Source organism: Malus domestica, chromosome 06 (genome assembly GCF_042453785.1).
Source record: "Malus domestica chromosome 06, GDT2T_hap1".
NCBI classification, from domain to species: Eukaryota; Viridiplantae; Streptophyta; class Magnoliopsida; order Rosales; family Rosaceae; genus Malus; species Malus domestica.
In genome coordinates, this window is record NC_091666.1 from 30,644,740 (window position 1) to 30,701,237 (window position 56,498).

General features: G+C 37.6%; 6 protein-coding genes across 7 annotated transcripts; 3 read left to right on the forward strand and 3 right to left on the reverse strand.

The window, feature by feature from the left end:
- Window positions 1-4,719: 4,719 nt before the first annotated feature.
- Window positions 4,720-7,963, forward strand: LOC103420321 (WAT1-related protein At3g28050-like). Its single transcript, XM_029103965.2, has 7 exons — window positions 4,720-5,083; window positions 5,157-5,219; window positions 5,319-5,435; window positions 5,892-6,141; window positions 6,230-6,388; window positions 6,513-6,664; window positions 7,692-7,963. The coding sequence occupies exons 1-7, from the start codon at window positions 4,893-4,895 to the stop codon at window positions 7,858-7,860; spliced, it is 1,101 nt and encodes a 366-aa protein (XP_028959798.2). The 5' UTR covers window positions 4,720-4,892; the 3' UTR covers window positions 7,861-7,963.
- A 658-nt stretch (window positions 7,964-8,621) lies between these two features.
- Window positions 8,622-13,322, reverse strand: LOC114825396 (protease Do-like 9). Its single transcript, XM_029103964.2, has 8 exons — window positions 12,541-13,322; window positions 11,084-11,283; window positions 10,804-10,984; window positions 10,452-10,643; window positions 9,924-10,156; window positions 9,415-9,567; window positions 9,205-9,309; window positions 8,622-9,108 (listed from the first exon to the last, which is right to left on the reverse strand). Exons 1-8 carry the CDS (start codon window positions 13,136-13,138, stop codon window positions 9,010-9,012), a joined length of 1,761 nt encoding a protein of 586 aa, XP_028959797.2. The 5' UTR covers window positions 13,139-13,322; the 3' UTR covers window positions 8,622-9,009.
- Window positions 13,323-18,189: 4,867 nt separating this feature from the next.
- LOC114825398 (rac-like GTP-binding protein 3) lies at window positions 18,190-21,336 on the forward strand. The gene is made up of 8 exons (XM_029103968.2): window positions 18,190-18,737; window positions 19,025-19,112; window positions 19,312-19,421; window positions 19,526-19,589; window positions 20,040-20,104; window positions 20,183-20,248; window positions 20,726-20,823; window positions 20,993-21,336. Exons 1-8 carry the CDS (start codon window positions 18,633-18,635, stop codon window positions 21,030-21,032), a joined length of 636 nt encoding a protein of 211 aa, XP_028959801.2. The 5' UTR covers window positions 18,190-18,632; the 3' UTR covers window positions 21,033-21,336.
- Window positions 21,337-21,485: 149 nt separating this feature from the next.
- Window positions 21,486-29,155, reverse strand: LOC114825397 (uncharacterized). Its single transcript, XM_029103966.2, has 4 exons — window positions 28,561-29,155; window positions 27,003-27,374; window positions 22,398-26,918; window positions 21,486-21,908 (listed from the first exon to the last, which is right to left on the reverse strand). Exons 1-3 carry the CDS (start codon window positions 28,681-28,683, stop codon window positions 22,437-22,439), a joined length of 4,977 nt encoding a protein of 1,658 aa, XP_028959799.2. The 5' UTR covers window positions 28,684-29,155; the 3' UTR covers window positions 21,486-21,908; window positions 22,398-22,436.
- A 2,485-nt stretch (window positions 29,156-31,640) lies between these two features.
- Window positions 31,641-33,945, reverse strand: LOC103428294 (uncharacterized). Its single transcript, XM_008366391.4, has 4 exons — window positions 33,820-33,945; window positions 33,375-33,547; window positions 32,565-32,722; window positions 31,641-32,006 (listed from the first exon to the last, which is right to left on the reverse strand). Exons 2-4 carry the CDS (start codon window positions 33,532-33,534, stop codon window positions 31,899-31,901), a joined length of 426 nt encoding a protein of 141 aa, XP_008364613.1. The 5' UTR covers window positions 33,535-33,547; window positions 33,820-33,945; the 3' UTR covers window positions 31,641-31,898.
- A 10,162-nt stretch (window positions 33,946-44,107) lies between these two features.
- On the forward strand, window positions 44,108-49,352 carry LOC103437749 (nucleobase-ascorbate transporter 6-like). 2 transcript variants are annotated; one of them, XM_070823038.1, is made up of 15 exons: window positions 44,108-44,508; window positions 44,823-44,963; window positions 45,814-45,911; window positions 46,029-46,205; window positions 46,515-46,615; window positions 46,759-46,834; window positions 46,925-46,984; window positions 47,109-47,293; window positions 47,471-47,567; window positions 47,663-47,749; window positions 48,006-48,064; window positions 48,172-48,263; window positions 48,379-48,456; window positions 48,563-48,723; window positions 48,822-49,352. In XM_070823038.1, the coding sequence occupies exons 2-15, from the start codon at window positions 44,852-44,854 to the stop codon at window positions 49,038-49,040; spliced, it is 1,602 nt and encodes a 533-aa protein (XP_070679139.1). In that variant the 5' UTR covers window positions 44,108-44,508; window positions 44,823-44,851; the 3' UTR covers window positions 49,041-49,352.
- The last annotated feature ends 7,146 nt before the right edge of the window (window positions 49,353-56,498 follow it).

A 56,498-nucleotide genomic window follows, 5' to 3' on the forward strand; every position in this document is an offset into this window, starting at 1 on the left:
TCCAATGTCTTCCTAAGAGCAAACCGTAGGAAGTTCTTGCATCAATCACGTGGAATATTGTGCTTGACTTGAGTTCACCAATGGTCATCTCCACTCGGATCATGCCCATCGCTCTTTGTCCTCCTTGGTTAAAACCTTGGATTAGTAGACGGCTTAGGGATAGTTCATCCACCTTGATGCCGATTGCGATCATTGTTGACTTTGGCATGATATTTATCGCTGATCCGCCATCCACAAGCATGCGGCTGACTTTGTGCTCCCTTACGTACCCAGAGACGAAGAGAGGTCGGTTGTGAGGCTTGGATCCTAGCAGCAAGTCTTCATCGGTGAAGTGGATTGCGTCCTCGGCGGCACAGCATGTGACACATTCATATGGTCGAAGTTTTAAGCCTTCGTTCTTGCTTTCTTGCCCTTCATGGTCGTCAGGACTCGCCAAGATTGCTGCCAGTGCTCTTCGCATCTTCTTTGGCAACCGGAGCGCTTCCTCGATGCTAAGGTGTGTTGGCAGACCTTCTTTAGTTGTAAGAGTCTTTTCCCCCTCAGTGGTGACAGCTTTGCCTTCTGCGGGTTCTTCTATTTCTACTTCGACCATGTAACATGCAGTGATAGTGCACTGTTGGAAGAAGTCATCTGGGAAGTATTCATGCAAGGAGACGGGAATACGTGGCTCTTGCTTCATAGGTTCCCCAGCATATGTTGGCTTAGCAGCTCTTATGCTTTTTTTAGGCTTTCTAATTTTACGGCGGCGGTGCTTTCTCGCTTGCTCCCCCTTTGGCCTTATAGCTTGTGGTCTTGGCTTTCTCGTTTTCTTATAGGTCACCAATGTCCACCCTTCTTCATCATCGATAGGTGCATCGCCGTTGTTTGCCCCCAATGATGGTTGTGCAGAAGGTGCCGTGTAGCTTGTGCATTGATAGGAATGGTCGGGCATTTCTTGAAGAGGCACGGGATTAAAGGATCCGAACATGATCGTAGTGGTGTGCGTTGCGGCTTTGTCTTCTAGGTCGAGCTCAATATGCCCTTGCTGTGCCAACTTCATGATGAGTTCTTTTAGGATAAAACACTTGCCCACATGATGACCCACGATACGATGATACTTGCAGTACTTAGGATCATTGGTGCGATTCATCTCTTCAGGGCGTTTGCATTCAGGTAATTCAATTACTTTCTTCTCCAGCAGGTCGTCCAGCATTGCGTCCATGTCGGAGTCTGGAAAAGGGTATACCTTCTGCTCCAATTCCCTCAAGGTGTTTTTGTACCTATCTTGGGTGCGGGAAGGCTCGCTTCTTTTTATCTCCTTTGCTTTGTTATTGAAGGAAATTTTGACGGGTGTGGACGAGGTCTTGATAGGGGTGGTATTGGTGGTAAAAGCTTCCTTGGCGGGCTTTTTCCCATGATTGTCTGCTCTTGAAGTAAACACCTTATCCCTTTTGAAATCGTTGATTGGCTCCTTCTTTCCATGGTGGGCGATGCTCAGTTCCATATCGTGGGCACGGGTGGCTAATTCTTCAAAAGTCCGTGGTTTGATACCTTAAAGGATGTATTGTAAACCCCATTGCATGCCTTGGATGCACATCTCAATTGAAGAAATCTCGGAGAGCCTGTCTTTACAATCGAGGCTTAGATTACGCCATCGGTTGATGTAGTCCATGACTGGTTCCTCCCTCCATTGCTTCGTGCTCGTCAGCTCTAGCATGCTCACAGTACGGCGGGTGCTATAGAAGCGGTTGAGGAATTCCCGCTCTAATTGCTCCCAGCTTTTGATGGACTCAGGCTCTAGGTCCGTGTACCACTCAAAGGCGTTTCCTTTCAGCGAGCGCACAAACTGCTTGGCAAGGTAGTCCCCTTCGGTCCCTGCGTTGTTGCAAGTTTCAACAAAGTGGGCAACGTGCTGCTTCGGGTTTCCTTTTCCATCAAACTGCATGAACTTTGGTGGTTGATAACCCCTTGGCATCTTCAGGGCATCAATCTTCTTAGAGTAGGGCTTCGAGTAGAACAAGGAGGTATGTGAGCTCCCTTCGTACTGTGCCTTGATGGTGTTGGTGATCATCTCCTGCAGCTGCTAGATAGAAAGAGATCCCATGAGTGCCGCTGCTTGGTCTGGCTCCGGCTTCACGTCGTTTTTCTCCACCTGAGGCTCTTCTTCTTCGTCGTCTTCTTTCTTTAGAGGATCAATCTTCGGGTTGGGTTTCTCGCCGTCCTGCACCTCTAGTCGGTTGACGAGTGCTGCAATTTGCAAGTCTTTTTCTTCCACAGTTCGGGTTAGCCTTGCGATTGCTTCATTCATCTGAGCCAGCTGCTCATCGATTGAAGTTGCTCCAGTGGTCATAACTTGCATGGTTGAACTGCCGCTTGAGTCGGCATCAGAGAGCATGGATTCAGAGTACTTCATTGGACTCTCCTCCCCTGGTGCCCTTAGTGAGGCTAAGGTGATTACAGGCTCGTACCTTGGGTGCTCTTGTTCCCTTGGTAGAGTGGATGCAGAGGTGAAAGAGGCGGCAGAAATAGCTTTTGTCTTGCTTCGAGTCGTGATGCCCAAAGTGACACCACTTGTGACGAGGACGCTCTTGTTCTTTGCGCCAGTTGCGGGAACAGTTTGAGCCTTCCTTGATGCCATTACTTTTGGAAGTGTGCTTAAAATTTTTTTGAACGGGGAAAGAGATGAGAGGCAGAGATGGTCCCACTGGGCGTGCCAATTTGTGAACACGGAAAATTCCTGAAACGAAAGAGACAAGAACAAACGTGCACAAACAAATATTTGTATTTTTGATGGTTTTGGGTTACAATCTCTCTCTATTTTGATCCTCTGATTCGATCTCTGTAAGGTGTGTATTTGTGGATGTGTGATTGATCCAAAGGACCGTTGGGCTTGATCTAAGGATGACCGTTCTTCAAGGGCCGTGGACTTGATCTTGAAGGTGGATTTGAGTGGATCTTCAAAGGGGCTTTTGGGCTTGATCTTTGAAGAACAGTGATGAACGGATCTCCAAGGGCTTTTGGGCTTGATCTTGCAGAACGGTTGGATGTGTGGATTTGTCGACGTTGTTGATCCAAGGGCCGTTGGGGCTTGATCTTGGATGAACGGATGATGAACGATGGTGCTTTCTTCAAGGCTCGTCGGGGCTTGATCTTGGAAGAACGATGAACGAAGAACACTTTCTTCAAGGGCCGTCGGGGCTTGATCTTGAATTGGTGGATGATTGTTGATCCAAGGGCCGCCGGGGCTTGATCTTGGAAGAACGATGAACGAAGAACGAAGAAGGCTTTCTTGATTCTTCGGGAACTTGGATGCTTGAGAGCTTCGGAGTTTCAGAGCTTCAGAGCTTCAAGGTGTAATATGATTTGGTTTTCCAAAATGAATGAAATGGGCTTGTATTTATAGAATTTTCCAAGGCCTAATTTTGAATATAATATCCCAGATGAAATAAGTCGTTTCTGCCAGGTGTTGACACGTGTCCTATTTGATGACTTTTCCAACTCATTTCAATTTTCGTTGAGTCACACGCTACGTGTAAAATTTATGTAATACATGAGCGTTGACACTTTGATTTATCGGTCAACATTTATTTACCGAAATTTCGATGTCTACAATAAAATCTCGTCAATTCAATTTTCGTCATTTTAAAATTCATTGATAATCTTAAATTTCTTCATCCAAACATAATATTACTGGTGTACATATTTACCACTTGAACTTTTATTTTTTATTTTTTATTACCACCTAAACTTTGTATTATGTTGCGCACACCTATAAATAAATATTAAAATTTGTAGGTGATAAATGTGCACACCTACAAAACTCCAAATAGTGTTTATGCAAATTCTCCCACATCTATATATAAAGTCAATGCAAAAGGTCAATAGTATTTTTTGTGTCACCAAACTGTAACAAAAATATTTGGACAAAAATACCCCCAAGACCAAAAACTTCAAAGGCATCTCAAAATAATGCATCAAATATTGCAGGGGTATTTTCATCATTTTAATAATATTTTTTTAATAATTAAATTTTTTGTGTTTTTTTTATTAGTACCTCATAATAGGATAGTAATAATGTGATTCAATTAGTTATTCATTAAATATTATTTTCTATATTTTTAAACACGTTCAAATCATCTTAAGAGGCGTGTAATGTTGGTTATAAAAAATGTCTTTCGCACGCGGATAATAATATGATTAAATTAGTTGTCAAATGATTTTTTTTAACAAACGATATTATCTACACTAAGAGGGAGGGGATGAACTTAGCCTCATAATGGATTAGTAATAATGTGATTCAATCAGTCATTTATTAAATATTATTTTCTCTATTATATTCATTAAATATTATTTTCTCTATTTTTAAACACGTTCAAATCATCTTAAGACGCGTGTAATGTTGGTTATAAAAAATGTCTTTCACACGCGGATAATAATATGATTAAATTAGTTGTCAAATGATTTTTTTTTAACAAACGATATTATCTACACTAAGAGGGAGGGGATGGACCTAGCCTAATAATGGATTAGTAATAATGTGATTCAATCAGTCGTTTATTAAATATTATTTTCTCTATTATTAATGTAAATTCTATAGAAACTGATTTTATTATGTGGATTCAGCTGCTTTAATTGGTTTACGAGAAATTTCTTCTAGCATGTTATTCATTTACTTCAAATATTTAACTTCCTTCTTATCAATTTATACATATAAATACATTTAATATGGGTAAGTCTCGTGTGGCAGGCTGCGCATACATGAAGGCTAGTTTAATTTATGTGCAATTGTTCTGCTTTGACCAGAGGGTTGCACTTTTCAGCTACTCTCTCGCACATTTCAGCTACTCTCTCTAAAGACTGCCATTTATGTGGAGAGCGAGAGAGAGAGAGAGTTCAGTGGAAAGAGAGAATCCATGGGGATGAAGTCAAGAATATGGGAGTTGCTGCCGTTCGCGGCGATGGTGGTGGTGGAGATTCTGGATGTGGGATTAACCACATTGAGCAAAGCAGCCATGTCCGGAGGAATGAGCCACTTTGTCTTTGTTGTCTACTCCAATGCTCTTGCAACTTTCATCCTCCTCCCTTCTTCTTTCATCATCCACAGGTCCCTCTCTCTCTCTCTCTACTCTCTCTCTAAATTGACCAAATTGTTCTGATTAATTTCTTGTTATTTGCAGAAACAACAGGCCACCACTTACTTTCACTGTCCTCTGTAAATTCTTCCTCCTCAGCCTTGCTGGGTATGTGATTTGATCTAAAAATCCCCACTTGGGCAGGACTATTAAACATGTGGGTTTGCTGGGCTTGCTGGGTTTCATCTAATCTTGTTTCTTTGGCAGGATAACTGTGATGCAGAATTGTATATTTACTGGGGTAAGCTACAGCTCCCCCACTCTTGCATCTGCCTTGAGCAACTTGATCCCGGCTTTCACTTTCCTTCTTGCTGTTGTCTTCAGGTTGCTCTCTTTTCCTTACACCAGATTAATGAACTACTTTGGTGGCCTCGTTTAGTGTCGATCGGAATGGATTGGATAAATCACTAGATTCAATGTATTGTTGAAGGAAGACACAGAGTCCCAATATTTGTCGAAGTTTAAAGTAGTAGAAGAATAATATTTCGTGAAGGAAACTAGACGAATTAGTCACGAAGGAAACTTATCCCATCCAGTCTTGCCATTTTTCGTGAAGATTGGAAGGGATAAGTTTCCATTTATCGAAATAATGTCCTTCTTCTACCTTCAACCTGGGGCAAGGTTTGGCAGTTGTCGTCCATTTCTTCCTTCAAGATACGTTGACTCTAGTGAGTTATCCAATAATCAAATCCCAGACACCAAACGAGGCCTTAAGGGAATTTCAGGGATTAATGGAAGGATTTTGGTATTGAGAACTTAAGATTTTGTGTCTGCTTATAGAATGGAGAAGTTAAATTTGAGAAGCTTAAGAAGCCAGATCAAAATTCTGGGCACTCTGGTATCCATCTCAGGAGCATTGATAGTCACTTTCGTTAAAGGTCCTCCAATTGTGTTGTTTCCAATCAAACCTGTTGACTCTTCTCCATTAGGCCCATCTGTCTCTGATGTGTTTCCACTGAATAATTGGGTCACTGGAGCCCTTTTTATCACAACAGCTTGCTTATCTCTTTCCATATGGAACACCGCTCAGGTTAACATTTGATGTGCAACTCTTCTTTTCGATTATGAACTTTGTATGGAAATGGCACTGATGTTAGTAATTCATGTTGTGTCTGAAGGCAGCAGTTCTTAAGGGGTACCCATCAGAGATGACCATAGTCTCCTTCTATTGCTTCTTTGGGACCATTCAATGTGCAATACTTTCTTTCTTTGTAGAAAGGAATGCAAGTGCCTGGGCACTTAAACTTGATTTGGAGCTCGCCGCAATAGCCTATTCGGTAAGCGCATAATTAGGATGGGAGGCCTCCTGGGAAGTTCTCGTGTTGCATCCTTTTTTTTTTTTTTTTAACCGAACAACAATAGAGCGAATTATGATGTGCAACTTTTTAACCATGTGTGCAGGCTGTTTTTGGAAGTGTAGTAACATTCTCTACTCAAACATGGTGCATAAGAAAGAAAGGACCTGTGTTTGTGGCCATGTTCAAGCCTTTAGGGATTGCCATTGCTGCCTTGATGGGTGCCATCTTCCTCGGTGACACACTCTATACTGGAAGGTAACAAAACCCCTCTCCTTACTGGCATTATCTTATTATTCCGTTTTTGCTTTTTACAAGACGATATATATTCTAAACAACTCTAATTTAGGGAGAAGGGAATTCAAATTTAAATGATAGGATAGGCACTTTTGTCTAGTCAATTGGTTTAGTTCACATCTGCAATTATGTTTCTGCTTAGTAAGATTTTGGTATGGCACAACCCCTTGATCTTGGGGATGTTTATTAGATTTGGCACCTTCATGGAGAGCAAGTGTTTCCTTAATTAGTGGGATTTTCCGCGTGGACTAGTGAGGCCAAATCTTTGTCATTAAAAATACAAACAATTTTCTAATTGATCTTGCAAATATTTTAGATCTCATGTAAAGCATTGCACTAAATGTAGAAAATTGGAGCATTAGTTCTTAATTTAATCCAATTGAAACGTTAGTTTTTGAATTTTAAATTCGTTAAAGATTTTTTTTTTGGGTCAAAAATTCGTAAGAATTGGTCAAGGATATAGTAGAACGGTCATGTTTGTCTTGTTTGTGTCATACTCATTATCTTAACGCATTGTTTGTGTCAAACTCGTGGGTCTTAACAGATGACCCGATAATGACCTGACTTGTTAAGAGGTTGACCCGAAATCTGTTATTTTTGTGTCGTTTCGTGTTGGGTTAACCGGTCATGCAAGAACTTGTCATGCAAGAACTTGTCATGCCTAGACCAAAAAAAAGGTCGTTTTCGTGTCATAACTATAATTTTCATGAGTTTTTAACAGGTGACCCGATAACGACCAAACTTGTTAATGTATTTTTAAAGGATAACTCGAAAACGACCCAACTTGTTAATGGTTGATTCCAAATCTGTTATTTTCGTGTCGGGTCAACGGTCGTATAAGAAATTTTCAGGCCATGAATGAATCAAACAGAAACAAGGAACGAATTAAGAATGAGAATGTAAAAGGAAATACATGTGGGTTATAATTATCCTTGCTAAAACATGGTAGTTGTATTCTTATCTTAATTTTTAAAATTTTTTATGGCAGTGTGATTGGGGCAGTGGTAATTGTGGTGGGTTTCTACGGGGTTGTATGGGCGCAATCAAAAGAGCAAACTGGTTCGGACCAAAAGAAAGAGGAAAAGTTTGAAGACTCGCATGAGGTTGATGATCGGCAACAGACGACTCCTCTCCTCAAGACCCACACACATGTATGATTTGCATTCCCTACCCCCATATACATCTGTACATTTATAAAAGTGATTAGACGGGTCCACTCAAACTCAAGTCTCAAATAAACGCTCTTACCTAATTGAACTATTTATAAGCTCCTTGCAAATACATTTCGCGTTTAACTTCGATTTTTTAAATTTGGGGGTCAATTTTGTGGTTTACCAGGCTATAGCTCTTATTAGGAAACCTTCTGCAGAAAAATAATAAGCAAAATATCCCCTTTCAAATCCAAGAAATAAGGAGTAAAGCACTACCAGTTAAACATGTGCCTCATGATTTATAGAGAACTTGTAGGACCGTCTCTGAGATTTTAGGGACCATGTGCGAATTTTATGAAAGCACCCCCTTCTTAAGATAAGTCTTAAAAAAAGTAGGACAATATATTGACACTAGAAAACAATCACTTAAATCAAAACAAAGTTTAACACTCACTGATTGCAAGTTTAAAAATGACATTAATAATATGTAAAAGCAACGCTACAAACATAACGTTCACTAAATAATCAAAAGCAGTTCAATCTTAAACAACCAAACAAGAAAACAAACATCTAAAACTCTAACTTTAAAGTTTCACTTGAATATGTAACATTATTATATAATAATATTGAAAAAATAACGTCTTTTATGATGTATCATTGGCACTCAAAATATCTTATTGTACTCTAAATTTTTGTATTTAGAAAGAAAAAAAAAATTACCCTTATAAGGAGTGCAAGATGAGATTTTAAAGTGCTAACAAAATCAATTTTTGAATATAGAACATTATTTCATAACAAAAGCAATTTTAAATATAGAATATTATTACATATAAACATTAGATGACAAAAATTTTGAGGGTCCTTTTAAATTTGAGGCCATGTGCGACTGCACTTTCGCACCCCCTCAACGCACCCTCTGGGAACTTGTAAAAAGAAACAAAATTTGAGGGCGATTCTTCCATTTTATGCCCTCATATGGTTACATCCTTCCCTTTGAAACAAGGGTACAATACAACGATCTCAATGAGGGACCTGCACCTACTCATCTGAGTTATCTATAGCCGGTATGCCTACCCTCCTCCAGAGTCTCACGGCTGCTATTTGGGACCTTGTAGAGGAGGGGCTACAAAAAATCCGCATGCGTTCGGTCCAACCTCAAGTCTTCAGATCATCGGACATTGCTGAGGGTATGCAATGTGTAGCAAGAATATCCAGAGTAGCTGCTTTAGCAGTTTTTGTTCGGAGGACAACCACCTGGATATATGACAGAAATTAGCCATGATACAGACAGAAAACCACATGCAAATTTGTACGAGGGGGAAGGGGGTGAGACGGAGAGAGGGAGAGAACCTGTTGGTATTCTAAATCAAATTTCAAAAATTCGTCCTCGCAGCTCTCTACCATGCTTGCCAAGTTCTTCAGGTTCTTCACAGGCTTACCGTTTAAAGTAAGAACCTACACAAACATACGCAGTAAGTCATCCAACAACAGGTTATTTGAAGTGATTCAGCTGCTAGTATAAAAAAATAAAGCAAAATTCAGCAGAGTGCAATTCCTGACCTGGGTGTTAACTATTTCTTCATAACCGATGTTGATGTCAGCCACAAGCACCTGCGAAACAACGACGAGCTGCTCATCCGGTGATTGTGGCAATGAATGCAGCATTTTGTCCAAAAGCTTGACAGGAGCTTCAAATTCATATTCCTTTCCATACTGTAAATACAAGCAGAAACAATTGGATTAAGATAGCACGCATAATTTGATCTTAATTTCAGATGCATTATCATAAACTTTTAAGATATTCATTACACACGCAGGCACGCACGCACATATAGCCATGTCTGGTCTAACGTCTAAAGATGGAAATCAAGTTATGTCATGTTAATGCATTGTGTCAGATCATTTTAGTATTACTTACACACACGAGCAGAGACATACATATATACACTATAGATGCACAATAGTTACAAGCACTACTAATTAATCAAAATCCCACTCCTTAACATCCATTAAGCAGATGTAAAAACGAGGTTTAAGCTCATAGAAGGGATTAAAGGTGAGCTACTAACCTCAGATCGAAGATAGGGAACAGACACAGCCGTAAAAACAAATCCTGCAATTATATAATATGAAGGAGGTCTGCCCTTGTTGTGTGCTGGGATTAGTCTTTTGTGGGATGCAAGTTTGATGTCAAAATTGAGAATCTCAGTATTGCGCAGAACTTTAACCGCTGAATTATCTCCAGTATATTTCTGAGAGACAAGGTAACTAAAACCTATGCGTTCTCCATGCCGGAAAGGAACTGAAAATCATAGTGGAAAACATCAAGTGCTAAGTCACATAGAGTACGATAATAATTTAACAAAGGGAAACGGAAAAGTAAAACATGCCACACGTTATCTTAGTGAAACTTCACTATTTATCAACAATGTTATAAGAACCAGCATAAGAGTCATGTAACAAACAAATAATAGCAAGAACAACAAAATCTTTTATGAATGCGAGTTTTTCGCTTGGTAAACAAATTATCAACGTATGCCATAAACATATACCCATAATACATATGTACATAGAAGGAATATAAGAAGTACACATGCCTGTTCCATCATTGGCAATCTTGACTCCATCAAAGCTGAGAATGATATCAGATGGCTTCAGAACCTGAGATTCCGGAGCAGTGGGATCAACTCTTCTTATACGAACACCCTTCTGATCAGGTTTCATGCCCATTGCAATACGCAAATCAGGATTTTCCATCTTCTGCCACTCAACTCCGAGAATTGGAAATCCTAGCACATTATAGACAATCATAAGATTCACAGTACGTGCAGAACTGGCAATACTAGGTACCGCTGGCTCAAAGATGTAACTACTTTACGTAGAAAGACAACCTATGCCAATGACGATTTATATAAATTTAAATACCACATCAAATTGTAACAAATTTACCTGTATATGCTCCATTCTTCTCATAATCTTGGATGAAGTGCATAATGACTGGTGTTGGTATGACATAACCAATATTCTCCGCATCTTCATGTTTAAGGGACTGAAATGCGATACCGACGCAATTTCCCTTGTCATTAAAAGCAGGCCCACCTGAGTTTCCAGAGTTTATGGCCGCATCTATCTGGAAAAAATCCAAAGAGAAAGAAACATGACATTAGGGAAAATGTTCTGCTGATAAGCTAGATGTCCAACAGAAATGCTAGAATTACATTCTCATTACCTGCAAACCCAGAAGTTCAGTAGACCCATGAACATAGGACAGAATCTCTATTCGTGACACAACACCACTCGTCACTGAAATTGTGTCTCCCCCAATTGGGTAACCCACAACTGTAACGGCATCTTGAAGCGCAGGCAAATCCCCAAACTCCACTGGTGACACTCCTTCCCAAAACTCGTTGTCATCAACAGTAAGCATGGCTGCAACATCATATAAACAGCAGTTTTCCATGATATAATATCTACATAAGCTCAGTTGGTTACCAAAAATTGATTTCCATAATTAGTTTAATTAATCCAACTAATGGGAATTGATACACAATGAGCATGAACATTCACTCGCAATCCCTCCAATTCCATCCATGTTGAGATAAATTCACACCTTTCCCCACATTGACACGACAAACAAAATCCATCTATTGCATTAGTTTTTCATCCCCTATGCCTTCATTTACTACGCGATTTATTCTGAGCTTTTCTATATCCCTTATATCTAACTGTTTTACTCCATAACACCCCCTACGGTAAACATGGAAATTCTCCTTCCCTTCCAAAAACAAATCACTTCCTATATCTTTACCACGCAAATTTCACTACGTAACAACGAAGAACAAATACTAAAAACACCAAGTTAAACAATCCCTTAAGCAGAAAGTATGAGGCTTTTCTACCCAATAAATCATCCCCATTCCTAAAAACATCATGAATCAGTGAAATTACAAAAAGTATTAGCAATACAAAATTCATCTGTTGCATTAGTTTTTCATCCCCTATGCCTTAATTTACTACACACGCCTTCATTTACTACACACGATTTATTCTGAGTTTTTCTATATCCCTTATATCTAACTGTTTTACTCCATAACACCCCCTAAGGTAAATATGGAAATTCTCCTTCCCTTCCAAAAACAAATCACTTCCTATATCTTTACCACGCAAATTTCACTACGTAACAACGACGAACAAATACTAAAAACCTCAAGTTAAACAATCCCTTAAGCAGAAAGTATGAGGCTTTTCTACCCAATAAATCATCCCCATTCCTAAAAACATCATGAATCAGTGAAATTACAAAAAGTATTAGCAATACGAAATTCATCTGTTGCATTAGTTTTTCATCCCCTATGCCTTCATTTACTACACACGATTTATTCTGAGCTTTTCTATATCCCTTATATCTAACTGTTTTACTCCATAACACCCCCTAAGGTAAACATGGAAGTTCTCCTTCCCTTCCAAAAATAAATCACTTCCTATATCTTCACCACGCAAATTTCAATATGTAACAAGGCACAACAAACACTAAAAAACCAAGTTAAACAACCCCTTAAGCAGCAAGCATGAAGCTTTTCTACCCAATAAATCATCCCCATTCCGAAAAATCAGTGAAATTTCAAATAGTACTAAACAATGATAACAAAAAGAAGCAAAAGAACAGAAAAGGAAAGCTTTGAATACCAATATCGCACTCGGTGCCAATGGCGAGAACAGTAGCCAAGTACTTAGTATCAGAGCCACGCTTCTTGAGCTTGACCTGCGTATAATGCTCCACAGAGTGCGCATTGGTCAGCACCCTCCTCCCACCAATCACAAACCCACTGCTGCTCGAGCTGTACTGCCTCTTCCTCTGCCATGGCAGCGAGAAATTCGGCTCTGTATGCGTACAAAACACCTTCACAACCGCATCCATGGCGGGCACCACCCTCGCCACAGCCTCCCACGCCTCACCAGGATCCGAAACCGTCACCAACGGGCCCACCGCGCCCTTGTGGTCGCCATTGTCGACAGCCCGAGGGATCCTCCGGGAAGGGGCCATGGCCTCGGGCTTGTCGGAGAGCTTTTGGAGCTTCTTGGGTCGACCGCGGCGGCGACCTCCGTGTTGGGGCTGAGAGGATTGAGGCTGCTCGATAATCTCAACGTTGCTGACGGAGAATACGTCGTCGACTGCGGTTGTGGCCGTCGTAACCGGCGGTGGCGGTGGCGATGCGATGGCGGTGGCGGGTGAATCTAGGGTTTCCCAGGTGGGGGTTTTGGGCTTGCGGCCTCGTTTGCCCATTTTGGGATTTTTTTTGGAATTCTTAAAGTTTTAAGGGTTTGTTTTCTGTGTCTGCAAAAGGACGGTGTGGGCGTAAATACTGGTCGGATGTAGATGGAGAAGGAGAGAGGGGAAGAAAATGCGGAAAAAAGACGGTGCAGGTCAATTGGAGGGAGGGTGAAATATGTAAAATAAGACAAATGCTAAGGCCGCCCTTTCAAAACTGAAACTTTTATGAATTCTTTCAATTCCAATTTAACGTTAATTATTGAATAGGTTTACTTTTGAAAGAGTCTCTTTAATATTTCTCGTAAACTAAGTAATTTGAAAGAAAATAAGAAAATTGAAGACGGTCAACAAATTTGGCTAAGCGTTTCTCCAAATAATTTTTTCGTAATTTCAATTGCTTTGTTCTTGGCTAACATTGATCTAATTACGCTAAGAAATTTCTAAGCTACAAATTCACGAGTTGTTTTTTCTTGGGAGTATGTTTGGGATAAGTTTGGTTTAGTTTTTAACACATGAAGTTCAGCTTTTGCTTAAGTGTTAAGTTAGATGTTTAAAGTTTGTAATTCAGGGCTCGAGGTACCGATATGAAGCTCATATTTATGCCGAATGTCCAATGCTTAGGGTTATTTTGTATTTTGGGTACGCCCCGAGTCCGCGTTTACATTGGCAGAATTACACTCGCGATTAAGATGGGTTGTAGCCTAGGGAGCTTTCATTTTGAAGTCTTGCTAATAGTTTATGTATTAACCTACGTTAACTTATTATACTTCTATATAGCCTACCCAATTCTAATAAAAACTATAACTTAATATGAATGCAAAACTTTTTAAGAAAAAATGAAATTGTATTACCTGTTATGTTTTTTTTTCTTGTTAAGTGTCATGTTATGTTAGTTTGGATTGTCATTTCGATTTTAGAGTTTTGTATTTATGTATCATTATATAATTTTATGTAGGTACGAAAAAAATTATGTTACTTTATGGTAATTATTTTAGCCAGCTCACCTATGAAAAAAATCTTGACTCCGCCCTTGCACATTTATAGTTCAAATTCTAGCATAAACCCTAGAATTTCGAGCTCTAGGTTTGAAGTGTATGAGTTTAAAGTCAATCTCGAGTTAAAGATCGTTTTCGGGAACGGCTATTCCTTTTTGTTGAGGAATTTGTGAAATCAAGTGATCAAATGTTTAAGTTCAATCGGATGAGCAAAACACCCACACTTGTAATGGCGAGGTAAACTTTCATATAGTACTACATTATTCTTAGTATTAAGATGTGAATGAGTTGTAAGTATGCAATCTAATATCTTAGTGGATAAAATGTTTGAGTGGGAGCATGAATTTTGGACCCCTGACACATGACATCTCGGGTGGCGAAAAAGATTGAAATGCCCAAAGCATATGACTCTCAAACTATCAGACTAGTCAGGCTTCTTAGTTATAATCAGAGTAAGCTCTTCTGATTGGCTAACAAGTCAAAATACGTAGTCACACAACCTTAGGCTGACAAGTTAGGTTTAAGTATGCTACCTGTACAACTTGTTTCTTAGGTAAGGAAACCCTAATTCATGTCAAATTAGGATATCTTGAGATTAGGCAACGTAATCATAATCCTAGGAGGATTGGATATCTTATCCTAAATTTTCTCCTACATAGTCTCCTAATTTAATAAGAATCACTCTCTCTACAAGGTCTCAAAATCTATAAATACTCTATAAATACTCTAGCTTGAGTATTTGTCGAACGACCTATCTCTAATCATCTCTTAGAATCCCATAACATAGACTTCTCGCAATCATCCAATGCTCATCCCTCTTATAGATACTATTCATCTACGCCATGAGTAGACATTGAGATTTATCTCTCCAACACACCTAAGTCAAGACACCTTCGTTAATGATGGTTCACGATGTAGAACACATTACACCACTCATTTTATAGAACTACATCAAATGATTTGATTCTCTAACCTGGAGATATGTAGTACTCTGACCCAGATTCATCACACCTCCTCCCAATCAACCATATTCACCCTTCGCTAGAGCTGATAGGTAATTCCGACATATTATCGCCTCCATCTGCAGATGTGCACAAATTTACTTCTAACAGTTAGGTTTCTACCCATGCATTCGAAATCCCTCCTCTTTTAAATTAATGTAACTTTTTTGAACCCCCCAACTCCCCTTAGTAATAAAAAAATGTGAGGGAAACAAAATTTCCTCCCATATCACCAAGTTCTCTTTTTGGGCCTATGTCTTGGATGCAGAATCAATCACCTTTGGAAACTATATTGTCCATTGATTGTGCAGCCCATGAAATTACAGGGCTCAAGGGATTATATATTGGTATGCTAGTCTGCAGTGGGCTCTTGAAGAAACAATACCTTGTAGTCACGTAATGAGCAAAGTACAGAAAGAAAAAAAAAAAAAAATTAACCAAACGACCTCAATTGCCGTGGTAAACTCTCTTAAGCATTTAGGTTGGGCGACTCTTGCAGTAGTTTTATACTCTTTGGCCATATTTGGTTTCTAGGATTTGATTGGATAACGCGGTAAATTCAATTCAAGCTAATGGAAAAATAAAGATCAACTTGAAAATTTTATTCAAATTGAAAGTAGAAGATGGATCAGTACTGAGAAAACAAGCGCAATAATAATACTAGAGAGTTAGTCTGAATCACCTAATACTTTCTGTGCACTTTCACCTTCATTTGGTACTGCACTCACTCTGAAAATCCATGTAAAAAGTGTGAAAATTACTTAACAAAACTAACAAAGCACACTTGGGTAAGCATTATTTGGAGACATCAGAACCTGTAATGCTTTGCTCATCATACTGATAGTTGTTGAACAACATAATGTCAAATCACATGGCTCTCCACAACAAAGTAGAACTTAAAAAGTGCATATTTGAGTTAGGTTAGGGTCGTGTGTCAGTTCTTTGATATTCAAGTTTGAGTCTCTTCCGGTAAATTAAAATATCGCATTGTTGAAAGGCAACAGAACTAAAACAGTTCTTAATCGTCATTCCCTCTACTAATTATATCTATCTAACCCACTTTGTGGGCGACCCCTTTTTATTATGTTGCTCAATCTTTACTTCACCCTCCGACCAAACAACACCTTTTAATCTGCAATAATTCAAACCGACCTACGACATCTCCTTTTCTTTTCTTTCTTTGTCCCAAGTTTACATTTTCAAGCATAACGACACATAAGAAGGAAAACAATTTTATATGGAATAAGTTATTGGGAAAGCAATTTATATGGAACAAGTTCATCATCACGTGGTATTTTTATCTACTAAAACAAAGATACGTGGTAAAAAACTTACAGATATCATTATTTTATTGGAACATGACGTTACAGTAACAGTGAACTTGTTCTATGTAAGTTCTTCTCCACGATAAGGTCTCGAATTTTGGCTTAGTTGACTCTTGGTGACTGGTGCAAACAACTCACATGGAACAAGTTCATCATTATGTGGCATCTCCATCTACTAAAACAAAGACATGTAGTGAAAAACTTACACATCATTATTTTATTGAAACGAGACATCACAATAACGGTGAACCTGTTATATGTAAATTTTTCTCCACAATAAGGTCTCAAATTTTGGCTCAGTTGATGCTGGTGCAACTGCAATACTGTGCTGTGTGTTTTTATTACACTTCCATGCCTCAGGATACATGAATTCAATCTTTCTTGAATGTGTATGATTATGGTGGTGGTATACTTGTTTTGTTTGGCCCAAAGAAGAAAATGCAATTATTCAATTCTCCCTCATGATCTTAAATTTAATCCCCTAATATCAACAAATGGATTATGATGCAACAAGTTTGTAGCTTCAGTGGTTAGGAGTATTTTGTTTGAATTTTTTACTTATATAGATAAAGGAATCAACTAATCTTGATGTTGTAATAAGCCAATGAGCAATGTTAGGTTTTCGAGAGAAACTATGACATAAATAAAGGAAAATGATTTTCGCACTCGTGTTTTCTTCTTTAGTACTCTTTGTTTTGTTAATGTTCATTGTTTGTTAATTATTCTTGTTTCTTTCAATCTAAAATCTAAGAGAAAATAGCATAAACATACACAGAAAAAAGAATAGTGCGAAGAGAAATGCTAAACAAACTCTCTCAAAGTGGGACTCTCCATAGACTCTTTGCTACCTTACAGTTTAACGTAAACTTCCGTGCTAACATTATAAAACATTGTGCCAAAGACACGAGGTAGCAGAGAGTCCATAAAAAATCCGACTGTTAAAAGAGTCTCCTTAGCATTTCTCTAGTGTGCGAGAATCAATTCCATAAACATATAAATTAAGTCAATAGACCCATATATATATATATATATATATATATATATATATATATATATATATATATATTAGGGATACCCCATAAGAATACTATTTGTGGTCCTTATACTCTGCAAATATCCATAAATTCTAGTAGTTTAGTAATGCAGTAGGTGTAACTTAAGTGTATTTATATTGTGGTCCATCGTTTTTAGATGATGTAAACATCCTTTGATCCCAATCTTCACCAATAGGTGTTGCTTATGATGCTAGGTTTGCAGATAAACTTCTTAAATGCCATGCATTATATTGGTTTAGTTCCCCCCTTGATGCTATTTTATTTTGAGATATATGAGTCATATATACGACAACAGCTGAAAGAAGCTTTTGAGCTACATCTTATACCACCATAATTAAGTTCTTAATTACATATTTAATTTTCCTTAATGTCCCCTTCTATAAGTTTTAAAAGGGAAGGGAAGGCTACCCTATGTACTTACAAAAGAGGTCTTAGCTTCTTTTTTGGTTTTTACAGATTGCCCACCAGGAGGGATTGCTAACAACGGAACTCAAACCTATGTCTTTGTCTAATAAAGAGAATGATCATTACCAACTCAATCAACCCTCATTAGCACTATTACTTATTATTTTCCATTTGTTTGTAGTGGAAGGAAACTCTCATGGAGAGTGAGATTTGGATATGACAGCCTGATTACGTTCGTCAAGTCATCCTTACAAAAGTATGGTATACCTCTATTTTGGTCTCATCTTGTGCTCTAGTTAAGAATTCTCTTATTAAGTGTACATATATGGTCAACAATTTGAGGTGGAAATATTCATATAGAATATCAGGTAATTTCCCAATTCCTTCACAAACAAGAAACCTTCCAATGTAAATTATAAAAAATAGAGAAAATGATTTCAAAGAAATTGTGTTAGACTCCACAATGAAAGCTTATTTTTATTGTGGGTATTTATAACCAAAAAATATAAAAAAAAGTAACCCAACAGCAAAAAGCTAAACAAACAGCTAATAGGAAGGAAAGAGTGAATGAGTGAGGAGAATCATGTGAAATGAGCCACTCTCTCTCCCGCCGAATCAAAAAGCCATAAACTTTGTGCATATCCCAACAACCCAACCGCAACCCATCTTTTCTTTTCGTTTTCTAAGTGTGGATTCTAGCTCTCTGAGTATTTTCTTGGCTTCCAATGGCTTCAAGCGCTTCAAGGTTCATCAAGTGTGTGACTGTGGGAGATGGGGCTGTGGGGAAGACCTGTATGCTCATTTGCTACACCAGCAACAAGTTTCCCACTGTATGTTCTTCTTTTCTGCCAAAATTATCCATCTGGGTCTCTCAAATTTGACTAGTTTGTGTGACTTTTTGGATTTTTGGATTACTTTATGTGTTTATGCATCTGGGTTTTGCAGCTTTTTGTGTGGTTTTCAAGATTCTAGTACCGAAACCCCTCTCTTTTCTCTCTCTCTCACTATCTGTCTTTCTTTTCTCTGTTTCTCTCTCCATACAAATTGCTTTGCTTTTTCCCCTTTTTCTTTTCCAAGTAATTTGATTTTGGTTTCCAATTGCTTTTGTATCCATCAGGACTATATACCAACTGTGTTTGATAACTTCAGTGCAAATGTGGTGGTTGAAGGCACTACTGTGAACTTAGGCTTATGGGACACTGCTGGTATGATATCTTTAACTCTCTCCTACCCAAATTCCAATTTCATCTTATATAAATGTGTTCATTGTTCTAGTTTTTGTTTGTTTGTAATGTCATAAATTGAGCAAAATGTTTCCGAATTCGTAATTTTGGGTTTTATCTAAAACATAATTTTGCCAGATTTAGCAAGTTGTATTAAACATCTGTTTCATTTATTTCACAGGGCAAGAGGATTACAATCGGTTGAGGCCATTGAGTTACAGAGGGGCAGATGTTTTTGTCTTAGCTTTCTCACTAGTTAGCCGTGCGAGCTATGAGAATGTATTGAAAAAGGTGCATTCACCTGAGAAATTTGGTTTCTCCTTCTATTTTTCTTATTGTTAATCTATCACTGTTGTGTCGTATATATGATTTCTGACACTCAGTTTCTTGGTCAGTGGATCCCTGAACTCCAGCATTATGCTCCCGGAGTGCCAGTAGTACTTGCCGGCACCAAATTAGGTAAGCTCAATGCTTGTACTACTTTTCCAAACTCAGTCCGGAGTTATTGTTTTCTGGTTATAGTTAGTTACGGTCATAATTCAAATTTTCCGTTTTCTTCCATCCAATGATTTGATGAGCTTAGAGTGCCGAAAGTTTCTGTGAGCGGGTAAAGTGATACATTGTGATACATTGTGTCCATCAAAAGTCTGACCTGTTCTATGAGAAGAGTGAGATCCAAACATGTTCAAAGGGAAAGAATGAGCATGCTATTGATACAACTATCTTATTCGATCATGTATTGTTGCATAAACCTGCACATAGGATTTGACTTTGTACCAATGGTAATGCCGGGAAGCATTAAATTAACCGCGCATGCAGGTTGTATGATTAGTCTTTTTTAATGGTATGGAATCTGGAGTCAGCAATATCATCTTCTGGATCTAAAGATGGTTTGCAATGGATATGCAGATCTTCGACAGGATAAGCAGTATTTGGCTGATCACCCAGGATTGGTACCTGTGACCGCTGCACAGGTGTAGTTTTTAGTAAAGATTGTTTTGTTCATCGTGCAACAACGGGTAATATCACTGATTATTCTTCTAAATAACCAGGGCGAGGAGCTGCGAAAACAGATTGGTGCTGCTTTTTACATAGAATGCAGCTCTAAAACCCAGCAGGTATGTATAATATAGTACTTACATTCTCATAAGGCCAGTAAATTGTTCAGTTTACAAATGGCTGCTTAGTTTACGGACTTGCATAAGATAAAACCAGCTAATTTCTTGTCAAACTAACACAAGCAAATGTGCTGGCTTTTGGAAGATCTGTAGAAAACGGATAAGTGATTAATCTGCAAGCATTTAGAAGATCCCTAACTTAGTAGTTGCGGATGCACGATTCACTAGTTTGGAACCAACTTCCACATCATATGGCGATGGGAGTGTTGGTTTCCGGAGTTCCCTTTTCCTCAAATTTCGGTTCATCAACCTTGAGATTGGTCTATAAATGAATTATGAGCATAGTGCCAGTTTTCACAAAAATTGTCAAAGATTTCGAACCTTTGGATGCTTTCACTGTCCGTGGTAGATTTCCTTAAAATTGTTCTCATTGCGTATTGCGTAACACTAACGCGCCGATTCACGTTTCAATTGCAGAACGTGAAAGCAGTCTTCGACGCTGCGATCAGGGTGGTTATCAAGCCGCCACAGAAGCAGAAGGAAAAGAAGAAAAAGCAACGTCGAGGATGCCCAGTGTGAGTGTCTTCCTTTCGTTCATGTCATATTCTGCGCTAATTTATACGTCCTCATTCCGATAGTGTCATATACGTATATAAGCTCTATGATTTTCCTTTCGAGTTCCGAGTGTTATCTCGGTTCCTAGTTTCTGTTCCTGGGAATAATCCGGCCCTTCTCGAATTGCAGCAACATGCTTTGCGGACGGAGGCTGGTGTGTCTCAAGTGAAAACTTCCGCTTCCGTTTTGATCGCGATTCGCGTCGCGCTAGTGCCAAGCTTCCTTCACCGTCAGGCTGTTGAGGATCCTGTGCATTTGGTTGTGCAGGGAATATATCTGAACATACCGGCTTCTTTCGTTCTACTAATTCGTATTACGCCATAGATACCAAAAAACCAGATGCCCTTGTAACACCGATAGTTTCTACAAGCTCGGGTTTACGTTTGCATATGCTACTTTATATGTAAAGTTACTGTGTGCAAAAATGATGTATTAAGAGACATTCAATCATGCATTACGAGACATTCAGCGGAGCGATTGGTACCGTGCATAATCTGGCGTTATCACTATCGCCGGCATCATACGATGAAGTTCCTGGGAAGACTTGTACCAGAAAGAAAAGCTACAAGTTCGGTTGACAAGTGAAATTTAAAGAAAATTACGATACAACATCAAACCGCAGTAACGAGCATGAAAAGATAAATTAACAACCAAACAGTGCCACACAGAAGCTTCTGTTTTGAGCAGTTGAACTTCGACAATGTAGACGTTTGGCAACGACGAAGATTATTTTCAGTTTATATCTAATGCATTGAAGACCAAAAGGGGCACCAAAGATTGTGTATGGGAACCACAGTATGTTTTCTAACTGTTAGAATATCTACAAAGCAGAAACAAGACAGCGTCTGCCCATAACAAATTCAAGGAACAAACAGCTTGAAGAACCCATTTATCTTTCAAGATTGCAACTGACACATCAACGGGGAGGGGATCGGAGACCATGAACACCATCAAATAACTCACTTACCGCCCATCCTCCAGAAGCACACAAGCTTAGACAATGACCTCGTGGGGGTTCGTTTACCAAATGCTGATCCTCAAAGCACTGGAAAATGAAGAGAGTGAAATATAAATATCTTAGGTTTTGACAACAAAATCATTAATGAAATAGTTAAATACAACACAATTTTTCAATTGTTTCCGGAAGACAAGATGCGAAAAAGCTAGTTCTTTTACATGGTTCGATTTCTCTTTCACCGGATCTTGTTTTCCGGAGTCTTCCTATTTCTATTTCCCTTGAATACAATTGAGAAAACACTGTATTACAATGCATTAACGTTATTTTTCACAATTTTCCACAACGAAAACACGCAGACATCACTTTATTAATGTTATGAGGCTAAATCAACCTATGTTACAGAGGACGGTTAAAAAGCATGTTGTACATTCATAAGTTCTGGAGCTGTACGACAAAATGAGAAAGATGATTGCAGAGAAACTGCCGGCTATGAAATCCTAAAACATTTCTTGATCCCTCAAACCAGGTTACCAGAGCTTGCATACGGGAGAGAGAAATACATAATAGAAGACTTACAAGCTTTCATGAGTCGCCAAACTCTTCCATTAGACATGCCTATTTCCACGAAGACTGTCTATAGCCGTCCCAACCCCCCTCGGGTTCCTTCCTTTTAAAGGTGCCACCTTGCATCTGGAACATCCTTGCTTGGTCCTCAGCCAGGGCTTGTGAACTGACAACAGATAGTTGCCGCGGGACAAGAGGTGATGTCACATCTCTCCCGTCTAAGTCTGGGCATCCAGGCCCTGCATTGAGATCAAGGCCTTGTCTTCCCCATTTCCTACTGCTTTCCCCACTACTGTTATTGCTACCATCAGGAAGATTAACAACATAAGGCCTTGGGTAACTGGACGAAAGCACACCAGCGGGTCCTAACAACTGGGAACGAACAGCAGGAAAAAGCCTCCCAGCAGATGATGAATCAAGATATGTTGCTGAACTGCCTGGAAAAGCGGCCGAGGGCAGAGGAAAATTGTTTCCAAAAGGAAAAACTGGATACGGAAAAGAAGTAGAAGGATAGGTCATTGCTGGGGAAGATGACAACACCGGCCCCCTGTACATATCAGGATTGAAAGGGTTGCTACTACTTGGGGGACCCAACATCCTCTGTGGTCCACCAGTTGCAACAATTGGGAATGGTTGCTCTCCACGATCTGACATAATTGAAGGAATTGCGACTGCAGAATACGTACTGCCTGGAGGAAACCATGATGAGAAATTCCCTATGTCTGTATTGTTCATCCTAAAACCAGAAACAGGTGGTTGAGATGGCACACTGCTCCTGCTATGCTGACTGAACACTGCCGGTTCAGCACACAACTCATCAACAACAGGTCCGTTATTCAAATCAAAATCCCTACGAAGACTAACTTCTCCATTGACAGCTCCACTTGATTTTATTGATAGGAATTGGTTATCCATTCGGCGACTATTGCTCAATGGATAATTACACTTTTCAGAAGCCTCATCAACTTGATTCAAGTCAAGGTCAAGACCTCCAGAGCTGCGAACGGGTGCAATACTCATTGACTGATCACCTGCAAAAGTTTCATTGTTTATTGTGTCAGCAAGAGAACATGTCTCTTGAGCAGAACTTTGAGAAGCCATATCCTCGAGAATTCTTTCATCAGGTACATTCAAGTCAATGTCTAAAGCTGGGCGTCCTTTCTTGCTCGGTGTAGGGTTGGGAACTGAAATACTTGTACCCAGTGGAATTTCTTGAACTTTTCTGGGTTCAGCTGGCCGGAATGCACTTGTAGCTGCTGATCCCCTCCAACCAACCTGCCCCCCTTTACTCTTCAACAGGTCCTCTGGTGGAACACAAGGCCCTTTTGCTGCAGCAGGAACTGTAACTGAAGCAGGAAGGCCACTAGACACAGAAGAAACAGCAAAAGGAACCGGGCTAATCAACTGATGAGCTGTTGAACATCCAGGTGCTGTCAAGTTATTTGGCTCTCCATATTTCCCATCATCGGCATTAAAGCCTTCATTCAAATCAAACTCCACTTTTGCATCCACATCTGCTGCCCCTGCAGCAGACACAGAAGAAGCATCTGCAGTTGTAGATGTACATTCCTCAGCTTCTTCTGCTTCCATGTTGGTTAACTTAGACCTCTTAGACCCCAAATACTCTTCTACTTCTTGCATGGGAATATCAGGTGAAATATTGGTAATACCAGGTTCAACAACTTGATCATTAGCTTCTTTACTTTTCATATTCTCCTCTACATGTTCACCAGTGTTATCAGTAGCAGCAGAACTAGAGCCACCTAGAGCTTGACCCTCAGGAGTTGTAAGATCATTATTTTCTGTTTTCAAAGTGGCAGGACCATTACTTTCTGAATCAATTCGGTGATTTTCAGCCTGATTACAACAACTCCGGCCATCCTTTTCAGCATCTTTTTCAGCCTTCAGTTCACTGACATTTTCCGAGATCAAACCCTTACGAAAACCAGAAGAAAGTGGCACTTCTTTGCAGGTTCCTTTCCCTAACTCAGAGTGCCTCTTTAAACTAGATGGTTTCTCCTCCGTATGAACACTCCCTTCATGACTTGAAGTTTCTATCTTACCATCAACATCAAACTCTGGGTGCAGGGAAGATTCTTCAATGGCTTCTTTCCCCACCACTACCCTCGAACTAACATCACTGACCTTATTTTCTGAACTGCCATCAGCACTCGCTCCACCAACCACATTTTTGTCTTGAAGGGGTAATCCTTCACCACCCATAATTTTCTCAACTGTACTAGGAGGGGAAGCGGTAAAAGGAGCTAACTTAACTTCCATGGATTTTTCTTTGCTTTCTGGGGTGGGTTCTGCAGAATGATGAAAACTTCTACTGGAGGAGCATAGATTTCCAGTGTCCTCTGCTACAGAAGACTGTTCAGGCAGGGAAGAAGAAGATTTGACAACCCCATTCTTCGTCCCATAAGTAGTGGATGCAACACCATGCTTCTCATATTCATCATCACGGCCATCATTAGACTGACTTTCATCTCGAGCAAGCTCATCAACAGGAGGTGATTTGACTCTAGAATCAGTGGCTTTGCAGAGATGCTCAGATACTGGGGTAGACCTTTGAGGTGAATCAGTTGGGGATTCAGATTTAGACATCTCTCCAGCAACACTAGCAAGCAGATTCATACCAAGTTCATCTCCAGCTGACAAAGAGGCATTACCTTCAGAATACTTCGCACAGCTTTCAATTAATGCATGTATAGAGCTGAAGGAAGCATCCTGCAAGTTCCCTGACTTTTCGTTCCCAGATGACGAGGAAGCAGCTTTTGGGACTTCTGCAATCTTCTTAGGATTGTCACCAGGCCTACAATGCTCTTCATCAGTAACAGCAGCTGGGGACCCATTGCCCTCATCCGAGCCAGTCAGTACATCTTTGAAATCATTACTTTGCCATGACTCGTTGTTCACATCTGAGGCAACGGTGGCTCGATAAGCATCAACCTTTTGCATGGGAGAAGCAGCTCTGCAAATAGTATTTAAAGGATCTTCGGACGAACCTCCACTGCCACTTTGTGCAGGACTGCGACCACGATTTGGAATCTTAACAATCAACTTGGGTCCATTTCCCTCAGCAGAAGGTCCATCTAGTACCTTTTCACTTGTCAATCCCGGCTGTGATGATTTTTCTGGAGCTGGATTCTTGTGCAAAGACGACCTTCTGCTTGACACGGTTTCCCTTTGAACTCCAGAGAGAGCGGGTCCTGGGAAGCCATTGGCTGATTTCCGAGGTCGGGAAGAGCCACCCGATACTTTCACATTCATTGAACCAGCAGTAGAGCTCCTCGCATCCTCTTTTCCAAACATACCTCCAGTTCTTGCATGATCATTCGAACACGACTGACTGTTGTTGTGAGATTGACTAGAACTGCTACTTTTCTCATCCCTTGGAGTTGTCGAAGGAAGATCAACTGTGACGCCAACAGCAACAATTTGAGGCAGTCCATCTTTTACGTTAGAACTTGCTGACACTGGTGAGGGAACCGATTTCAAAGATCCCGGGGATACCGAAGCAGATTTGGTACTATCTCCATGGACAAGCTTAACTGAAGCAGATTTGGATGCAGAAAGCTGTGTGACCGAGCTCTTCATGGCAACATCAGCGGATCCACCAGAATGTCTGTTTCCACCATGAGAAACTTCTGGGAGGCGTGGTCTTGGAGACCAGGAGACGGCCGCATTTAAATTGGACTTAGCATCCATTTCAGCTTCAACTCGTTTCTTCCATATATCAACTAAGCTTCTTGCTTTCTTTTGTATTTCCAAGTTCTTATGCATCCGTAAGTGATTTACAGACTTTCCAATGTTACACATTTGCAGAGCATTAAGATTAACAGGCAGCTTATCCAGTGCCCGAAGTAAAACCAAGAGAAACTCCTCTATAGATTTGTCACTATCTTTGGGTCCATTCCCATCACCTGCCTTCCCTTTATGTCCAACCTCTTGGATCCATTCATCGAATACTGGCACACCCTTGAACACAAATTGACTAAGGCAATCAAATTTATCTGTGGCTGCTATGACACTAGCAAGCATTAACCGGCCAGCCAAGTCTACTTTTTTCTCATTTTCATCCGGCAACATGAGCTGCAGCAATTTCTTAACCCCTTCAGAATCTAAAAGCCCTCCTTTTTCTGTTATTTTGGCAATTTCAGATTTTAAAGTGCTTTCCTGTCTAAAGCTGCCAGAATCCCCATCATCCATTTTCATAGTGCGTTCTCGTTTGACAGGTTCAGATTTTATAGTGCTTTCCTGTCTAAAGCTGCCAGAATCCCCATCATCCATTTTCATAGTGCGTTCTCGTTTGACAGGTTCAGAACCTTGGTCGCCTCGCTCCCTTTTTTTCCCCTTCACTAGAGAGGAAAAAGATGAGGCACTATTCTGGACACCATCTGACTCAACTTTTACCTGTGATGCTGCCGTTGGACCATTCATTGGTTTCGGGGATCGGCCACCAGACTGCACAGTTGCATGCATTTCTACTCGAGTTTTGTACAACAATTGATCTACCTCCTCTTGTCGCTCCTGTCAAAAGAAACGATATCAACTACCCTGAATGTTTAGACATATGAGCACAACACAGAAAATGGAAAACGATATAAAACTCACATTAATATAGTCCTGATCAGTTAGCCACCATAGACAATTATTTGTGATGTCGTAAACACGCCGGCACACAAAAGATGAAGTCCCTGACGGAAGATCAGCACCTTTAGGAAGGAACGCGACTTTACACGGATGAAGTAACGATGCGGCAGGAATCTCATCCTTATGAAAGGAATAAAAAATTTCATTCAGCGCAGCATCCAACAGGATGCCTTTGCCAAGCTTTATTTCAGCAGGTCGATAAAGCCAATTAACACCTAATTTTAACTTGTTCTCTCTGCCTGTAGTCACACACCGAATTATTCCAATGAAGGGTGGAGAATCCTGGGGTGGTTTGAAAAGAGCACAATCGCCAACACTGATCTTACGTCCGTCCTACAAAAACAAAGTTGTTCAGAGGAGCATTATGCTGGTCAGCACAGGCATTTGGATAAAAAAAATTGCAAAACATCTTGAAAAATCAGCATACACCACAAATAATGTGCATGACAAAATGAAGTTCAGAACTTCAGAGGAGCATTATGATGACGATTCCCAAGAATAACACCACGCCCAAGCAGCACTTCCATTCTCAGGTCTCCTTAACGAGGAAGCTTTCTCACAACTAATCCATGGTTCGTTGAAAGTTCATTTCACATGCAAATTTATAGAACGAAAATGGAAATACCCCCAAGCAAAGAATGCTTTGCTGTACCTTCTAGAGAAGAGTCATTAAAATGACAACAGCAAGAAAAATAAAGCACTACCATGGAAAAATTTAAGACTACGTAATCATTTAACAATAAAGGAAAAACTCTCGAGCAGATTCATTGCATCTATCACTCATCATAACTTATTTATCTAAATGAATGATATCCCAAACAAATAATTAAAATGCTACATACAAAACAGAAAGTTATCAAACATACATACAGAAGAGAGAATTATCCCAAACAATGTCATACTCATCAATATTCTGCACCTCATGTTCATTGTCCAAGAACCAATGACACGGGAATGGCTCAACGACTGAAAAATCACCCCCCATTATAAAGAAGGGATCTTAGCTGAACCCTTAAAAAGTATCACTCTTCCAATTTTGATACCAAATTGACATTCTTCCCAAAACCGATTTACACAATATGGCACCCCACAAAATAATTCCCACTCACGATATTACATACCCCCTCTCCTATGATAGAGATCCCTCACAACTACAAATCACACCAAAAATACGACAACGAATCTAACTGTTCACCTTCCCTTATACGGTCCTCTCCCCAATCTCAAAAACTGGTTTCATTTGCTAATTTTCATATATCTAACATGTTGCAACTCTCTCATTTATCTATCCCCAAGTGAACAACACATCCATCTTTACACAAAATTCAATCCATAACATTGTTTTCTATATCAAACAAGCAAAATACGAAGCAATTCACAGAACCCCACTTCACTTCTCCACTGATAACACCCCCCATACCACACAAAAATCACACACCCATTATCCGAAAACCCAGAAAGCAAATAAAACGCAGACCCAAAAATCAACAGATCATAGAAACCAGCAGAGAAGCCAAACCTTGAAAAACGAATTGGGCGAAGACGAGGATGATGAAGAAGAACCATCGGCCACGGATACACGCGTGGGTACTGTCAACATGTGCCAACTCCGTTTCCTCTCCTCACCTCCCCTCCCATGCATAGCCTTGCATTTTCCCAAATCCCAGCCGCGATCCCGCCTTCAATTCCAACAACTACCATCAATCTCGCCCCTCAATTCCCACCAAAATCCATCCGTTTCCACGCCACTCCGCCCGTCCGCCGTCCGCGAATCCCCCGATCGACAGCTTCCCCTGAAATGAAACCCTAATTTTGCCCCCAAACGAATCCAAGCGCAGCGAAACTCCGAATTCCTGATCGAATTGAGACGATTATAGATTCCACACAACAAGTCCCGATCTAATTGAAGCTCAGATGCAACGATGAGTCCCAATTTCGAGCCGCCTTTCGGTCTACTGTAGAGAGAGAAGTTAGAGAGAGAACGTCGAAGAGAAGGAACCAGAAAGCTAAAAGCAAAGGTGTACTTGGGTACTTGGTAGCGAGAGCAAAGCTGCAGGGTCTCGGGCAGGCGGGCAGATCGGGCAGATCGGGCAGGGTGAAGTGTAGCGTCACCCGCGGGTGATTTGACATAAACAATGTGCCCCCTAATATTTTAAGGTATAGAAATTAGAATATGTGACTGGAGTGGATTCACTTGCAGAGACTGAGAACTGTGGCTAGGATTTTGTGTTTGACTGTTTTGTCCCCGTTTGACTTTGGATTTGTTTGGGATTTCTAGGGGCATCTGCTGGTCATTAATTACTCTGTGACTACAAAAGTGGTAAACTTTTTTGGATTTGGCTTATAAAAAAATTAATGTTACAGACATCAATTTTTAGACAAATTCTTAATTCTACAAATAATTTAATCATAAACAATCACGTTATATGGTTTACAAAATTAGTTTCAATTGATGACTTTCTTTATATTATCTATAAAAATAAAAATAAAGGGGCAGTATTTTGATTTTGAAGGGCATAAAAAATAGAACGAATTTATTGTCATCATAACTTTTTGCTCAGTAATACATTATCTAGTAAAAATATTATAATACACTAATGAAGCAAAACGGCAAATGTCGATGAACTCATTTTATTGAAGTCTCTCAGTATCTTGATGGAAAGTGCAGTGTGAGAGGGACTGAGATTCACTTCAAATCTCTCTGTCTGGAACACAAGGACCATACAATACGGATCACTCAAATTGAATTCAACAGTCCCCACTAACACATTCTGATGGCCCACCTCACACGGGCCAAGAGCTCTTTCACAAAAACTAAGAACTTAATTTTTTTGGTCTTTAGACTCTGAACACTAAAGTTCGGAAAGAATCTAAATTTGTGTGAGAGGATGGTATTTGGGGTTTGGATGGGTGAGGTCAAGCTGTTAAGCAGTCAAGGGAGGCGAGAATGGTAATTTGGGGTGAGCGTAGTAAAAGCAATTCAAACACGAGGGAGAGTAGAGTATGATGGAGAAGTTAAGGTTGTCTTGGGTTTTTCCAGCACTCATTACTAAAAGCAAAGGCTGGAAGTGGTGACTGATGTGAATGTTTCTGTCACTGCCATGAAAAGTTTTAATTGTTTTTTTATTTTTACTTATTTACTTTTATTTTTATTTTGGAGAATTATGAGATTGTCGCTTACGTAAGCATCACACCTCTTTCTCTCTATATATAGATCCAACATGATCATCTCGAATTCTTTTGATGAGAATCATGATGATCCATAAATTATATTCGTTTATTGTATGCCGTATGGTTATTTTTTATCAAAGTACTATTTTTATTTAATTTTAAATAAAAATGTTTAAAATAATTTCTGATCGTACGATATATAATAAACAAACACAAAGAGGATCCAACGATGACCTGGATTATATATAAATCATGTGCTCTTTGTACCTATCTGCCTTTTTTGGGTTTCATAAATAAAAAAATATGTTTTTATTTTATTTTGCAGGACGTCTGAAAATACAACCATGTTGTCATATTACAAGCAAGGTTCTAAAAAACATTAGGCACTATTGAGCGACGGGCTAGAGCTTAGCGCCTAGGCACTTGGACAGGTAGCTAGACGGGCGCCTAGGCAGACTAGGTGGATTTAAGTACATATATTATATTTCGTGTAAATAAGTGTCTACTTATACTTAATATATATATAATTTCATCATAAACTACAAAATAGAATGACAAATATATTATAAAGTATTAGAACATAATAAAAACATGAGGAACAAAGATATATTGTGTGTTAATTTAAGTACGCAACAAATCTCTTACAATTTATTGAAGAAAAAAAATGCAAAAGGAAAGTTATATGCTTTCTGTCTAAGTGAGTCGCGACCTAAGCGGATGCCTAGGCAATGGTCCCTCAACTAAAAATTAATTACCATTGGTCCCTGAAAACGTGTAGCTATGATTCCTCAACTAAAAATTTATTATCACTAGTCCCTCAACTTTAATTCAACTGGAGAAATGATCATTCCAACATAACTCGTTTTGACAAAAATTTTGATGTAGTTGATGAAAATGACCATAATTACACACTTTGATAAGCTGAGGGACCCTAATTATATAAATGGTTATTCCAACATAACTTATTTTGACAAAAATTTTGACGAAATTGATGAAAAGGACTATAGTTACACATTTTGATAAGTTGAGGGACCATTGCTACAATTTACTCTTTACATTATGACACTTGGTGTACTAGATTGTGTCCGTACACTGAAGAAAAAAACTTCAAATGCAAGGGAGAACATCTTTTTACACTATATTTTATAAATCACCATGACTAGCAGTTGATGGTTAGTCACTAGCACAAGAGGTTAAAAGTGGCACGTTCTTTTGTGGGAGTGGTCGAATCACATTTTTGAAGTTTCTCTTAAACTCTTACTCTATTTCTTCGCATCATGAAGCACAAGCAAGTATTGTCTTCCTCCCTTAGTTTAGGCAACTTGTGGGTATCAAGTCATGGCCAAACTATACATTATATATATCATAAGGATTTGTTAACAAGGGTTAACATGTGGAAAAATATAGATGGTTGGAGAAACAAGCACATTTTGAAGCAATTCGAATGCAACTCGAATAAATAGTATTGATTATTTGCAAACAAAGGCCACAAATTTGTTGTAAGACGGTCTCAAAACGCAAAGACAAACCATCATAGATTCAACAACAGATTACATGTTGTTCCCAAGCTCACAATATCGAATCACTATTAGTTCTAGTCTACAAGGAGAAAAAGACGGCAGCGTTCGCAATGACCCGGCATATCCAATGCACGGTGACCCTGGAGATCCACAAAGGTGGAAGTTATCACAGAGCGTTTATCATCCTCTTCATCTCAGCAGACCTCCTGGGATCTGGTTCTACGATCGCTCTCTCAGTGAGAACGTGCTTGATACGGCACATTGACTTCCTCACCTGAATTTCACAATGACATTAGTAACAAGAGAAGAAAAAGGAACTTGACTGCAACAACAAAGTGAATTCTATATGATTGTACAAATTATAGTTCCCTTCCTTTTATTTCCTATTCGGGAACATTAGCAACCAGTTAAAGCATAACTGAAAACGAACATTTGCTAGTCCAGCAGTTCAACTCATAGTTCTTCACATTTAATGGAAGTCAAATCACGCCAACATAAAGAAACCAGTAAATAAATCAAATCTAATAGACTAATAATCAAATGTAGAGACTCCAACATCAAGAAAGACTTTGCTGCAACATGGTTCTAGCACAGGTGTAACTTATTAACTTCTCAAAGTTTCAGAATTTCATGTAAAACCGAGTAGCCAGGTAATGGCACTGGTTAACTGACATACCAGACAAATAGATGAGAATATAGTGAGAAAGTCAGAAGTAGGAGTTGAAAAAGAAGGAAGTATTCGTGCAACGAAACATGTTTGAAAACCTTTCCAAGTATCTCTTTGTTGAAATAATACAATTACACAAAGAATAGTTAAAAGAAAGGGTCATACTTTGGGAAGGCGCTCAGGATTGGGAAACCGGAGGTTCTGCGCATGAAGCATCTGGCGTTGAGTCATCAGCATGTTTTTCTCCTTAAGCAGAACATACCATAGCTTATTGAGATCATCCCAAGACTTCAGACGCAATTCATCTGCCTTCCAACTTCGACCTGACAGCTAGGAAAGTATCAATAATAGAATTTTAAGTAAAGTTAAACAATCACATCCAAAGTCTTGTAGAAATGCATTGAATTACGTGACTTCAGAACATAAAAAAAAACGTTGAACTTATGTAAAAAGTGTATCGTAGTGAGTAAAACAATAGAAAAGGATGGAGGTTAGAAGGAAAAAAACACTTAAAATAATTATCATGGAATGCATTGCATACCAATTGAAAAGAGAAGACATATTAGAAAACTGTAATAACATGTAAAGTAATGCTTAACCTCCATATTTGTGCTAGGATATCTGCTCAAACATTGCAAAAAATTATACACTCAAATGAACACCCCAGCTACCCCGCAACTGATCCAAAAAGATCTCTTTCAATGTGAGTATACTGACATGAAAACTCATAAGGGTAGCATAAACATTTCCAATAGCTCAAACCCTTTATACCCTTTGTTGCTGAAACTCTCGCCGGTGCTTAATTAACAACTTTTTCATACATTGAATCAGCATAATAGCTCGAAATTCCAAAAACAATATACAATTTCGTATTTGCTGCTCAAATTAACTTCTTTCAACAGAAACATGAAAACTGGGAAAATAAGGTACATATGTTATTAACAACCAGAAACAATGGAAATGAAAACAATGTACCGTAGACAACTGGCTTTTCTTCCTCTTGGCTTCTATCTTTCTCAAAGAACTCCTCAAGAGGGTTGTACTCCGTCATCCTAGCCGCAGAAGCCGCGGCAGAAGTTTCTGTTTTAGCAGCAGAAAAGAGTGTTCTCCTGAAATACCTTGCCACCTGGATCATCGTGCTCAGATTGCTGCATAACACAATGCAAGGACATCAGAAAACTAAATGGCAGCGATCAAACGCTCTAATTGGAACACAAGACTAAGACCATTCACGCTGAAAGTTCAAAACAAACACGAAGAAAAACCCCTTTGGATATCTTTCATTGGGGCATTTTCGCAAACACATAGAGTGCTCTACTTTCAGAAACTATTGGATGACACGAAACCGGTGGATGGAAACTGTGAAACGATATAGATTATGGGAAAACGAAAGTACGGGGAAAACCCAGAAACTACTTACGTGCGGAGGTTGACGGCGGCGCTTTTGGGGCTCGTGGTGGGTGGAGCCTGAGGACTGAAGACCGATGGGAATTTCAGAGGCTTTCTCGTCGTTTGGGCATTGCCGGGTAATGGGTTTAATATGAGAGCCCATAGCAGCCCATTGTATCAAAACCAAACATAACAAATGAAGGGCCCAATTATTAGACCAAAACCAAACAACTAAGCCCATTAACCAAAAAAGGCCTAATCCCAAATGGCCCTGAGCTATTGGGGATTTTCTTTTATAATACAACGGTATATTTATACTGGAACGGTAGATAAATTCAAACGGAGTCACACAATGAGCCAATTATAATAACTTGGTGTCGAACTCATAATCAACGATTTGAACCTAAAATTTTTCACTTACAAGTGAAAAATAGTACAACTGGACTTTAGTGCTAAGTGACGTTTATATGTAATCATTGGTTCAAAGTTTTGGGTGTCTGAATTATGTTTTAAGAGAAGATCATATTTTAAACTACCTTAATTTGTCGGGAAGGAACTCAAGCTTGAGTGCAACGGGCTGAACACACTGTCCTAAACATGACTTAATCCAAATATACTTGGGCAAACTAAACTATTAGTACCATTTACTTTATTGAACTATATTAGTACCTTATATAGGATATAGAACTCTCTTGTAAACCAAATACTTTATGTGGCAAGAATTTACTGGACATATTAGGTGGATAATGCATTTTTTGAACACGTTGTAAGCATCTATTAGACGAATGATACTAGTAGAAATACGTCTTGACTACAAAAATCTCTCCTTAAAATGGGGTTTACTAAATTATTTAGATTTCATGAAAGTAGTGCAAATGCGTAACAGTTTTTCTTTCCTTTTTCTCTTTGGAATATCAAATTCATAGCAATAACGTAAGTTAAAATATGGGGACCATGAATATATATATATATATACTATACTTGGTTTCTCTTTTTCCTCCTTGTGGTTCTAATCCAATGAGCGGAAACAGATAGAGCAACCACTAACCCTAATTTCGATGAAAAGGGAAAGAAAAGGAAAGGAAAGGCAACAAAAAGAAGAGAGTGAGTGGGTGAGAGAGAAGAGAGGAAAAGCACCAAACAACTCTCTCTCCTTTTTATGAATTAATATCCTTTCCGAATCTTGCAGTCTAAAAATGACGGGCTGAGAAATTTGGACTGTTCAAAGGAGGAAGAAAGATATCCAAATTCTTGGTTTGTATGAAATGAACTAATGAGGGTCATAGAATTTGAAATAAGTAATTCAAATTTCTTAATCCGTCGATTCCAAACTATAAAATCTGAAGAGGAACTCGATTCGCTTTTAACTATCAAAAGAAAAGGTCTAAAAAGGCCTGATAACATTTTCTATCATGTATGTGGTCCCCTGCATCGATGCCAGGGTTTGATGATATATGATGAGTATATATCTCCCAAAGAATTCTGATGTCAACACCCACGTTCTGTCCCTTATTTTATTCCTTCATGCTCATGCACCTTTCTTTCTTTTCTCCTTATCACCCCTCCTAGTTTCAGTTATGTTGACATTACCCTTATACTTTCGTACATTTCTATCACTTCTCTTATACAATCGATACAAAAGAAGAGAGAGTCGAACATAAAACTTTGTGTGTAAATAGTGTAAAGTTAGTTGGATGCAAAACTAAAGAAGGTGAGAAGAAGTCAGATGGAATACAACAATGGCTTAAGGTTTAAAAGTACGTGATCCGTTGTTAATTGCATCAAGTTCTTCTATGAATTTTTTGTGGAATATTTCAGAATACAACTCTTCATTTGTCACTTCAATAGTATTCAATTATCAATAGTTTCATGACTCGTTTGAAATTGCTTTAAAATGACTGAAAGATTTTATCGAGAAAATTATGTGTTTTTCTAAGATTCACTTATATTTTTATTGAGGATTTGTACCACAAATATTTTCACAAAAAGTGTTTTCGATCATTTTAAAAGCATGTCCAAACGAGCTCTTAAAAATCTTAATTTCAGTTTTGATTTGTAAAACTGAAAACTAGTGCATTATATAACGTTGAGATATAAAAATAAGTATTTTTCTATTATACTATAGTTTTTATTAATAAATTGTAACAAAAATTATCATATACTCATATTAATGTTATATGATTGGTTAGGAGAAGTAGAATTCACATTGCTAATATTTACAGAGTATAATTCTCTTCTCTCCTATCTCCATCCCTTCCCTCCTCTCCTCTTACAAATTGTTTTTTGTATTCTTCTTACTATTAAAATTATCACAAAACGTTGACGTGGCTTAACCGTAACCATTCAAATATGAATGGAGGGAAGGGAAGGGATACTAGAAGGGGAGAGAATCCTACTCCAATATTTACAACAGTCCTTTTAGGATTAAACCGCATATGTGTAGTCCATTAGGCTTGCTACTACACAAGTTATTCCCATATCGAGGGTTCGATGCTCTGTTACGAAAAGGAGACTCCACACCATGACTACATAATCTTTGACCTCAATCAATAAGTTGAAGACAATATAGATATATGTTTAGACTTACGGTTAAGGAGCTTGTAATACAACAATCGATATCAAAGCATTTTTCAGCTAAAAGCGCACAAATTCAAGATGAAAGATACAAGTTGAAACTAGCAATGTCAATATTGGTGCTGTATGTTTAAACTTGATAATAAACACTTATATAATCAACTGAGTTACAAATCTTTACAAATCTCCATCATTATAACACTATGGTTTAAAAAGATTTTTTAGTGTGCTGGAAACATGGCCCGATAAAACTAAAGTCATAATAACATTGGTTAGATTTTTTTTTCTTCAAGTTTCCAACTATTATGTTATAACACTTAGGTCTCGTTTGGCATATCGTATAAGGGATCAAATAGGGCTAATAGTACAGACCTGGCCGTTTGGTGTCTTCTCGTATTAAATAGTCGTCGGATTAATTTAAGCAGTCTGATAGGATAGTCGGGTATACACCTTCTTAATAAACCCTTCCAAGATGAGTGGATTATCAGTCGAGTATACACCTTATCGGTGTCATCCCTCTCGTCGTTGACTTGGTCCAGTCTCCTCCCCAGCATATATTCATTTCCCTTAATTCCTCAAATTTCCATATAAAAAAACCCACTGTTTGCACCTAAAATGTGCACCATTTTACTTGTTTGGGTCATTTGGGTAAAATATGGCATTTGGAGGATGATGGGACAAAACATTGAACTTGGAAGGATATTTGGCTTGGATGGGAGATATCATGCATACAATCCTGCCGAGAACATGTGAAAGAAGCCACCTTGCTTATTTTAAATGTTAGTTTATTGCAAGTAATGGAGACATGTGGTGGAGATACAAACTTGCTTATTTTAATATTATTTCACAATGCAAGCTGTAGAGGAGTTTCTTTCGGGCAAGTCCATTGTTCTCAGCAAGGGGACTCTTTCAGATCTCTATATAAAGGAGTAGAGGCAGAAGGATTATGGACACTCAACCAATCAAACAAACAAATACACAAACTCTGCTCAAGCTAGATTTGCATACGAAGCTGTAGTCAGCCCCCAACCTCAATCATTTTCAGGATCAGCCCTCACAAAAGCCATCTTTTGTCTAGTTTAATAGCTCTGCTGCTCACCAATAGTATCGATCTCATTTGTAGTCTTTATGTACAACTCATTTCCAGTCATTTAATCTACAAGCAATCTGCAATATTAGTCATTCATTTTCCTCTGTCATTTACATTTCCAGCAACCTTGCCATTTACGTATTGTTCCATCTCTCCATATAAGTAAAGTCCTTATCTTTAAGGCAAACAAAGAACCTTAATTTGAGCCGCTCCCACTCAATGGCACAATCTTTTGGTTCGAAGTCAATCTCAGGCGCAACCTCAATCATTTAAAACCCGTCTACTAGCAGCATCTAGTAATGGCATGCCCGCACCCACTAATCTTATGTTTGAGTAAATTCTCAGTATGCCCGCGAGACCCATGGCGAATTTAAGGAACGAACACCCACCACCACCCAACTCCATCTGATCCTTTCTTTACCGACGATTCTGTTTCCTTTTTGGTCACCCAACCACCATTTCGACTTCGCGGTCTCCTCCTTCCTCAGCCTTCACCTCCTTCTCCGTTCGACTCAATCTTAGCTAGGGTTTCGAAGCGCCGCCACATAAATGGATTGGGGCAACGTCACAGCATAAGATGTGATCGACGCCTTTCGCGAAGTTGACTAGTCGTCTCCGCCGCGCCCTTTCTCTGAATTCTTCTCCATGTTCACCATCCTCAGATCTTCATCTAAATGGAATAGCCGCCTCAAATGCAATCTTTACAAGTATGATCCCTCCCCCTCTCTCCCTCCCTCTTCGTCACCGCTGCATCTCCGACCCCTACAAACAAACAAATATATGTCAAATTTTTTTTTTCTTTATTTTTCTTATATGGTCAGTATCAAACACAGTATAAATAATACGATCATTAGACTCTTAATGTACTAAAAGTGTTCTAGGCGCACCAAAAAGATTCTCTACGATTTGGCCAAGATTGTCCCTTTCTTTCAATCTTAATCTTCAATTAAGGTTAGGTGGGGTTTGAATCCATTTTAAAAGGCTCCTACCAATATGATTTCGACTTGTCGTCCTTGTCTTTGTCCAAGTTGTTGGTAGAAATCAATGGATCAGGAAGGTTGAGTTTTTTGAGCAAATTACACGGGTTGTTTGATCAAAATTTAACGGTTATAAACAAAGAATCCTTTTAAAAATTTTAATAATTGTAGCCGTTAAATTTTGATCCAACGAACAATATGATTTGCTCAGAAAGCTCAACCTCCTAAGCTCATGAGAGATCCTGATCCAATTTCTACATCACCACAAAGAAAAAGACAAACTTACTCCGCTCCACCTGTATTATATATATTCCCAAAGATTCTTCCCTTTTGTTTGAAATATATTCCCGAAGTGCAATTTCTTTTTCTATTATTCTTTTCTTTTCTTTTCTTTTCTTGCCCTTCTCATGTGAACTTTTTTAATTTTTTTATTCTAAAAAAGACAAATCGGTGGTTTTGCTATAATAATTCACTATTTTAGATTTGGAAGACTATAAACATTTCAGCATTTCCTAACCACTATCGTTTAGTTCACCATCGTCATGGTTCGAATTCAAAACTTGTTGTGTGGACATGTGAACTTTTTTATAATTTTTTTCCAAATGTTAGACAAAGTTGGTCTATATATCAATCAATGTATCCACTAATCTTTCGATATGGCATAATTGAAGCTATCATGTGGGTGCAGAAAATTTGAGGTAATATAATGATTCATCCCAACTTTTTTTAATTACGATGCAATTTTTTATTTAACAACTAATCTTTCCTCAATCTACGCTATCATGATACCAACATCACATAATGACTTCCATTGATCTCTTTTACCACAAGGCTTGGCTCCCCTAACTTTTTCACTAAAATATTGCTGCTAATACTCGAACACTCGAATTTTAAGTTCTATGTTGAATAAGGTAATTGATGCAGAGCGCAACGAAAATAAACGAAATAAAATGAAATGAGAATTGAAATTTAGTTTTCACTATTTCTTAGTGTAAGAAAATACTTAAAAACTCCGAAAGAGCCCGTTCTAGCACTATTCTACAACCACAGATAATTAGAAACAAAAGCTGAACAATCTCACAGGAGAAAGGCACAAAAACACAAAGAAAACACCCTAAATATTTCCTTCAACAAAAATGTCCAAATTTTCACCCATCTTCCAACAAGAAGTGGGATATAAGCACTTGTAAGTTACATTCATAATTTGAAATTACAATTAAATTAAAGTCACGTAAAATTGAAAGTTACATAACTAAATTAATTTGATAAGCCAAAAATGCCTCAGCCTTTATTATGCTGCAAATACATATTTTTATTTCACGTCCTGCATTAGTATTGAATAAGTTAATTTGAACTCGACGTTTCTCGTTCTTTGAATATTGTTGATGATAGTACGTATAGTACACGTTATTTATGGAGGCAGATTCTCTGCCTTTCCACTTCTTGGACTTTTCTGTTTTATGTGATTATGGTTAAGTTACGTCAATATTTTATATTAATTTTTTTTATAGAGATAATAAGATAAAAATAAATAGTAATATAAAATATTAACATGACTTAACCGTAACCATACAAACAAAAAGCACGAAAAGTGAGAGGATAAAGAATCTGCGTCCGTTATCTCTCTACGCAATACATGATGTGCTACATTCCAAAAAGTAATTCCATGTATCGAATAGTGCCAAAAAGACCTTCAAACAAAATAATTAGTGTTTCGAGAGAAGAGGGGTCGCATTGGCAGGTCGCACCGACTTTTTTTTTCTTTCCATATTTTGACTTCCAATAGATCTCTCTGTATTCTCTACATTTCATCTTGGTAACAATTTGAGTTACACTTTACCCCAAAATTAGAATTTTTACCGGTCATGACTTTTAAGAAGCATCTGTTATTGTTTTTTGCAGATGGATTCTCGAACGAGAAAAATGATCCAACGACTTCAAAAAAATTGAACAAGAAGTCGTATGAAGTGAAAATCTCATGTACTATTCTGTAAAGTGACAGTAATTGTGATTTATCTATCAACTTTTCCACTATCACTACTAAATAATCAAACCATGGCTTACATAAAGTTATCAAAGTATGCTTAACTGTTGGATTTGAAATCGAATATATACAATACAAGGTATGAAAATATGTATATTATTAGGCTAAATTGTAGTAAAGGTCCCTAATTTATATCACGAGTTTAGTTTTCGCCCCTGAACTCTACTAATAGTTTCTCTTATCCTCGAATAACGTGATTTGTTGCACTAGTAGTCTTTTTCGTTAACCTTATTAATTTGAGGGATAAAGTAGGAATGTCATCCAAAAAATCTGAAAATGATTTTTTTTTCTTTTTTTAAGAGAAAGACTTGGCTCCTTAAGGATTGAGGAAGAACTTGTCCCTAAAATACCTAGTGACCTATTTACAGAACTTCGTGCTTATGGTATAAACTTTTTAAGGATTGATTATACGATCTTAGTTTTAATTTATTTTTTGCAGATATGATCTTTATATAGTGATTTATGATATGAACGATTCCGATCATAAGCATGAAATTCTATGAATAGGATACGAAGTATTTTGAGGAGGAATTCCTCTTTAACCTTAAGAAGCCAAGCTCTTTTCTTTTTTTTTTTAAATAAATTAATTTTTTTTTACGAAAAGATCATTATACCCTTAAATTGACAAAAAAGAAGACAAATTTGATGGAATGACTATTCATGCAACGCAAAATGGGAGGACAAGTGCCGAATTGACAACTTATCCAATTTTTGGGCCAATCCCCCTTTTGTACTACCAAAAATGAATTATGTGTTACTATCACAACAGAATCGGAATTCCAAATCTGTATATATATAATATTATATTATATATCAACTTTATATGTGTTACTATCACAATTACTTCAGCTCTTGATCAATGGACTGTAATGGCAACACTTGTTTCAGTACACACCACAGCGACACCTAATTATTAATTAAATCATGTTTGATTGACATTTAGATTTTCATCTCCAAAGTTTGCGTCTGCATTACCTATCATCAATTGTATAATCATTTCTCTCTATTTTTTGCTCAATGAAGGAAACAGAGAGACGTAGGTAAATAGTCGCCTACGACAATTGTTCCTCATCTTTAATTCAATTGGATCAACTAAAAATTCATAGTTATTAGTTTCTTAACTCGTCAAAACTTACAACTATAGTCGTTTTCGTCAATTCTGTTAGAACTGTCTTTAAAATGAGTCACGTGCCACGTATGTGAGGATAAACTAAGGGGCAAATATGAAAAACCAAATGAAAATATTATAACAATGTTCAATCAACTACAACGCAATTGGAGAAATGATATTCTAACTTTAATTCAATTAGAGCAATGGTCCCTCAACTTTAATCTAATTGTAGCAATGATCCTTCTAACATAACTCATTTCGACGAAATTGACAAAAATCATAATAACTGCACGTTTTGACGAATTAAAGGACTTTATGGACAAAAAGTGGACTTTATGGACAAAAAATGGACTTTTGAGGTTACTTTGTGACACAAGGCAGACAAGTAGGAGAATAAAAGGGGTTAATGTGTGCCATTATCTATAGGTTTGCTTGAAAAACAAGAAATTAAAAAGGAAATCAAACAGATGGGATCAGACTTGTGGTCATGAGATGCTAAAATGCCTATGTGAGTCTTTTCGACTTTCGAAAAAGACGGACAACCATGGCTTGCCACAAATTGTTCACCTTTTTAAGGAAAAAAAAAACAGATGGGAGTTCAAAAATCGCAAGAAAAGAAAAGAAAAGAAAGTGGTAAATGTGCTAGCTGGAGGAGAGATTTTTCAATGTGACTGACATACAAGGTGGTACACCATGTTTCGCTATACAAATAGTGTAATTTGTTTTTTCAAAAAGTTAATAACTTAAAAAATAAAATTTTTTATCACTTACATAAAAACACGTGATATACCACTCGTATTCCCGTCATATTTAAAAATTTCTCCAGCTGGAGGAGAAGAAATGCAAATGTGTAGTCGAGAGTGAGGAGACAAAAACAGGAGGGATTGGGGGAGGGATTGACCGGAATTAGGGATAAGAGAATTGTCGGCTGTCCTTTCTTTCCCCATTGGCCCCTAGCTTTGGGCCCCAATATTCATCTAGTACAGGCACCATGTGATCATTTTGCTTCAAATGACCAAAATAACCCCCGTGTAATTGTACTTTTGGTGACCAATAAAACAAAGGTTTCTTACATGCAAAATTTTAAGCTTAATCAAGTTAGTTAAATGAATGTGGTCTCCTCTTCTAAATTTGAATTTCATCTCCTTAAACAAAATTTGAATTCTATCTCATACGTTTCGAACAATTTAATGAACAACGACAAAATAATAAGATGACCCACAAAGAAGGGTCAAGGGTTTTGGGCATGTAGCTCTCCCCGTACCCCCTTCCTCGAGTAATTTTTGTGTGAGGGATGCCCTACCAAAATCGGCTTGAAGCTCTTTCGTTACCAGTGAGCCGACATCGATGCCTGTTGGTCACAACTACTACCAAATATGTAGACTATTGTTTGTATCAAATTAAGCACACTTTATTTCATTAGAGGTTGAACTCCAATAGGTAATATCAAATCTCAAACGAAGAACACACCAAAATTTTCTTCCAACGATTGTTGCGTCTGAAAATTTTAATCTACACTAGGTTGATGTTTCCTCACCATTATTTTTTTTTTTCTAGTTACTTTCATTACATTTTATTGTAGGATTGAGAATTGTTTTGGAATGCCAATAATAATTCTCTCAGTATTTTGTAACTAATGATGTTTATTCACTTTTTATAATTTAAGGGGTATTGCCACTTAGTATTACGATTTAGTTGTATTCCTTTTCACTTGTAAGCGAGATGTTTTAGGTTCGAATCTCGTTAAAAGCGAATTTGAATCACATTATTGTAAATCTATTATGAGACTTAATCCAACCATTTCCTTCCTTAGTGTAGATAATATCGTTTATTAAAAAAATAAAATTTAAGGGGTATTAACGTCTTTCAACAAAATCATCAAATGTTAGGAGATGTTGGTAACCGGGTTATTGATATTGACAAGAAAAGGGACCATTATCTGACACACAGCAAACCCAAACGGCGTCGTTTTCTCTTCACTCATTCACACAATGAATTGAATCAGTGCTTTCAGGGCTTTTGCTTTTCAACAGGTAAGCCTTCCTCTGGCAGTTTGCACAGCTGAACCACACCAAGAGAATAAAGAAACAACCAAACATACCTCCAAATAAATAAATACATATAATTTTATTAATCAAAGAAAAAATTTATATAAAGACGTCGAGAGACGTTGAGTCACACAATAAGCTGATTATAATTAAGTATTGAATTTATTGTTCACAAAAGTTAAATCCTCGTTTATAAGAATCAAACTTGCGACCAAAACAAATAATAAACTCGTCATTCATAATTTTTTCGCTTATATATACAGATAAACATCATAATTCATAAAAATCAATCCTTAGACTCAAATAAATTTTAAACTCGTTATGTTATAAGTACATATAAATTGAAGAAAGTTGAGATTTTGCTACAAAGCTAATGATAATATAATAGTAACTGAACCTCTTATAACCTCTTGTAAGCTTTCCCCTTTCACCGTTATATTGTGGTATTAGTAAATAATTATTTTATGTAGAGATCAATAAATGAGGTTTGGTAGAGGGTATTTTAATGTTAGAAGGAGCTGTTCATGTAGTTGGTGTCTACAATGATTATTGGCTCGTAGAGAGAGAAAGTGAAGAGTACAATATTCCATTTTTGCTGCTCTCAATCTCAACACTTTACTTTTGTATATCATTTCACGTTCCTCTTCTATCTTCATCTCCTTCCCTTTTAACTGGTTTACTGTGCTTTTGCTCCTCTAAACACTCGGATTTGTTCCTCTCTCTCTCTCTCTCTCTCTCTATACTCTCTCTCTACACCCATCTGAGTTAACAGCTTGTAGGTGTGTGGGGTATATGGATTTTTGACTTCAGAGGAGAGCTTCCCACTGTCATATACTTTGGCTTTTGCTTCAGCTTCTTGCTGTTGTTTAAAAAAAGGTGCTTTTCTGCTTCTCTTTTTGCTTTTCCCGATTATTTTCTTTGTGCAAATTAGTATTCCCTCTTTGAACACTCCATCAAGCTTCTTGTTACACCATCACTCTCTGCTTTCTAATTTTTAATTATTTTCATAGTTCCCATCTCTATTATTTGGTAGTTTAGTGGGTTATACATGTGATTTGTTCAATCTTTTGGATCATCACTCTGCTGACTGTTCCCCCTGTTTCTGCTCACTTCAGTGGGGTTTTTGCCAGATTTGGGATCTGGGTTTTGCTTAGATTTGGGTTTTCATAGTGTTTCTGGTGTTTTTCTAGTGAGATAAAGCAAGTTCAGAGGAGGGATCATGGCAGGCGGAGGCGGCGGCGGAGCTGCAAAAGTGGATGAGCCACAACCACATCCACCAAAAGAACAGCTACCCAACATTTCTTACTGCATTACAAGTCCACCTCCATGGCGTGAGTGCCTCTAATCCCACATTCAATAATTATTTTACTTGTTTTGCTATTTGGGATTCTAAATTTCTAAGCTTTTTTTCACGTATTAATGGTATTGTAAGATACATGGCGGATCTTTAGTTTCTGGGTGTGATTCTTTTGGATCTTTTTGGTATATCTGAAGCGGGTGTTAGATCATTCCACTCTTTAATTTATTTATTTTGTTAGATCATTCCACTCTTTAATTTATTTATTTAGGGCACGAGATTCCTGTATTTTAATTGTTGAAAGTAGCTTTTTCTTTGGTAGATACCACTTTTTGAAAAGGATATAGAAAGTCGAAATTCTATGTGCTTTTGTTTTTCTAAAAGAAATTTACTTTCTTCTTCCCCTTCTTTCCTTTTTTTTATTGGAATTGCGTTTCTGGAGGGATTTGTTTTAATCTTTACTATATTTTGTTTATTGCTTATTTGTCTATTCTTTGCTTGGGTAGCTTTACTGATTAAGTGTTAGTGCTATTTTTGGGAACCCGGTATCTTGTTTTTCATTAGTCGGAAGCTAAGATTCTATCATGGCCGGATCTCTAGTCAAACTGATTCCCACCAAATTAGCATTCGGCTATGGTTTCTCGAATCTCTTTTCGGCTTGGCAAAGCACTTCCGTTACTCTTTGGTAATGGTTCTCTAAGTTCTGTTTTACCGCCTTTATATGTTAAGGAATTAAAGGAATTCGATTTGAACATGTCACATTTCAGATATTGGGTAGTTTTAATTTTGTAGTGCAGTTGAACGTCATTACTCTTAAATCCTGTTATTACTTAATTTGTTAGTCATAAATGATTTAACAAAATCACGGCTCATTTTTGGTCCAGCCGATGCCATTCTCCTTGGTTTTCAACACTACCTTGTGATGCTTGGAACTTCAGTTCTCATCCCCAGTGCTCTTGTTCCCCAGATGGGAGGAGGAAATGTAAGATCCAAAGAACTTTTTGCACAAATTCTAATTGACATAAGCCATATATTGTACTTTTCTTCAAAATCGACCAACGGTATATATGTATAAACATGTCTCTCGCTATTGTTATAGGAAGAGAAGGCCAAGGTGATCCAGACCCTGCTTTTTGTTGCTGGTTTGAACACATTGCAACAGACTTTGTTTGGGACTAGACTACCCGCAGTGATTGGAGGGTCGTATACGTTTGTCCCGACCACAATTTCCATCATATTAGCTGGTCGATTCAGTGATAGTCAAGACCCTATAGAGGTTTGTTCTGAAGTCCATCCCGTTTCTTTTGAAGTCATTTTATAAACCTAATTGTTTGTCACCTGGTGCATAACAAAAGGATTCATCAGGTAACTGTAGTTGTTTTTGATATGTGTCAAATGAACTTGCTGGAAGGCATACACTAAGTGCTGATGTACCACTTACTAGTCTAGAACAGTAATTGTTTTCTAAATTTTAAAGGGAAGATGAGTTTTATGCATTCAAATATCGACAATTCTCATGCTTATCTGCACAGACTTTACTGTAGGCTTGCAGCTTGTGACTATGTTTTAATGTCTTTCATTTCAGAAATTTAAGAGGACAATGCGGGCAATCCAGGGTGCTCTTATTGTTGCTTCAACTCTTCAGATAGTCTTAGGCTTCAGTGGCCTTTGGCGTAATGTTGTAAGGTTGGTTCTAAATAAGTGGCACTCAATTGTGGTTGTTAGAAAAATTAGTATGGTACTTGTGAGATTCATACAGAAATATTTCAGTTTTCTTGCTAAGCTTAAAAGGTCATGGTGATTAAAGCTCTACAAAAAAATTTCTTCAGGTTTTTAAGCCCACTTTCAGTTGTTCCTTTGGTAGCAATGGTTGGTTTTGGACTCTACGAGTTAGGTTTTCCAGTGGTAAGTGTTCTTCTGAGATGTGTATGGGTGCATAATTATGGTGAATAATGTTCTGACAATTATTTCTTAATGCTTCTCCTGGATATTTAGCTTGCCAAATGTGTGGAGATTGGACTGCCAGAGCTTGTCATTGTAGTATTTATTTCTCAGGTGATGGTCCTTAAACGTGTTTGAATCCTTATATTATGTCTCTTGCCTTTGTGGCTGTTATCTTGGTAACCTTAGGGAAAATTATTCTTGTAAGGCTAATATTGTTTTTGCAATGTTGATGCAGTATATGCCCCACATAATTCACAGAGGAAAACCTATATTTGATCGTTTCGCTGTCATATTTTCCGTGGTGATTGTGTGGATATATGCTCACCTACTCACTGTTGGTGGAGCATATAATGGTACCGGCCCAAAAACACAGACAAGCTGCCGTACTGATCGTGCTGGACTTATAAATGCTGCTCCGTGGTTAGTATGAAATGTGTTCTTAATACAGTTTTAACAGGAATTTAAGACATATTATGATGTTTAAATCCTTGATTTGCCTTCGTTAAATAGTAAATATTTGGTCACTAGCATGGCTTACGTTTTGATTGGTACCAACATTTGTTGGAAATGAATCCTTATTAGAATCTGGGTTTGCAGGATTAGAGTTCCATATCCCTTCCAATGGGGAGCACCTTCCTTTGATGCTGGTGAAGCCTTTGCTATGATGGCAGCGGCTTTAGTTGCACTTGTTGAGGTTTGTACTCCTTACCTTCTTGTTCTCTTAAACTGATATTAGTTGATAAGCCAAAATTCATAATCTTCATTACTCTCTATTAATTGATAAAACAGTCCACTGGTGCTTTCATCGCTGTGTCAAGATATGCTAGTGCAACTCCAGTGCCACCTGCTATTCTGAGCCGTGGAGTTGGTTGGCAGGTATAAAGCTTATCTATGTGTGAATTTTATTTTTCTACGATTTTCTTCAACATAAACTTCTCTGATGCTTCCAAACCTGAATGTGCATCAATCTATCAATGCTATCTTTCCGTTATACTGAAGAGCAAAATATAATGCAGTTGTATTTTCTCTCCCTGCATATTGGATTCAGTTGTGCATTTTGAATTGTCGAATGATCATGCTCTCCCAAAACACTTCGTGCTCGTGTAAATAATTGTGTAAATGCTTTTCTCAGGGAGTTGGCATTCTGGTTTCGGGCTTGTTTGGAACTGCGACTGGATCCTCAGTATCTGTGTAAGACTCTCAATAGTAAACATTTATGCTTTATAAACATCCTACTTCATCAAGTGGAATTTAGAGTTTCTCCCTTAGTTCTGAGACTTCCCTTTGTCTCTGAACAGTGAAAATGCTGGTCTTTTGGCGTTGACGCGTGTTGGCAGTCGAAGGGTTGTGCAAATATCTGCTGGTTTCATGATATTTTTCTCCGTTCTGGGTAAGTTATTAACATATGAGGTATTCTGATTTGATTGTACATTATAATTTATGTAATGGTGGCAACTATTTGCGACTGTTTTGTTTCTGTTACTCAACATTTCATCATTGTACAGGCAAATTTGGAGCACTCTTCGCGTCGATTCCAGGGCCAATCTTTGCTGCTTTGTACTGTCTGTTCTTTGCATATGTTGGTATGTCCAGCTCATTTGACATGTTCTAGCAGACATAGATGGCTCGTTCATTTTTATATCAGATTATTATATGATGTATTTATTCCATTTAATCATGCATTCACAGGTGCTGGAGGTCTTAGCTTTCTTCAGTTCTGCAACCTGAACAGCTTCCGAACAAAGTTCATATTGGGCTTCTCTATCTTCATTGGCTTGTCCGTGCCACAGTACTTCAACGAGTACACCGCCATCAACGGATACGGTCCAGTCCACACAGGAGGAAGATGGGTATGCAACTATTGTAAAAAACCCGTATAGATTTCCTTGAATCATGCAATTATTTGCTATGATCTTCACTAACATAAATGCTCACCTGTTTTTGGCAGTTCAATGATATGATCAATGTCCCTCTACAATCAGAAGCTTTTGTCGCAGGCTGCGTCGCATATTTCTTGGACAACACGCTGCAACGAAAGGATAGTTCAGTTAAGAAAGACCGAGGTAAAACGTGGTGGAACAAGTTCCGGTCCTTCAAGGGGGATTCAAGGAGTGAGGAGTTTTATTCGCTACCATTCAATCTAAACAAGTACTTCCCATCCGTATGAAGAAGCTCGTGGTTCGGAGTTTTTAAAGGGGAAGCGCGGTTACGGTGTGTACTGATATCCATCCCAAGCTCTCGATAACTTATCTGTGATTCCTCTGTTTCTTTGCTGATATATAAGATTTATCTTTCCCTAAATAGGATGTTGTTGTAGTTCGTAATTCCAACTGGGGGTGTCGATTAAAGTTAGCACTGAAGCAGTTGTGTGCTCTCCAATTTTATTTCATTTTTTCATATGTTTGATGTTACTATTCACTGTCTCAAAGACATCTGGAAATTTGGTGGCACACTCTGAATGTCAACACTTCCTTGATCACGTTAGGAAATTGTAGTCTTGACAAGCGTTCCCGCTTAACATAACCATGTTCCGTAAGCGAGTCTAAGGTCTTCGATTTTTTAGTACGCTTTTGTGTATACGTCGAGATTCTTGATCGTTGGATCCTTGTTCGCGGAATTCGCGAACAAGGTTATCAAATATGCTACTGATTTTTCATGACTTAGTGTGCATTTACACGAAGATTCAATGTCTTGCATTTGCATGTGTTGGCCAGTTAACTAATACCATAGAATTGTAAACGCGGGCGTATCTACATTAACTAAAGCGAATGTGCTCCTCTCAATAAAGCGCATATGTTGGTTAGTTAACTACGTTAACTAAAGCGCATTTGTTGGTTAATTAACTAATACCATAGAACTGCAAACGGGGGCGTAACTACATTAACTAAAGCGAATGTGCTCCTCTCAATAAAACCGAGACCAACTTCCACTTTCCACATGGAACTATAGAAGTGGGCGTAGCTACATTAACTAAAACAAATGTGCTCCTCTCAATAAAACTGAGACCAATTTTCCCTCTTCACAGTTTAGATTGGTTTTATTTATTTATTTATTTTTTTTATGGACCAAGAAAAGAACATAACATAAAAAAACTTTGTGGTCCATCTAACAAGTTGGAGGAGCATTTGGATATATCAGCTTTGGATTTGCAATGAATTCAATTATCTGTGTTATTGGTGGATCCAAAATATGGTGAGACCCACTTTAGTGTGGTTGATCCAGACAATTTCTTAGAGCCCAATTACACCATACCCACTTAAATCCCACTCCAATTAGCAAGCAGATTAGAGCATAGGTATCTCTTTGATAAGAGATTCTTTAACTCCAACCTACCAGCTTGTACTACATATGTTCATCCTTGCCACTTGACCATTGGTTAATTGAACAAACAAACAGTCAACCTGGTTAAAAAGAAATTCAAAATGTGTTAGTTATTCTCGAGGGGTACTAGATTCATTTGCTCATCTTGTAATGCATCAACATTTAACAGCTGCTCAAGTCTGTCGATCTCCAACAAATTAACATCTGACTCACAGTTATTCACAAGGAGAACCGAAGTTGGCATCATTCTAAGACCTAGTTTGGGAGTGAGGTGCTTAAAAAAAAAGCACCCATGAAAAAAAGCTGTGAGGGTTTTAGGTGTTTGGTAAACTGAAAAAAAATGGCTTATTTTGAAAGCTGCTGTAAGAATAAGCTGAAATCAAAGGAAAAAGCTGAAGCTGCTATTTGTAGCTTTGGAAAACTGGCTTTTTTTCAAAGCATACGGAGCTACAGTGCTTCTTTAATGAAAAGATCCACTATTAGACTGTTTTTTTTCCCCAAAGCACTTTTACAAAAAAGTTTACCAAACACTCTGCTGATTTATTTCACAGCCGCTTATTCTCACAGCACAGCCGCTTATTCTCACAGCAGCTTTTTTTCAAAGCACAGCAATACCAAACCAGCTCTAAATTATCTGAAAATCTCCCAAAAAGTAGGAGAAATTTTCCAAAGGTGATGATTAAGGGTGATAAACTAGACAGCCCATAATTCAATTTGATAAAAATTCTTATGTTCGGAATAAAGAGGAGACGTCTTACTGAAGACCACTTCACCAATTTAAGCACTTATTTTTAATAATTCAAAAAAAGAAAAGAAAAAAATGTCCATTCCAAATTAACAAAGCTCTCCGTTTTGTAAGGGTCGGAGCAGCGTTTATAGTACATAGTCTTATTCTTATTTTGTAAAGAGACTGTTTTTACGATTTCAACCCATAAACTTTTAGTCACAAATGAGCAACATTTTCGTTGCGCTAAAACTCACTTAAAAAAAGGAAGAAGAGAAAACTACTTAAAATACAGGCGAGAGGATTTTATTAGGATATCTTCATGGCTTTTGGTCACAGATTAGGGGTACAAAAAACAGAAGAAACAAAAACCAGCAAATTAATCAAATCTCCCGACATCCTATTTGCTGTTTGGTATGGGAAATTAATAGAAATCCAACGTTTTATTGCCTAATGGAAATGACAATGCATGGGACCTACAAATTAATACAGAATGGGAAAGAAACAAAAAACAAGTCGGACCATACAAAAATTCCCAGAAAACACTCATCTCCTAGCTGCTGCTGTTTGGTGGGAGGTCCAATTAGAGAGAGAACGTCGAATGCATGCCAAGGGAATGGCAATGGGACCTACACTATTGTTACTGTTCCTATCCACGATCCACCCCCTTCAATTCATGAAAAGGGAGAGGAAGTCAATTGCAATCCATTCGTTTTTGGCATGGATAACATAAGCATATCCGGGGATTGAAGTAAAAATTATCTAGTTACAATTATCACATTTAGTTTTGAATGAGAAAAAGAAGTGAGGAACTCTCTTTTCGACTCTGACTTTTCCACTCCAGTTGTTCATTTTCTTTCTATGTGTGTGTATATGTATATATTATGTATATGAATTTGGTTGTAATATGTTGATCAATATCTTTCATATAATGTTTACGATCTAGGATACAGAAGAACCAACTTGATGAAAATTTTGCTTTAATATAGGACCAAGGTATAAAATATCGATAATATCGGAAATATCGGTAGTCTAAAAACACGGAAATTTCGATGGAAATATCAGGATATTATCGATATCGATAAAAATTGAATAAAAACCATGGAAATTGTAAGAAAAACTTAGAAATTTTTATTGAAACTTTGCAGGATGTTTATTTAGTCAATTATCTATTAGTTTATCACAAAAAATTGGAAGGAAATGCATTGCATGATAGATATAACTGATTTAAGTTGATTATATAGCGAGCTAGCAAACATTGTGAGTGTAGAAAATATGTAGTAATTAATGAAAGAAGTTTAAATACATTATAATCATTTATATGTAATGAATTAGTACAATATTTTACACTTTATACATTGCATGGTAAAATACATGAGTGACTTAACAAGGTCTAAAATATCGATAATATCGAAAATATCGGTAGTCCAAAAACACAGAAATTTCGATGAAAATATCGGGATATTATGAATATTTTAGACCATGTATAGGACAATATCTTGCTATGCGGACTATGATGTGACAGTATAAGATTTAACTAAGATTAAAGCTAAGCAATAATCTTAGTTTGTTAATTATGAGATTAAGATCTAGTTACAAGAGTCAAAGTTGTATGATGCTGAATGATTACTGTTTCTCCACTCCAATTGCACCTATACTAATGTGGGTTTTCCCGGGTAAATGTCCAAGTTTTAATGAATTTCTTTCTGGATTTGCAAGCTTTTACCACTAAATATATGCTTTTGTTAATTATAATCAGAATACCTCCTCTTGTCATGTGTAGTATTTCAAGATTTTGAAATGTACAATTTGTCACGTGATATCATTCTTGATTTCACATGAGATTGGCCAAGCATGTGCACAAATGTAAAACAAGAAAGTGCATTTACACCAATAACCGATTTTTATATATTTCCTACTGTTATGGAATTGAATATGTGTAAAAATCTAGGCATTGCAATTTGATATATTAACTAATGGGAGTTTACGTAACATCGCTCTTTTTACACAAGTTTTTCAAAAGTTTTTGTGAGGCCCACTTCATATGTATTTCAATGGTCCGAACCGTTTATCTTTTAGATTTTCTTTCAAAGATCATGTCTACCAAAGATCATCTAAATCTGAAACTACATATGACCGTTGAATTAATGCTTTAGGGTTCCTTTGTATAACCACATTTGTCAATTTCCTTCCGTACAAATGAATATGTATTAATAGTTTTGGATTTGTTTAATTTTTTGTAAGGATGATCTTTGAATGACATTTTAAAAGATAGATGTCTGGATCGTTAAAATACATTAGGGAGTGGACTCCACAATAATAGAAGTAAAAAATTCTATAAAAAAAATAGTGTCAAGAATCTGCCCCCATTAATTAATACCGATGTGAAGCCAAATTAGCAAAAACTTTAGTGATAAAACACTTATTTTTATATTTCCGTTCTTATAACTTCCTTCCGAGAAACAAAAACATTATCTTGCGTAAAAATTAGTAGCAACTAAAAATAATATTAATTTAAAATAATATAGGATTTTGGTGATTAATTTGTAAGACTAAAGTTGATACAAAAATCATTTTTAAGGCAGATATAGGAGAGACCATATCAATTGCTAGCCATATTTCAGAGACAGAAAAATCAGATAGAGTGGTGGTTCCACTTTTCCTTGATCTTGTAGTATGACTATTGTTTGCTCCTATCAACAACCGAGCATGGAACCTTAAAGTGGTCCCGACTCCATTGCAATATCATGGCAATTGGTCAAGCATGGAGAGGGATTTTGAAACACAATTATTTCCCCTAAGCAATCATATGATACAGTGGTTACCTCTAAATCCTAAAAGCTTCAAATAATGCTTGTCAAAATCATATTAGAAAATAATGAAGAGAACGAATGCATTGTATTACATGCTATTACTATATGAAAAATGTTAGGGAGATCATATTTTTAGATCATATTTAGCAGATCATATAATGTGATGGATAATGGTTGGATACATTCTTAATGATTTAAACAAGAAATCCAACCATTAATTACCACATCATATGGTCTTAGATGGTCTCTTAGCGTCATCCTTTTGAGGTTTGTTCTTGAAATGTTCAAAGTTTGAATTTTTAATAATGTTTTATTGAAAAAGAAAGTGTCTCGGTGTCCCTTCCTAAGTTTTGATCCCTCCTTACTATAGATATAAAAACAAGAGGTATTGAATCTGTAAAAATGATATGTTTACGTACTTAAAAACAGTTGAAATAAATATTCCAACTATTTCAGTTTCTGACATTTTCTATGTTTACCTTCTCTACGTTTACTAACACACGTGAAACTAAGACATTTCCAGCATTACAAATTCTTAATTTATACTTGGGGAATATACATTATCTTAAGTATTTTTATCATATCACAATGTATGACATACACTAAACTCCACGGTTAGGATTTACCTACTCGAATTCTTTATCGCCACTCTTTCTGACTTCCCTAGTTTAAGCAAATAAACATGGCAGAAGATGAGCATGCGCAGGAGATTGTTTTTCTAATCCGAAGATGTTGCTTTGGTTGGCCGCCATGGAAAGAAAATAAAAAAAGCAGAAGCAGAAAGCCAGAAGCCCGAGCTTCGGCTACCACTTTAGGGAAGTCCTTTTGTAACGTAAACGGTAAATCAGAGCGACCGAAGCTCCGATCCGCTCACATGCATGCGACACGTACTCATGTCACGTGTTCTAAAGCTGAGACTTCTCAAACTGTGAATCCAAATAACATGGATGTAGGATTTTCTTCCATCCAAATCTCTTCCCTTTTCTCTCCCATCCTCTATCACTTTTCTATCTTTCTCTCTCTATAAAAACACAAGATGTTAACGTTATTTAATCGTGACTATTTAAATAAAGAAAAGAGAAAAAGAGAGGTTAATTAGAGGAGAGGGAATCCTAGCTAGTTCAGCAGCATGACCTATGGGGCCACACCACCTCCCTCAAAGACCTATGGGGCCACACCACCTCCCTCAAAGAAACCGCAAAGCTTCTTCACGTTTTTATCCAGGTTTTGTAGGAAACCCTAAAAACTGAAACTGGAAACAGTTCTCACGCTTTGTTATCTTCTTCTCTTTTGGTCGTGTTTGATGGGCAACGCGAAACAAAACGGCAGCGTCCTGGTCTGGTGGTCTAATGGCTTCTGGTACAGTGTCACGCTAGGCATGAGGGCGTGCAATAATGGAATATAATAAAATGAATTGTTATTATTATTATTATTGTTTGATGCTCTTTGATATTCATGGGGTCTTTTTCATTTGTGGTCCTATAGAATTATATTAATTTATATGGGGCATGCTATTGGTAGCTTTTAAATTTATCAATACGTTTTGGAATTGAAAAGTCACAATGTTGGTAGGTCTTAGTTTTCTGATGGAACCATATGTGGATTACAATTTAAGGCCTTCGTTATGAAGTAAAGATTTAACGATAAAAAATAAAAATAAAATGGAAAAATATATATTCAGTTATTGAGGAAAAAAAAATCGATGTGAATGTTCTCTTGGCCATTAGGTGACCAATTGAATCGTCACTTACTTTTGAATTTGATGTTAAGGTGATTTAAGATATAAGAGCACATGTTTACTTAACATAATTGTGAGAAGAGGGAATTGGAAAATGTAGAAATATGAGAGGCAAGGTAGTATCCCTACTTCCTAGTTGATATAATTTGTTTTTTTAAAGGGGACCAATTGGTGGTTTCGCCACGTCAGTCCATCTTTTCAGGGACTAGAAAAATCCACAGAGGCATTTCAACCTCTTCTTGGCCACCATCCTTCACCAGTGACAAGAATCGAACTCAAGACGTGTTGTGTGTAATACGGGCCTAGTATTTGTCCCCAACCACTGGGCCATCCCGTGGTGGTTCTAGTTGATATAATTCTTGATTTTTGGTATTTGATTACGAATTTTAAAATGTAAACTCAATTTTTTCAATTCAATATGTGTTTACATATGGAAAAGTTAAGAAGTGAAATAATTTTCACAGCCATAGTTTAATAAATGCAAAAAACTCAAAAGTCAAAATGATTCCAATTCATATTTGCTGTAAGCAAACATGGTCTAAAATAATATATTTTTATTCTTAATCGCTAAGACGCGAGAGCATATGAAATTGTTTTTATAATCTAGCTCTAATATCATCCTAAAATGTAAATATATAGAGCAAAACCAATAATGTAGTGAAACGATATTTGGGAAGTGAGAATCAAATTTTCAATCAATGTTATTAATGTAAAGATAATAGTCTTTGGTTGAAAAGGAGCTAAGACATAATATTCTAAGTCTGGACTCAAGTCGATCCTCATGAACAAAAACATAATATTTAATTTTTGCATGACTATTTCATTTTCGGCATGAACAATAAAAATCTAGCAGTGTAGATAATTTTTATGCAATCTAGTAGCATCGATTATACCTAAGAATTTTTTTGACTGTTGCGTGCATTTTTATCAACACAGACGCGTGGGAGAAACATAATGTTGTGATGCTGTTCTTTCATCTGGTGAAGTGGCAGTAACGCCCAAACGTTAGACGACTTGTCGCAGTTGTTA

What these genes read in the sequence shown, in the direction of transcription:
- LOC103420321 (XM_029103965.2), top strand. Translation starts at nt 4,893, where the DNA reads ATGGGGATGAAGTCAAGAATATGGGAGTTGCTGCCGTTCGCGGCGATG. An exon ending in TTCCTCCTCAGCCTTGCTGG is followed by an intron (nt 5,220 to 5,318) that starts GTATGTGATTTG and finishes TTTCTTTGGCAG; the next exon opens with GATAACTGTGATGCAGAATT. An exon ending in TCGCCGCAATAGCCTATTCG is followed by an intron (nt 6,389 to 6,512) that starts GTAAGCGCATAA and finishes CCATGTGTGCAG; the next exon opens with GCTGTTTTTGGAAGTGTAGT.
- LOC114825396 (XM_029103964.2), bottom strand. Translation starts at nt 13,138, where the DNA reads ATGGGCAAACGAGGCCGCAAGCCCAAAACCCCCACCTGGGAAACCCTA. An exon ending in GATTGCCAATGATGGAACAG is followed by an intron (nt 10,157 to 10,451) that starts GCATGTGTACTT and finishes TATGATTTTCAG; the next exon opens with TTCCTTTCCGGCATGGAGAA. An exon ending in AAGAAATAGTTAACACCCAG is followed by an intron (nt 9,310 to 9,414) that starts GTCAGGAATTGC and finishes ATGTTTGTGTAG; the next exon opens with GTTCTTACTTTAAACGGTAA.
- LOC114825398 (XM_029103968.2), top strand. Translation starts at nt 18,633, where the DNA reads ATGGCTTCAAGCGCTTCAAGGTTCATCAAGTGTGTGACTGTGGGAGAT. An exon ending in ATGAGAATGTATTGAAAAAG is followed by an intron (nt 19,422 to 19,525) that starts GTGCATTCACCT and finishes TTTCTTGGTCAG; the next exon opens with TGGATCCCTGAACTCCAGCA. An exon ending in GCAGCTCTAAAACCCAGCAG is followed by an intron (nt 20,249 to 20,725) that starts GTATGTATAATA and finishes TTTCAATTGCAG; the next exon opens with AACGTGAAAGCAGTCTTCGA.
- LOC114825397 (XM_029103966.2), bottom strand. Translation starts at nt 28,683, where the DNA reads ATGCATGGGAGGGGAGGTGAGGAGAGGAAACGGAGTTGGCACATGTTG. An exon ending in CGCCCAATTCGTTTTTCAAG is followed by an intron (nt 27,375 to 28,560) that starts GTTTGGCTTCTC and finishes TTGTTTTTGTAG; the next exon opens with GACGGACGTAAGATCAGTGT. An exon ending in CTGATCAGGACTATATTAAT is followed by an intron (nt 26,919 to 27,002) that starts GTGAGTTTTATA and finishes TTCTTTTGACAG; the next exon opens with GAGCGACAAGAGGAGGTAGA.
- LOC103428294 (XM_008366391.4), bottom strand. Translation starts at nt 33,534, where the DNA reads ATGATCCAGGTGGCAAGGTATTTCAGGAGAACACTCTTTTCTGCTGCT. An exon ending in AGAAAAGCCAGTTGTCTACG is followed by an intron (nt 32,723 to 33,374) that starts GTACATTGTTTT and finishes CCTAGCTGTCAG; the next exon opens with GTCGAAGTTGGAAGGCAGAT. An exon ending in ATCCTGAGCGCCTTCCCAAA is followed by an intron (nt 32,007 to 32,564) that starts GTATGACCCTTT and finishes TGTGAAATTCAG; the next exon opens with GTGAGGAAGTCAATGTGCCG.
- LOC103437749 (XM_070823038.1), top strand. Translation starts at nt 44,852, where the DNA reads ATGGCAGGCGGAGGCGGCGGCGGAGCTGCAAAAGTGGATGAGCCACAA. An exon ending in GATATTTTTCTCCGTTCTGG is followed by an intron (nt 48,264 to 48,378) that starts GTAAGTTATTAA and finishes ATCATTGTACAG; the next exon opens with GCAAATTTGGAGCACTCTTC. An exon ending in TCTGTTCTTTGCATATGTTG is followed by an intron (nt 48,457 to 48,562) that starts GTATGTCCAGCT and finishes ATGCATTCACAG; the next exon opens with GTGCTGGAGGTCTTAGCTTT.